Genomic DNA, 72,089 nt, shown 5'->3' with positions numbered 1-72,089 from the left:
CAGAAACAAAGGAATAGGCATGTCAGTACACTTGAAGTTAGAGATGAAAAAAAAGAAATCTCAGGAGTTAGAATGAAGGTAGCAGCTTTAATTATATAGGCTATATAGAATAAATTAGTGTGACTTTATGAGAAGAAGAATGAGATTCCCAGGGGACCTGAGAAGATGCCTGAGGCATGAGATACTGGACAGTGAGTCACAAGTTCCTTGAGAGGGGTTGAGATAGGAAAGAATCAAGATACTTCTTATCCTGATCACATGGATGCGCAGAGAGGAATACATAATGACAATAAGGAGATAAAGCAGATTGGATGAGGCAACTCTTTACAAGCATCCTCAATTTGCTTAGAAAAATTAGAGATAATTTGTCCTATAGGAAATGCTTGAAGAGGTCATACAAAGAAGACAATTTGGAAGGAACAGAATTTTTGAGAAACTGCACATTCGGTTCAAGTTGAGCTATATAAATTTTTCTAAGAGAAGAAAAAGAACTATCATTCACTAGCTGGTCAAGAACAAGAGTAGAGAAAACTTGTGTTGATGCTTAATGTCATTGAAGTAAGTAAAGGGTTAGATGGAAATGAGAGAAGGGGGTAGGGCAGAAGCAGGAAAAGGACAGGCTGTGAGGGCAGTGATTCAATGAGAGATCATTGAGTTCCAGAGTGAGCAGAGAGGCTAGACCAGCCAACAGGGTTTTGGTACCCAATGACAGAGGGATGGCTCCTGCTTACTGGCCTAGTAACCTTCAATCATATTGCCACTTTTCTTAGAGTGAATAGACCTCTTGAGAATGATGATGTCCACCCTACCAAGCACCAACCTGAGCTTCTCTACATTCCTGCTAACAGGTTTCCCAGGACTGGAATGGGCTCACCACTGGATCTCACTGCCCATTTTTATAGGATACCTGTGGCTCTCTTGGGTAACGCCACCATCTTGCATCTAGTACGAACTGACCCTTCTCTCCACCAGCCCATGTACTACTTCCTAGCCATCCTGGCTGTGACAGACTTTGGCCTGTGTATGTCCACACTGCCCTCAGTGTTGGGTGTGCTGTGGTTTGATGCCCGGATGGTGGGCCTGATACCCTGTGTTCTGCAGCAGCACTTCCTACACTCCTTCTCCTTCATGGAGTCAGCTGTGCTCTTTGCCATGGCTCTGGACCGCTTGGTAGCCATCCGATTCCCACTGCGCTATGCATCTGTTCTTACAGGACCTCGTGTGGCATTGTCCGGGGTTTTGTTGGGCATGCGGAGTGCCGCCATCACTGCTGCACCCTCATTGTACCTATTGAAATTTGACTACTGTCACCCTGGGGCACTGTCCCATGCTTATTGCCTTCACCAGGACATGATCCGCCTGGCCTGCTCTGACACACATTTCAACAGACTCTATGGACTGTGCATCATCATGCTAGCTATGGGCTCTGATGTCCTTTTCATCTTGCTCTCCTACACTATCATCTTCCGCACCGTGCTGGCCATTGCTTCTGCAGGAGAGAGACTCAAAGCTCTCAACACTTGTGTCTCCCACATCCTGGCTGTGCTCTGCTTCTATGTGCCTGTGCTAGGCTTGTCTATTGTGCACAGATTTGGGCACCACACCTCACCCCTGGTGCACATCCTCATGGGCACTGTCTCTGTGCTCTTCCCACCCCTGATGAACCCTGTTATCTATAGCATCAAGACCCAGCAAATCCGCAGGGCCATCCTCAAAGTAGTTTCATTGGGGAAGATACAATGAGATATTAGAGATGGACTACATTATTCAAAATGAGGAATGAGTGAAAGTTTCTTTGTTAGAGTCCTCATATAACAAAGCAATTTCTGTTTACTTGATTTTAGTTTGATCAATTGATTGTACATCATGAATAGACTTTAATGTTAAAATCAAATAAAATTGATGTTTATTACTACTTATGTATATACTTATATAGTCACTACTTTCTTACATTAAAAAATGATTATTTTTACAACAATGTGTATTCAATATAATTTTTATATTATCTCTTCTATTAGTCTGTTAAAACTCTAATTATATAATAATTTTGTTAGGGTTGAATTGTCACTTCATATTCTTGAATGAACTGATGATTTTACCATCATTCCTCACAATATAATAGTTCTATTTATGCAATTATATCCATCTATGAAGGATAAATTTTTTGGTTTTTTTAACCCCATTTTTCATATCATATCATATCATATCATATCATATCATATCATATCATATCATAGTTTGGAACTCAGAAATAAGTCCTGAAACCCTGCCATATTTTTCCTCATTTTTTTTTTACTATCTAATTGTACAAATATACTTAATTTCTGTTATCCACATTTATTTCTTCTTATCTTCACAGGTCTTAATTTATCTTTAAAAATAATAATTACAAATATAAAATATCCATCTAAGAAACTTAGTTTTAAAAAAAAAATGGTCAATGGCCATGCCACCCCAAACAAGCACATCATCTTTTAGTTCTTAACATTCAATTTTAAAATAGCTTCCTTAAGAAAGTATTTTTATTGACTCCAAGATGAATTTAGATTCTCTTGCTATAATTCCTTGTGTGTCCCGTTATTCTCCTACTAAAATTCTTAGCAAAATAAATCACAATTCCTTGATTTATGTTTGTTGTGTTCACCAGACCATTAGCTCCATAAGGGCAGAAATCACCATCTGGTTTTCCAGTATTTTTTCCTTGTGCTCAGTGCATGTCTCCTTTTCAGACAGGAGAAGAGAGCAAATGTGTAAATGGATAAATAAAATGGAATAGAGACTATTTTGTATTGTATGGCTAGGGAACCACTTAATTTAGTTAAGATGTAGGATTTGTAAAAAATTATCCATTGTAAGAATTAAAAGGAGAATAAATGAGAAAAAAGTATTGCTCTGAAAGAATAGAGTACAGTGAGAAAGGATAAATGTCATAAAGAAATAATTTCAACGTAAGCAAATATCAAACTATTTATGGCCTTGTTAGCCAATGTAAAGAAATGGGATTTTTAAAATGTGTCTTTCAAAAATATATGTCATTCAAAAATATGACAGCTTTTTGGAGCATGGCTTGAAGGTAGGAAAAAGAAAGGTGAGAGGTCAGTTATGAGGTATTTCAGAAGTTCAGATGAAAGTTAGAGGGCGTGTGATAGAAGTAAGGGAGGCATAAATATAAAACTAGAGAAATATTCCATTGTACATATACGGCACATCTTCTTTATCATAATTTATCGATGCACACAGGTTGCTTCCATATCTTGGCTATTGAGAATAATGCTGGAATGAACATAGAGGTGCATATATCTTTCAAATCGATGTTTTTGTTTTCTTTGGATAGATATCCAGAAATCAAAATCTGGGTCACACGATAGTTCTATTTTTAGCTTTTTGAGGAACTTTCATACTGTTTTCCATAGCAATTGCAGCAGTTTACAATCCCACCAGGTGTGCCTGAGGATTTTCCACATCCTTGCCAACACTTGTTATCTGTTGTCTTTTTGACAATAGCCAATCTGATAGGTGTGAGGTGATATCTCAGTGTGGCTTTTATTTGCAATTCCCAGATGATCAATGATACTGACCATTGTTTCATGTGTCTCTTGGCCATCTGTATGTCTTCTTTGAAAAAAATGTCTATTAACAATCTCTTCCCACTTTTGAATCAGATTGTTTGTTTTGAGTTGTATAAGTTCTATAGAGAACTTATAGATATTTTGAATATCAAACCCTTATCAGATATGTTATTTGCAAATACTTTCTCCCATTCAGTGAATTGCCTTCTGGTGTTGTTGATGGTTTCTTTCACTGTGAAAAAGTTTTTTTTAATTTGATGTAATCTCATTTGTTTATTTTCGTTTTGGTTGCCCTTGCCTGGGGAGACATATACAAAAAAATGGCCATAAAAAGAATGAAATTTTGCCATTTGTGACAACATGGAGAACCTAGAGGATATTACACTGTGTGAAATAAGTCAGACAGAGAAAAAAAAACTATACATAAGCCAACATAATGTATCATACCCAAATAATAATTAACATGTGTTTTCACAAGTTCCTTCTCTGTTGCTCCTGCTAAATGATAATAAACTTACTAGATTCTCAATGTCTCCAAATAAGCCCATCCATTACTACTGCGCACTACCTAAAAATGGAACGTGAAGGATTTTATTTCTGTTATGATATTGGCATTGAAGGATTAAAATTTTTCTTTCCCTTTTTCTCTATTCCAAAATCACACATGTAATACCCAAACTACACACATTAACCACACCATCTCTAATTTAGGAAAAGGAAAGTTGACTATTTATAGTCTAGTATGTTTCTGTTTTATCTCATTTAACTGTCAGAACATCCCAGTGAGGTATGTTTGTTACAGATGACAAAACTGGCTCAAGGAAGAAGTGAATTGTTTAGTTAGTAGATTTGTGACATAGATAGTATGTTAGTAATAAGTAAAACCATCATTATGTATGTTTTTTTTTATTTTCTTATCATATTAACACAGTGAGTGGTACATAGTTAATTCTTAATTTTAAAAATAAGTTTAAAAATATTAATTAATTCAGGAATCCACACCAGTAGTGAAACTGGGAAAAAAAGTCAGAGAGGGGCACATACCTTCTGATTTCATTTATATGTGAAACCTAAAAAACAAAACAAATAAACAAAACAGAAACAGACTCATAAATATAGAGAACAAACTGATGGTTGTAGGGGTCGGGGGTATAAAAAGCTGATGGGGAATAAGAGGTACAAATTTCCAGTTAGAAAATAAATAACTCATAGGGATGTGATAATACAGCATCGGGAACATAGTCACTATTATTGTAAGAACTTCGTACAATGACAGATGGTTACTAAACTTTTTGTGGTGATCACTCCATAAGGTATATAAAATGTTGAATAACTATGTTGTACATCTGAAATTATGTAATATTGTATGTCAACTATACTTTAATTTTAAAAAAGCAATATTTAAAAATAGAACTAGAGAACTTGGTTGGTTAGATATGATTATGAGCAAAGAGACAAATCAAAGATAATTCACAGACAACAGGCATGAATAAGTAGATGGTGATGCAATTCAATGAGGTGAGAAAAATTGACGTTGTGGAGAAAGAACTAGAAAATAAGATTAAGAACATTGTTATTAACATATTAGGTTTGAAATGTCTGTAAGACATCAATAGGTGAGGTCAGTTTTTATCTGGATGTTTGAGTTTGGAGCTTAGATTTGTAATTTTGTGAGTTCAGCATATAACTGGCATTTAAATTCATGAAAATGGAAATAGCATTTAGGGAAAGTAAGAAAGGTGAGATGTTCCTAAACAGAATGCCAAAAAAAAAACATAACATTTACAGTTCTGTTAGAAGTGTACAATTTAGCAAAGAAGACTACAGGGAAGGTTAATTTAAAAAATATATATAATTTCAAAGGATAATTAATACAATAACAATAAATTAATAGCTGAATTGTGATTTTTGCTTACCATTGTAAGAATGAGTTAACATGGTTTTAAATTTGCTAATCCTAAGACCCAGGTTCTTCACCTACGAAATCAGGATGTCCATAAAGCATATAACAATTTAATAGCAGTTGGGAAATATTTCTAAGAGCTGTCACTTAAATAAGCATTGTTAAGAATATAGAAATAACAATGGCTCCCTCCAGTCAGGCTCTTGAAGTACGATGATTAGAAAGCAGCCTGAGAAATAAAATAAGTTAAAATAATTTGTTATTATAAAATGTGTTTGCTTCAGCTCTTAACCTAGTCATTTGTCCATGACATATTTATCTTTTCTTGATTCTCATGTACAAAACATATGTTCTTATTCTTGTTTAATAGATTTGTTATGTTTACATAAACTAGGAGGATAGACTCAGAATAGGACTCTAAGCTATAGCTGGAACATAAGTGCTCCACACAAATTAGCTGTTATTAAACAGATCACTTAATCTCTGTTTAATTTCAGGGAAAATAGAATGGAATTCTTCTCAGGGTGCAGATTGTGGTAGCTATGGAGGAAGAATGGGAAACCTTACCCCTAAATGGTTTGTTGGAAAACCTAGTGCTGAGTACATATTCAATTTTGCCAAAAGACTTCCTCATCTTGATAGAGTTGCTTAGCCATCACCTCTAGATTTGGGATACAAGGATCATAAATGACACCAGGTTTAAAAAGACGATGAGAAGTATGATATTTTCATCACCTAAATGAATCTAAGTTGCTGTTGTTGGAGAAATCCATGGATATTTTCCCTGGCAACCAGGCCAAGTAAGGGACCCTATTTATGAGTCTTTAGATTACAATATGATCAAGGACACTACAATAAGTGTCATACAGCTAATTTTCAATGATTTGGTGATAATTCAGAACGCAGGAGCAACTGAGAAGCTTAAAGTGAGGAAATCACCATGATAACTCAGGCCGCAAAGAACTGTCTGATCTGGATATGGGGATTCTAGGTCAGAGGAGGCTAGGTGAGATGACTGTCTATGGAGAATGTGTTTAGGACTAGATCTCATACTGATGGCTGAGGGGGCCATTAGCAGAGTCAGTGCCTGGTTCAAAACAAGATATCAAAAGCGATCTAGGGATAAAGGCAAGAGGAAGAGCAGAGTTGAGAAGATCGAGGGGTAATTCTAAAGGAAAGTAGGAATGATTTCTTTGGCAGTGAGATTCTGCTTGTGATGAAGTATAATCACATGTTTTAAGTGCCTACTGTTTTTTATATTTGTCCAATTAAGTTTTCTCGTTAAATTTTCTTTTTTGCCCATTGAAGCAAGTATACTTATTCTCAACTTTTACTCAGATCTGGGGATTCTTTCCTTAGGTTAGCAACTCAAGGACTTTATTCGTCATATCACCACCTACATTTAATGGTAAACATATTTGTGAGAAGACATGCATGTTCATAGATTCATGCAAACTTGCAAACATGAATTCTACATCAAGGAGCATGGTTATACATATAGCTGCCCACACATGTATGCATATGCGTGTGTTCATGTGTATGTTTACATGCTCATATAGACATATACATATATACCTACACATACATATGCGTCCTCTTGTCCTGTGTTTTCTCATAATTTGCCTTATGACTCCCCAGAGAGCATCTCCTGAGATACAATTATTTCTGCAGGCCCAGAGGCAGTATGATCTTCTGAGACTGGTTTGCCTATGTTTCCAAGGACTGACTGGCAAAAATGGGGGAAAGAAAGAGCTAATTCTGGAGTTATGATAAGAAGTCAAGAAGACCAGTCAGCTTCTGCCTCCAGGTAGTGAGCTGGAGACCAGGCCTGAGACCAAATACATTGAAAGGCAGGTGGGCCTTCACAGAGGAGAAGTGGAGTTTGCTTGGAAGTGTAGTCTATGGGATCAGGAGGATGAGAAATCTATTCAGGTGAACTGAATGAAGGGTTTTTGTTCTGAGATGCTCTCATTTTATAAAAGAAGATAAAGTACTTTTCTCCCCAAACTCCAAGCCTAAAAGATAACACTGTATATTAGTATGTACCTTCTTTCCTGCTTTACCTATTCACTATCTTTCTTCCCATTTCTTAAGCCCTGGTGATATGCTTAAAATATAGGCTGTAGGTCTTCTTTGGAAGAGCTTGCAAACAACTAGAAGTCACATAAACTAGATTAAACGGTAGTGCTGTCAGAGGCTGTTATACATAAGTGAGGAAAGAAATCACAGAATTAACATCTGAGCTAGATGTTATAACAATGGTGGAAGTTGTATTTATTTGAAAATATAAATTTTTATTAGCATAGAATATATTAAAAAAACTTATGTTGAATGAGAAGGGACTGCTGATAACATTTCTAATGCAGAATTAATTCATGGAGAATATTTCAATGTAATATTATCTGAGAAAATTATATATATGTAATATATATGCATGCATGTATAATATATAGACATTTATAATACACATACATGCACATAATATATATACACACATGTGCATAGGCACACATACACCCATACACAAATGCCTTCATAATAATAATATCCTGCTGAAATATTAGCTACTCTGTATGCTCAGTTAATGATGTCAAATTATATAGAAAAGGCTTATTTCATTTGGTTACAGTTCTGCTAATTTTGCTGCTGTCTAATCATATTGAACATGTTTAACCTTTTTCTTTTTCTGTGACTTGAGAGCTTAAATATAAGTGGGTGGTAAAATAAAACGAGAAATCTAAAATTAATTAATTAATTAATTAATTAAAATATAACTTTTAATTGAACTGAATGCCAGAGTATTTATGAAAGGAAAAAAAAAAATAAAGCAAACAACAATAACAAAAACAAAACAAATTTTTAAAAAATCACAGGAAATACCAGAGGGGAAAAGATAGAGTGTGTCAGGATTTATAGAACAGACAAGTTAAGAGGCTAAATTGCATTGCAGTTTCATAGGCCTTAAAAGTGTGCCATTCAAAGAAAGTACATGTATGGATTATAAAGAATCTTCCTTTCGTCTTTAACAGTAACAGAGGGAACAAAATCACTGTTCCCCTTATTAATTCAAACTGATGGGTGATGTTCAGATGCCATTAACTTCCTCTCCACCAGACCAGTTTGCAGTGCCAGGGGATGTCATGTATTTTAGAATCAGTTTTCTTCACGTTTTTCATGATGTCTCCAAATTTAACACACTCACCAATAGACAGTGAAGATGACAGACTCAAACTCTAGGCTGAATCCCAGACCACTTTTCCCTCCCACAACCTGAATCACGACAAGCATATTCTTTCTCAAATCTTATCTGTTTATATGGCTGGTGATGCTTAGCCCTGACAGTTCTACACAGTGACTCATTTTCCATGCAAACATTTTTTTTCTTTTTTTTTTAATGCTCAGAGGAGCTTGTGGAAAACAGCAGACTTTTTAAATATGTGTGAGATGCAATATCCTTTATGCATCAGAAAACAGGGTCAAATGATTTCTTAGAGACATTCCAGATTCTTGTAATGACTCAGTAGAATAAGGCTGGAATAAAGATGGAAAGTTAATATCTTCAAGTCAGAAAATTTTAAACAATTAAGAAACTGCTTCATTGCCAAAAAAAAGAAAGAAAGAAAAACACATATTATCCATAAGGATGGGGAGAGAAAAGTCTAAAAGAAAAATGATTATAGAAAAAAATGCTTGACTTATATTGATGACATTTATCATTACTATTATTATTTCACTATTGCTAATGTTTACTGAAAGTATATTGTACGCTAACTGCTCCATACACATTAGCTTGTTTAAACCTCAAAACAAGCCTATGGGCTACATATTATAATTATCTCTGCTTTGCAGACAGGAAAATGGAGAGCCAGTAAGAAAGTGACTGAACCAGGATTCCAATTGTGGCAATCTGACCCCAGAGTCTGCAGTCTCCCTTTCACACACGGTGCTCTGAAATTCCATTATCCATAACGTGAAATCTGAGACCAATAAATAAGGTACACGATTATAAATGAATAGCGCTCAGTAATCCAAGAAAATTGTTGGAAACATATCAAAATCTTAAGCACTAAAAACAGAAAGTAAATGACTTAGACTATTAATACTCTGAATGGAGGCATGAATGGGTTGATTTGAAAGGGGCAATATACTCCAAATATGAATTTAAAAGAGATCAGGCTCAGAGTATCAACAGCATAAGTGGTTCCTAATTATGGAATCCTTATGTCATCACTAAAGTTTATCCCTTGGTGAAAAGTAACTCTTCACTGAAGATCTGATGTCTCCCACAATAGTCGATATTACTTTCTTATAGCTGGGCGATTATTGCAGAGTTTAGAAAACTATTTTACACATATTATTATATTGTTTACATAATATTATACTTATTAAATGTAGGATTTTCCCCATTTTACAGATTTAAACATCAAGCTCAAAAACTTGCCCACTGAAAAATAGAAATTAAGGGTTTAAAATCATGTCTGAAGATTTCATTGTAAGTCTTGAGCAATTTTATACTAACATGGAAGCAATTTTATTCTTAACTCCTGTGCACATCAGTCACTTAAAATCCATAATGCTATAACAGGGAATTTATAGAATGTCTGATAGATTACAACATTTTTTTATGTCAATGTCTTTGCAATGATGTCATCTTTAAACAGCACAATAACATCTCTTTTTGGGTTTTTTTTTTTTTAATTAAGCTTATCGGAGTAACATTGGTTAATACAATTATATAATTTTCTGGTGTACATTATAATTTGACATCTGTATCTTTTATTGTGTGTTTACCACCCAAAGTCTAGTTTCCTTCACCTACCATATATTTAATTCCCTTTACCCACCCTCCTCCTACCCTCTATATTAGACCCCCTTTAACCATCTACCTACCCTTCCTCCCAAACCCTACCCTCTGGTAACCACTAGTCCATTGTCCATGTCCATGAGTGTCTGTTTGTTTGTCCTGCTCATTTGTTGCTTTTAGGTTTATAGCCCACAGATAAGTGATATCATGTGATTTTCAACATTTTCTGTCTGGCTTATTTTGCTTAGCATGATTATCTCGAGGTCCATTCATGTTGGTCCATTCATGCCATTCACAAATGGCAGTATTTCATCTCTTCTTATGGCTGAGTAATATTCCATTGTATATATGTACCACAGCTTCTTTAGCCAACTATCTATCGTAGGACACTTTGGTTGCTTCCATGTCCTGGCCTCTGTGAATAATGCTTCTATGAACATCAGTGTGCAAATATCTTTTCAGATATGGGTTTTCAAGTCTTTGGGATAAATATCCAGTAGAGGGATTGCTGGATCATATGATAGATCAATTCTTAGATTTTGAGGAACCTCCATACTGTTTTCCATAGTGGCTGTACCAATTTGCAGTCCCACCAACAATGTATGAGGGTTCCTTTTTCTCTGCGTCCTCTCCAGCATTTGTTATTACTTGTCCTGTTGATTATAGCTATTCTAACAAGTGTAAGATGGTATTTCATTATAGTTTTGATTTGCATTTCCCGAATAGCTAGTGATTTTCAGTATCTTTTCAAAAATTTTTGGCCATTTGCATGATCTCTAGGGAGAAGTGTTTGTTCAGGTCCTCTGCCTATTTTTTGGTTGGATCATTTAGTTTTTTTTGTTGTTATTGAGTTGTATAAGTTCTTTGTATATTTTAGATATTAGGGTGATGCTTGCAAATATATTTTCCCATTCACATGGTTCTCTCCTTACCTTATTGACGATTTCTTTTGCTGAGCAGAAGCTTTTTAGTTTGATGTAGTCCCATTCATTTATTTTAGCTTTGACTTCCGTTGCTTTTGAGGTCAAATTAATAAAATTTTCTTTAAGTCCCAGGTCCCTAAGTTTAATTCCTATGTTTTCTTCTATGCATTTTACTGTTTCAGGTCTTATATTCAGGTCCTTAATCCATTTTGAGCTAATTTTGGTGTATGGCGATAGACAACAATCTAGTTTCATTCTTTTGCAGATGGCTTTCCAGTTCTCCCAGCACCATTTATTGAAGAGGTTTTCCTTTCTCTGCTGTGTTTTCGGCTTTTTTTCTTTCAAAAATTATTTGCCCATATAAATATGGGTTTACTTCCAGACTCTCAATTCTGTTCCATGGAGCCAAGTGTCTGTTTTACTGCCAATACCATTGTGTTTTGATTACTGTCACTTTGTAGTATAATTTGAAGTTGAGCAGAGTGATGCCACCAGGCTTGTACTTTTTTCTCAGGATGGCTTTGGCAATGTGGGTTCTTTTGTGCTTCCAATACAAATCTGATGATTTTTTGTTCTATTTCTTGAAAAAATGCTGATGGGATTTTGATGGGGATTGCATTAAAACTGTATAATGCTTTAGGTAATATGGTCATTTTAACTATGTTGATTCTTCCAACCCAAGAACACGGAATATCTTTTCATTTCTTTGTATCTTCTTTGATTTCTTTAAATAGGGTCTTGTAGTTTTCATTATATAAGTTTTTCACATGTTTCATTAGATTTATTCCTAGGTATTTCATTCTGTTTGTTGCAATTGCAAAAGAAATTATTTTTTCCACTTCTTTTTCTGATGCTTCATTATTAGAATATAGGAATGCTATGGATTTTTGAACGTTGATTTTGTATCCAGAGACTACTGTATGTGTTTATTGTTTCTAGTAGTGTTCTTGCGGAGTCTTTAGGGTTTTCTATATAGATAATCATGTCATCCGCAAATAGTGACAGTTTGACTTCTTTGTTTCCTCTTTGGATGCCTTTTATATCTTTCTCTTGCCTGATTGCACGTGCTAGGACCTCCAATGTTATATTGAATAACAGCGGAGAGAGTGGACAGCCTTGCCTTGTTCCTAATTTTAGAGGGAAGGTTTTTATTTTTTCACCATTAAGTATAATGTTGGCTTAGGGTTTGTCATAGATGGCCTTTATTATGTTAAGGTACTTTCCTTCTATGCCAATTTTTTAAAGTGTTTTGATCATAAATGGATGCTGTATCTTGTCAAAGACTTTTTGTGCATCTATTGAAATGATCATATGATTCTTACTTTTTAATTTGTTTATGTGGTATATCACGTTAATTAATTTGCATATGTTGAACCATCCCTGTGCCTCTGGGATGAAGCCCACTTGATGTAACTGTATTCCATTCGCTAGTATCTTATTTAGGATTTTTGAATCTGTGTTCATGAGAGAGATTGGTCTGTAGTTTTCTTTTCTTGTGTAATCTTTACCAGGTTTTGTTATCAGAGTAATATTGACCACATAAAATGAGTTGGGAAATACTGCCTCCTTTTCGAATTTTTGGAAGAGTTTGAGAATAGGTATTAAATCTTTCAATGTTTGGTAGAATTCACTGGTGAAGCCATCTGGTCCTGGACTTTTACTTTTTGGTAACTTTTTGATGATTATTTTAATTTCCATATTGCTGATCAGTCTATTTAGATTTTCCAGTTCTTCGTGATTCACTCTAGGAAAGCTGTGTTTTTCTAAGTGCCAGTCCATTTCTTCTAGGTTATAAAATTTGGTGTTATATATTTTTTCATAGTATTCTTGTATGATTCTTTGTATTTCAGCAATATCAGTCGTAATTTCTCCTCTTTCATCCCTGATTTTATTTATTTGTGTCCTTTCTCTTTTTACTTTAGTGAGTCTAGCCAGGTGTTTGTCAATGTTATTAATCTTCTCAGAGAACGAGCTTTTTGTTGCATTTATTTTTTTTATTGTTTTTGTTTTCAATTTCATTTATTTCTGCTCTAATTTTGATGATTTCTTTCCTTCTGCTGACTTTAGGCTTCATTTGTTCTTCCTTTTCAAGTTTTTTAAAATGAAGAATTAGGTTGTTTATTTGGGCTCATTCTTGTTTTTGGAGACAGGCCTGTAATGATATGAACTTTCTTCTTATAACTGCTTTTGCCATGTCTCAAAAGTTTTGATATGTTATACTCTCATTATCAATCGTTTCTATGTATCTCTTGATCTCTCTTTTTATTTCTTGCCTCACCCAGTTATTCTCCATGTATTTGTGGTTCTTCCTGCTTTCTTTTTGCAATTGATTTCTAGTTTCAAAGCATTATGATCAGAGAATATAGTCGGTGTGATTTCTACCCTCTTATAATTGTTGAGGCTATCTCTGTGTCCCAGTATATGGTCAATTCTTGAGAATGTTCCATGTGCACTAGAGAAGAATGTATAAGCAGCTATTTTGGGATGGAAGGCTCTGTAAATGTCAATTATGTCCAGTTAGTCTAATGTGTCATTTAAGGATGTTATTTCCTTTCTTGATTTTCTGTTTGGATGATATGTCCATATCCGACAGTATGGTATTTAGGTCTCCTTCTTTGATAGTGTTTTGGTCTGTTTCTCTCTTTAGTTCTGTTAATAATTACTTTACATATTTCGAGGATCCCTGATTGGGAGCATAGATATTAATAAGTGTTATTATGTCTTCTTGGTGCATGATTCCCTTTATCATTATGAAATGTCCCTTGATATCTTTTTTTACCTTTTTTATTTTGATGTCTATTTCATCTGATATTAGTACCGCAACTCCCACTTTTCTCTGAATGCCATTTGCTTGAAATATCATTTTCCACCCTTTCACTTTAAATCTATACTTGTCTTTGGAGCTGAGATGTGTCTCCCGGAGGCAGCATATGGTTGAGTTTTGTTTTTTGATCTATTCAGTAACTCTGTGCCTTTTTATTGGAGAGTTCAGTCCATTTACTTTTAGGGTGATTATTGAAATATGAGGTCTTCTTACAGTCATTTTATCATTTGCTTTCTGGTAGCTCGGTGTTTCCATTGCTTCCTTGTCTTTGTGCTTCTGTTTTCTTTATTTTGGTTGGCTTTTGTGGGTTTTGTCTCTGGTTCTTCTTGTTTTATGTTATATACTTCAGTGTTGACTCTTTAGTGTGTAGTTACCATTATGAATATGAAAAGGATAGTTATATATAAAGTCATCCCTTTTCTTCTGTGAGTGCCTTATCTCCATTCTCCTTTGCTAATTTGGATCTTTGAATCCTCCCCTTTTCAGTCATTGTTATCTCAATTTGTTTTTACATATGCTGAACTTTCATTACTATCTTGCGATAACTATTATCTTATTTTTTAAGCTCATAATGCCCTGTTCTTGGTAAGGATTGCACTCCTCTGCTTCTATTTGCCTGATAGTCATTTTACTCCCAATTATGGCTTTTTCTGTTTGTTTGTTTTTTGTCATTTTGTTTTAGGTGAGCTGACCCCTTTCAGTATTTCCTGTAGCGCCCGGCCTCGTAGTGGGGAATTCTGGAAACGTCTTAATTTCTCCATATCTAAAGGATAGCTTAGCTGGATACCTTATTCTACGTTGGCAGTTCCTTTCACTTAATAGTTTAAATATTTGATTCCATTCCTTTCTGGCTTGTAAAGTCTGCACAGAGAAGTCTGATGATAATCTAATGGGTTTTCCTTTATACGTTACCGTTTTCTTCTCCCTGGCTGCCCTAAGAAGTCTATCTTTGTCATTGATTTTCGATAACTTTAATACAATATGTTGGCAAAGGCCTTTTTGGGTTGAGACAATTAGGTGTTCTGTTGGCTTCTTGAATTCCAAGCTCCAGCTCATTCCTTAGATTTGGAATATTCTCATCCACTATTTGGCCGAAAATGCTTTCTAGTCCGTGCTCCTTTTCCTCGCCTTCGGTAAAGCCCATTATTCTTATTTCATCTCCTGATGGTATCAGCTAGTTCTTGAATTTCTGTTTCATTATTTTTCATTCTTGGTTTCTCTCTTCTTCCTTCTGATTTATTTCTAGATTTCTGTCTTAGATATCACTGATCCTTTCCTCCATTTAGTCAACTCTATTTCCCAAGCTTTCTGTTTCATTTTTCAACTCTTGCAGTGTGTTCTTCATCTCCAGAAGATCTATTCTGTTCTTCTTGAGGGTGTCAATCTCCTTGTTCTGCTCATCTAGTTGTTTGTTCAATTCCTGAAATCGGTGATATGATTCGTTTCGGAACTCACTGAGTTTTTTCAGAAGTACCATTCTAAATTCCCTGTCATTTAAATTGCATATTTCTATGTCTGTAAGCTTATTTTCTGGAGATTTTTCTCTTTCTTTCTGAGATGCCTTGTCACCTTGGTTGTTCATGGTATTTAATGGACTATTTCTCTGCTTGGGCATTAATGGAAATGTATTCTACTTTTTTTCTAGAAAGAAGATTTATTACATAAAGGTCTCTCTTTAGCCTGTTGCAAAGAAGGCGCTTTTCTTTTGATTTCCAGTAGGTAGCGTCTATGGTTCTTGGATCCCTGCTTTATATGAAGCCTAAATAATGTCTTTTTTTATTTTCTTGTAGATATTTAATCACACTAGTTACTCTCATTCAGTCCCTGTCAGTGTTAGCAACAGTTTCGGTAGCATTTGTTCAGATTCCCCTGGAGTTCCATGGTGTTCAGTCTTGGAGGGTATGCGGGAAAGGCCCTCTGGGTTGGGGGTTGGGGGCTGCTGCTCAGCCTCAGTTTTGCAACTGGGATTGGTAAAAATCAACTGTTGTTTTTCTGTGGTCCTGTCCTGCTTCTCTGTTTTCTGCCCTGATGACTGGGCCCTGCTGCTGGCTGCATAGAAGTGATGGCACTTCCAGGCATAGCTCTTCAGGGAAGTCGCTGCACCTTCACTGCTCCCTCTCCTCCTGCAAGGAGCTCTGGAGGCTGCGAGAGGCAGCTTCTTTATTTCTCTCAGTCTACCACCCAAAACCTGGGGTTCTGACCTGTGGTAGTTCTTATGTGCAGATCCCACGCTCAGACATGCTGGTGTACAGTTTGGGTGTTTTTTGTTCAGTTTTAGATATTCAGCTTGTTGTTTCAAGGAGAGAGATCTGAGGATGTTTCTCCGCCATGTTTCCCAAAATCCCTAGTAAAACATCTTTATTCCTGTTTTTGATACATTTCTTTTTTTCTTTTTAAAGAAGTCCCTCCAATATTTCCTGTAATACTGGCTTGATGGTGATAAATTCCTCTAGCTTATTTTTGTCTGGGAAACTTTTTATCTCTTCTTCAACTCTAAATGATAGCTTTGCTGGATAAAGTATCCTTGATTGTAGACCCTGGGTCTTCATCCTGTCAAATATGTTTTACCAAGCCCTTCTGACATGCAGTTTCTTTTGAGAAATCAGCTGCCAGTCTTATGGGTGTTCCCTTATAGGTAACTATCGGATTATCTCTTGCTGCTTTTAATATTCTTTCTTTGTATTTAACCTTTGGCATTTTAATTATAATGTGTCTTGGTGTTGGCCCCTTTGTATCTCTGATTTTTGGAATTCTTTGAGCTTCCTGGGGTTTTATGTCTATTTCCTTCACCAGGTTAGGAAAGTTTTCCATCTTTATTTCTTCAAACAGTTGTTCAACATCTTGATTTTCTTCAGTTATGCTGACCAGATGAATATTTAGACCCTTAATAGTATCCTATATGCTCCTTAAATTATTTTTGTAGTCTTGGCATCTTATCTCTTGCCATTCTTATTGCATGTCTTTGGCTTTCCTGACCTCTAGATAGGGCACTTGATCCTTTTCCTTATTCATTTTATTTATTCCTTTTAATACACTTCTCATCTGAGATAATGTGTTCTTCATTTCAGACTGATTCTCTTTTATAATTTCCATTTCCATTTTTACGTTTTTTTATCTCTTTGTTGAAGTTCTCACTGAATTTATCTACACTTCCCAAAAGTTCATTGAACATCTTTATAACCCGTGTTTTGAACTCTGCATCTGTTAGATTACTTGACTCCTTTATATCTAGATTTCTGTTCTGTTCTCTCATGTGGTTTCTGCTTCCTTGTCTTCCCATTTTGGTTGCCTTTGCATGTCGGTTTCTATGTACTAAGCAAAGCTCCTAAGTCTTCTCATCTTATTAGTGTGGATTTGTGAAGTAGGTGTCCAGTGGCACAGTCCTAAGAGGGGTTCAGCTGCAGGCCAAATTTAACCCAGGCCTTTACCCCTCCGGGGCCACCTGTTAAGATTCAGCAAGCAATTCACTGATGTTGTGTTTATAGTTGCCTCAAAAGGCCACACCAGAAACCAAGGCCAACTGCCTCCAGTGTGAGTCTAGATGCTGCTCAGCATGGAGCACCTGACTTGCTGAGGATATACCTGGATGTGACTTAGGTGGAGCCACGAGTTGGGGGAGGCGGGGTTTCAGGGAATCCTCTGGGCGGAGCAACCTGTTATAACAAGGTTATGGCGGCACTGTGTCAGGCACACTGGTATAGGGGAGGGCTCAACATGGAACAATATATACTGCAGGCACTTCTGTACAGAGCAAGTCTTGCCTCGGCCCTCACTCCAACAATGTCTCCCTGTAAGTCCCTGGTGCTCCCTGAGCACAGCCTAATCGGCATTGGTGCTTAGAGTCAGCAGGTCCATTACCACAAAAATCCGATCACAGATGTGGCCCTTTAAGAGGCTTCTGCCACTGCTGCAGCCTCCGTCTCACTCAGCTGCTGGAGACCCAGCAGCCCCATGTCCTCACTCCACCCTACCTTCTGCCATTGCAGGGTGATTTCTTAGATTTCTCCCTAGTTGTATGGCTTATTCATCCCAGGCGATTTTTCCTTGCTGCTGCTCCTTGTTTCCATCACAACTTTGATTTGGTCTCCAGAGGGATGAACAGAACCTCTATCACCTACACCATTTTTTTTTCTTCCCACAATAACATCTCTTGATAGAGAAATGAGAAACGTTCAATTCCTACCAAATATACACAGTGAAACCAGTATGGAGATTAGTTTCCTACTAGATATCCTTATTCTGGAGATATGCCTATTTGCAAGTCATGACTCAACATTTTTGTTTAGTGCTGAAGACCAAATGGAACTGATTACAGATAAGAAGAGGGATATAAATTGGCAGCTTGTACTAGGCAGAGATATTTGTGAGTCCTTCTCAGATATTTGTAGGTCTATTAACCATTATGTGTCTCACTCCAGGTTGTATCCCTGGCACCTGCCTAGGTCAAAGTCACCTGATTCCAGACATAAGAAAATGTTCAACAGCAGTCAATTCACCCCAAAATATTTTCTGCTGACTGGTCTCCCTGGTCTGGAGGCCCTGTATCCTTGGCTTATTTTCCCATTCTGCTCCATCTATCTTGTGGCCCTTGTGGGGAATACCTTGATACTAGCAGTGATCAAGAAAAACAGCTCTCTGCACCAGCCAATGCACCTATTCCTAGCTATGCTGGCCTGTGCAGAGCTTGGTGTGTCTGCTTCTACGCTGCCCACAGTGCTGGGCATCTTCCTTTTTGGTACCAATGAAATATGCTTTGAAGCCTGTCTTTTGCAGATGTTCTCCATACATTCATTTTCTATCATGGAATCAGGAGTTCTGTTGGCCATGTCTGTGGACCGCTTTGTGGCCATCTACAACCCATTGCGGTACACTGCCATCCTGACCCTGCCCCGTATTGCTGGTACTGGTGCTGCACTTGGACTAAAGAGTGTGATGCTCATGCTCCCACTGCCATTTCTTCTAAAGCGTCTGCCCTTCTGTGGCCACAACATCCTCTCCCACTCCTATTGTCTCCACTCTGATCTAATCCAACTGCCCTGTGCGGACACTCGTCTCAACAGCATTCTGGGGCTCTGCATCGTTACTTCCACTTTCGGTCTGGATTCGCTGCTCATCATCATCTCTTATGTGCTGATTCTCTACACAGTGCTGGGCATTACGTCTGGGGAGGAGCAGCGGAAGGCCCTCAACACGTGCGTATCACACATCTGTGCAGTCCTTGTGTACTATGTGCCCATGATCAGCGTGGCTCTGGTACATCGCTTCATGAAGCACACTGGGCCTGCTGTCCGTCTGCTCCTGGCCAACGTCTATCTTCTGGTGCCTCCTGTGCTCAATCCCATCATCTACAGTGTTAGGGCCAAGCAGATTCGCCAGGGACTAATTCGACTCTTTCTTCAAAGAAAATAATAAAAGGATCAGTGACGATGAGATTGTTACCTTAAAGCCAGTCATTTGCACCACCAAAGGTGATTCAGGAAAGGAGGGAGAGCTTATCACCTTGTAAAACTCAGAAAGCTTGAAAAATGTTTAGACAGTGTACATTTTCTTATTCTAGATATTGTAACCTAAAATAGAATTGTATAGTATTATATCATCTATCTTGCTGTATATGTCAACTTAAAATGTGCATGCTCTTTCTTTCACCCAGATATTTCAATTCTTAGCACTGCTCTAGATTCATACTCTGATGCTTATTCACGAACACGAGACTTGAATAAAATTTTTTACTTCAGCAATGTTTTCAATAAGATTAAAAAAAAAACTAAGTGTCCATCAGTATGTAAATAGTTAAATAAGTTAAGATCTTGTGGAGCATTCTACAGTTTGATAGGGTGCTCAAGCCTTAAGCAAGAAATAGCAAATTATATATATACATACACATATATACATATATTTGATAAAACCTTTTGTAAAACATTTAATCACATGAAAATATTGATTAGTTTATGCGTGTAAAAAAATTGATAACGATAACAGTTCTTTTGGAAGAATATGCAATGGGAAAAAGAAGAACAAAAAGAGTTCTCACTTTATATATATATATATTGTTTTAAAAATATCAAGAATAATACATTCACTAAGATGAAGATGCTTTTCCCAAACAACTTACTGTGCCACATGACTCTTTCTTTAACATACTAAGAGTAGTACAGATAATGTTCTTCTAGGTGCTGTGTACATATCCTTGGTCCACATCTCAGTGTCTGCTTTAAAGGGGAGGAGAATGAGTTATTCTAATCTTTTTTATAATTCTGCTGATGCGGCGATGATTGGCAGTGGTGACATCTATATGATAACCTCATTATTTTATTGATCTAGATTGAAAGAACAAATTTTCCTTGTCCTCCAAGAAGAAATTTAAATTTGTGGACATTTAAGACATATTACATTATAAGAAACACTTATGAAAAATGTTAAATAGTTGTCAAAATCTGTTTAAAGCATTTTAAGAAATTGAAGAGAATTAATACTAATACAAAGTTCTGGAATACAATAAAAAAAATCATAAGTTCATTATGTGCAGGAATAACCTACTAAACCTAAAATATCACATGGCTAGAAATTAACATTATGGCTGTGTGTGTGTGTGTGTGTGTGTGTGTGTGTGTGTCAATTTTAGGGATTTTTTTCTTTGATCTATCCCATTAAGCCCATGGGACCAACTTTATGAAAGATTCAATTTATTTTTCTAGGATAAGTGAGATATCCCATTGTTGTCTTACTGCAGGCATTTCCATTGTGTCAAAAGTTTTTACCAGTTATTTTTAACTGGTCTTAAAATAAAACATAAAATACAATACAATACAATACAATGGCATTTTTTTCTTAAAGAAACTTGTATCTTAGATAGATAGATTAGATAGATGGATAGATGGATAGATGGATGGATAGATAGATGGAAGGATGATTTTGGCTAAACTACAGAGAAAATGCATGACTAAATGATTATCTCAAAATGAATAAAATTTATGTAAAATGAAGGTCTACACACAATGCAAATATATTTCTGATAGTGTAAACTAAAATATGTGTTGTGTGCGTTTACATGTGTGGAGTATTGGGATTTTGCTGCTTTTTATTAATTATGGTAAAACTTCATGTGAGATACGGAATACAAAAATATACTGTTTGATGCTTCAAAATTCCTAATGTTTTTTAAAATATAAATTATATAATTCCTGTTTCCTTGTTGCAGAAAAGTATAGCCTCCATTTTTTAAAACCATAAATTCCATCTCAATGTTCCCATTAATGTATATTCTCCTCAGTAAGTTATTGCACAGCTGAAAAATAAGTTGGTGGGCAAACATTTCTCACAGAAACATTGCAAATATTTTCTGTTTCATTAGTTGCAGTGTTATGTAATGTGTCTTTCTGAGAAAGGTGTGAGGTGTTGTTCTTGGTATGGCTTAATTGAGTACCATAGTTAATAAACAAAACTATAATAAACGTAATAATAATAAATTATAAAAAATGCAATTACAATAAGTTTAAAATAAATTATAATAAAAATAAACACTAATTTTCATATATTGGTCAAGAGAAAAGCAATGTTTAAAAGTATAATGAGCGTTAAGAGTGCTGGAAATTTGTAAAGAAAAATTTGACCAAATATATTCCAGAACGCAATCCCAATTTATAATGGAAAATGACAACCTCCTTCATGTGTGTATTTTTGCTAATGTTTACAACAGGCACTGACATCTGGGGGAAAATATATCAGCTTTCCAAATTGATCCCAGTGTCTATATGTATCATCCATTCAATGATCTTACATCACAGCTTCTAATTTTCTTCAATTGCAATAAAGTTGAATTCAATTCTACTTTGGCTTCTCTCACTACATGGCCATATTCTAGACCTAGTCATGAGGCAGAAGTATTTTTTTTCCGTTCATTTTCTGGTCATTTATCTCCTAACTTCCCTCATTTTTTTAAATTAAATTATTGGGGTGGCATTAGTTAATAAAATTATAGAGGTTTCAAGTATACAATTCAATAGCATGTCATCTGTATATTGCATTGTGTGTTCATCACTCAAAGTCAAATCTCTGCCACCATATATCTAACCCCCTGTACCCTTATCTACTTCCCCCCTTCCTCCTTTCCCTCTGATAATCACTAAACTGTGTCTGTGTCTAAAGTTTTTCTTTGTCCTGTTCATTTGTTGCTTTCAGTTTTATATCCTACATATGAGTGAAATCATATAGTTCTCAGTTTTTCCTGTCTGACTTATTTCGCTTAGCAGGATAATCTCAAGATCTATCCATGTTGTCACAAATGGCAGTGTTTCATCTTTTCTTATAGCTGAGTAATATTCTATTGTGTACGTGTATCACATTTTATTCACACTAGATTTGTTTGACTGTATTATAACCATGTCTCACTTAATCCATTTCTCCAAGTCTCAGCTCACTCTTGACTTTATTTGTATCTAGATCTAATCTATCCATGTAACATGTCATTTAAAGCATCTTCTTACCAATTACACAGAGCTCCTTTCTTTCTTGTTAAAACAGCAGCACAAAAAAATATATTTTCAGAACAACTTTTAAAAGTCCTATTAATAGGTCATGGTGGATTTTTAAGTCAAATCATTTTTTTTTCTATTGTCAGTCAGAAAATAAGCCAGCAAACCAGACACCTACAAATAATCCAAACTCGCTGATTCTGCAATTTTAAATCCTCTTTAGTATTGGGTTCTGGATATACTCATTTTCTGCTAACTCTCTCTAGTCACCTTGTAGTGGGAGTTCTATTTGTTATATCTTTCTGATTAATCTTCCCCTCTCCTGCCCCAACCCAATCTGGCAATTTTCTCATAATTGCTTAACCCCTTGGACTCTGTCATCTCTTGATATTATACACCCTTGATGTTCTCTGGATACCAAAAGTTTTGTGCCCTGCTCTTTACTGGTAAATGCATGTTTGTTAGAGTGATAGTTGATAAGCCATAGTAGATCAATATATTTTTTCTCCAGGAAATAATAGTTACAATATTAGCTAACCCTTATGGTGGACTTTTTATGAACCAGACACTTTTCTAGGCAATTTACACATATGAATTATTTTATTTCTCTGTAGGTGAATAATATTATTATACTCATTTCACAGAGGTACTGACTCTACACCCTTACTTTTTTCCCTTAGAGTCTCTGGACATTGCAAAGAGGTGATGTAGTTACCTGGGTAATTGCTCCTCAGGGAACCCTCTCCACTCCTCCCCATCCCAGAGCAGATCAGTTTACAAAGAGAGAAGCAGCATTACAGCCCTAGGACTCGAGATGCCATGGACTTGATGAAGTGAGCTCAGAGGTCAGTTCTGCTTGTGGTGAGTGTTCAGTCCCATAATCTCCTAAAACAGCTTCCAGAAGGAGTCCCAACTCTACCCCAAAATTAGCTCTCTAGACTTTCCTTGATCACTCCCCTAGCTTCCTGAATCTGTGTGATAGATAGAACAGACAGAACAAGAGGAAGCTTTTCTTAAACTTGATGGCAGGTCAAAACTAGAGGAAAATGTCAGATTCTAGAAATATTTTTGCCATCATAATATCTTGAGTTAGTTACACAGTGCATATATCCTGTTTATATGCTCATCTGTAAGTTATGTCCTTGTCTCCCTCAAAAATGAGTTCTGAGTATCATTAAGGCAATGACAAGGGGAGATCATTATTAACAGAAATTTGAGGATAATCTGAATTTGACTGATCCCTTTTGAGAATGCCTGAGAGAGAAGGCAGAAAGAATGGGGGACATAAACACTCACTGATTGCTTAAGTCCCACATGAAATTGTCAGAACCATTCTCTGAGGTAGGTATTAATATCTCTATGTTTAAAATTAAAGAAACAAATCTGCACAAAGCTTAAGTAGGTAAAGTTATACTGCACATAGCATTCATCTCCAATTCCATCTATGTCCAAGGATATAGTATTCACTGCACCACATTCTTCTCTTTCTGCTGATTTGTTGTGTTCTATTACAGAGAGCTTAGACTAAATAAGTCTTTTTTTACTCCTCCCAACCTAAAATATTCTTGTTATACAAATCCTAAACTCAAGAGAATATCTTTTTGAAGGAGATCTGATCCCTGTTTGACTGTGAAGACTCTGAAGGTAGAGGATGGGAAGGATGCAATAAAGCAAAAGTGATGGAAGGAAGGAAGAAGGGAGGAAGAGAGGGAAAGAGAGAGAGGGGGGAAAGAAAGAGAAAGAGAGAGAAAGAAAGAAAGAAAGAAAGAAAGAGAGAGAGAGAGAGAGAGAGAGAAAGAACCGGGCGCATAAAAAAACGCTCAGGGAAAAGGCTGGAAGGCTGGAAGGGGGGGGAAGGAAAAGGAAACAGGGAAGGCTGGCGGGAAACAGGAAAAGGCTGGAAAAGCAGGAGAGATGAATCAGACAATAATAACTGATATTTCCAATCTCAGTCATTCATTAAATAATATCAATAAAAATATGGTGCATCGGATCAATAGTGACACAGTGAATCACGTGCAAGAGCTCTTCTCAGCCCAAGGAGATCAATATTTGATCTAAAAGAGATACATTGGGCTTTCGGAGGTAAGGAGAGAACATGGAAAAGGCCATAACAAGTGGGAAATGGAAGTGACCCTCAGTTCCCTCAGCCATGGGAATTTCTGACATGTGTATTTCTGAAGGTCAAGAATTTGTCCCTGAATTTACCTACCCTGAATTTGAGCACAGTCCATGGCACAGTTTTCCCTAAGCTAACGTTTGCTGAGATAAGTTGAATCAAACCATGAGAGGTGCACAGGGAGCCTGTATTTAGGCAGACAATGGACCTTTTTTAAAAAATTTTTCTCATATTTTCATGAAGGCAAAAATTATAAAAAACATCAACAATTTTAATATCTTAGCACATCAACTGTTTCCATTTCTCTATGTCTTCTTTCATGTCAAAGTAGAGTTTTACATATCCACTGTCGTAATATTTTCTGTGTCATATTACATCCAAACTCTCCATTTTGACTGGAAAAACTCTATTAATTCTTCAGCTCTCAGCCAAAATACCATTTTCTGAGGAAAGCTTTCCCTGACTTTTAAAAATAAGTTAGACTTTTCCTTCCAGGTCTCTCTCATTGTATCTTAAACTTTTCTTTTGTAGTACTTAACTACATAATTAGCTTAGAGAGAAAACTTCAGGGTATCTGATGATGGTATTTAAATATTCATGGGAGAAGACGTGTTCGTTGACCTGCGGTTGAAACTTACAGAGATTTTTTGAGTAGAGGCAGGACTCTGCATTGCCAGGGTCCTGCATGGTACATGGCATAAAAGAGTGCTGATAGTTGTAGATGTGCAGGACAAAGAAGAACTTAATAATAACCAGCATGTACTAGCGAGGTCCCTGTAAGTCCAACAGTGACTGAATGGAGAGTTCAGGACTTCGGCCACATGTGAAAATATGTATATATGCAAGTGTGTGAGCAAATGTGTGTGTGTGTGTGTGTGTGTGTGTGTGTGTGTGTGTGAAAGAAGTTTTTTAAAAAAATACCTTCAGGAGTCTTTCCTACTCTGTCAGCCTAAGATTCTACCGTTGTTCCTATGCTGTCCCACACAGTGCTGAGTTTAAAACATACTCAATTTTGAGAGGTAGACTTCTCCTCACTTCTGTTGCCTTCCTCTCCTGCCAGTGTTTCTGTTGCAATGTATTCAGAAGTGCATCTGAGCCAGAAAGAAGTCTCAGTGGATCAGGTGGTCTGTCTTTAAGAATTGTGAGTTGAAAGATTGTAGATATATCATGACAGAATATTTTCATGAGCCTTAAGGTCTATATACAAATCCACCAACCTTGGTTCTTGCCTTATTCTATCCTTTACATGTAATCTTTCCAGTTGCTTCCTAGTCCCTTTAAAGCCCAGAATAGCTAAATCCAGTATGAATCCAAGCCCCACTCTTTTCTACTTTAATTTTCCAGTCACTTATTCCAGGTTCTGGTCACTGCCACTTCTCAGCCTTCTTATAGATCTCAATTATTTATATATCTATATTCATTTTTAGGTATTTCAGTTGTTTTTATGTACTGTTTGTTCTTTGCCTTATATCTATATATTTACCAGTAATATCTCTCCTGACCTATTCTTAACATTGGCCCATATTTTATGCTGAGATTGTCTACACATGCCTCTCTCCCTAGAAACTTTCTATACCAACCACAATATGGGACATGTCAGGCATATCCATACCAAGACAAGGCAGCCATTTATCTCTTAGTAGATCCACAATGAACTACAATTTACAGAGATACTTTTCTATTGTCCTTGAACTTCTCTCTGATGGAAACTATAACCCCTTAACAGTGGGAATTTCCTGATAGTGGTCATCAGTCAATTTTCAGTCATGAGACCTTTAGCCACCAATATCTATGAGCTCTGTTTTCTTCTTTCCTTCCTCAGTGCCCATACGCCTTTTTCTATTATAATGTTATCTCACTAGTTTATTTCTAATTTTCAAGGTAACACTGATCTCATGGATGAGATTTCAACATGAAGAACTCCAGTAGCTGTTTGGAGTTCTTACCTACAACGTTCATTCTGGTTGGCATCCCAGGGCTGGAGGCAGAGCACATCTGGACATCCATTCTCTTCAGCTTGATGTACATTATCATCTTCCTTGGGAATGGCATCATTCTTCACGTCATCAGAACAGATACTGCCCTACACCAGCCCATGTACCTCTTTCTTTCCATGTTGGCACTGGTTGAGATTGGTGTCTCTGCATCCACTCTGCCTACAGTGCTAGGCATTTTCCTTTTTGACACCATTGAAATTAGTTTTAATGCATGTCTTCTCCAGATGTTCTCCATTCATTCCTTCTCTATTATGGAGTCAGCTGTGTTGCTGGCCATGTCCATGGATCGATTTGTGGCCATCTACAGCCCACTGCGCTATACAACCATCCTAACATTGCCCCGCATCTTTGGCACAGGAGCTGTCATTGCGCTGAAAAGCATTATGCTCATGGCCCCATTACCCATGCTCTTACGGCGCCTGCCCTTCTGTGGCCATAATGCCCTCTCTCATTCCTATTGCCTCCACCCCAACCTTATCCATCTACCTTGTGGAGACATTTTTATCAACAATATCTATGGGCTTTTCATTGTTATCTCCACGTTTGGGCTGGATTCTCTGCTCATTGTAGTCTCCTATGGGCTTATACTCCACACTGTCTTGAATATTGCCACTGGGGAGGAGCGCAGGAAGGTGCTCAACACATGTGGCTCACATGTCTGTGCTGTGCTTGCTTACTATGTGCCTATGATTAGCTTGTCAATGGTGCACCGCTTTGGACACCATGTGTCCCCTGTGCTGCATACTATGATGGCCAATGCTTACCTATTCTTCCCACCCATTGTCAACCCCATTGTGTACAGCATTAAGACTAAGGAGATCCGTCGTGGCATTGTTCGAATACTATCAGAGAAGAGATCCAGAGTTTAGACAAAGGACAAAGTAGGAAGGGACTATTTTTCTATAATCCCAAATGGTTCTAGCTCACACGTTATGCAAATGGAATTATCTCAAAATGCGGTGTCTAACAGGAGGTTCTTTATAATCTGGAATTGAATTGGAGTTCGGTCCAAGTGGGGTAAGATTATGTATGACAGAACATGTTATGCGACATGAGGTTTTATATTACCTTGCACAACTGGAGCAAGAATGCAGTAAAGATTGTTTATGAAAGCATAGCACTCCCCATAAGGAAAACGTAGTCAGGAGTTAGAAGGTGTCCTGGAAAATCTATTGATCCCTTTGTTCTAGAAAAAAGAGAAAAGAAATGGGTTACATTCTCTTGAGTTGTTTATATGAGCTCAATACCAAGAGGACACACTAGCTAGATCAAAGGGGCCTTCCAGTATCGGCTCTGATGTGGAATTCACTCAACCTCACCAAGGCTCCAAGTTGGGAGTTCCAAAAATTACAAATCTTGTTCATTATGCAAAATCTAAAGGTCTCCCATCCAGAATGCAGAATCTTTCAATAAGGCAAGCATCCTTTCGTGGACATTAACATTTTCTTTCTGATTGGACTTTCCTTTACAGACATTAGAAATAATGTAAAATATTTACATTTTATACATGTAAAATATTTACATTTATACTAAGACTTTTGAGGTGCAAATGTATACTAGGGATTTTATTATTTCAGTCATTACCCACAACAACCCTATGAGCTAGGCTTAATTCAATTATTATTTTTCAGATGAAAAACCGGTACTTCAATATAGTAATCAACTTGCTCAAACCTATGCATCCAAGAGCTGGCACAAAAATCTGATTGGGTCAAACTCCAGAGTCTAAGCTATTAGCCCCCTAACTATACTGTCGGCTAAGCAAGAACTGCAGTTCCTTGGATCCTTTTTACTAGTCAGTCAAGTAGCATTAATTGAATATGTTTAGCAGGTTAGGTACATATTTAGGCCATAGAGACAAAATGATGACCAAAGAGTCAAGGTCCCTTCCTTCCCTCATAGAGCTTAGAAATAATTTTTTTCTGCCTCTGCAGAGCTCTGCTTTGTACTTCCTGGAGTGATGTTTAGAACCAATTTTAAATAGACCTTATAACACTTCAATACACAAATGAAGTTTTTAAATAGAAACTTAATTTTTTTAAGTGTTTTTTGCATTGTGCATTGTAGAGATGCCAAAAATAGCCAAAATATTTTTGTAAGAGTTAATTATGTGACTCTACCTCCGGGTTTCCAAATAGCCTGTTTGCAGAGGTTCTTACCTAGGAATCTTCAATTGCCCATAACAATACCCTAGAATCATAGTTCTCTGGTGTAAGGCAGAACTCTGCAGAGAACTAAGACTTAGAAATATCAAGTGAAACCAAGCAAATGTAACCCACAGGAAGAGCTATCCCATAGATGACCAGAAAAATTAGTGATAATTCCCTGGGAGGAGAAGAAGGAATATCTTTAGAGTATCTAGAGAAAGATATCCTATAGTCAGAAAAGTAGAGGAAGAGATGGTGGAAGGAGGTTGTCTGGTGGCTTGACATAAAATGAGAATCTTGAGAACTCACTTCCATTTTCTCCCTGTGATTACATGTTGAATCCTCAAGCTTCTTAAATATGATTACTCCTATACATAAGACCATCGATGACATTGAGATTCTAAATGTGTTGCGGAGACGGTTTGGAAGAAGAATTGGAGTCTGGAAATGTTTAACTAACCCAGATAAGGGAGAGGAGGAATCGCCATGCTAGCATCCCCCACCTCTGTCTCCATGGCTTTTATTCAGTTTCCCACAATGCTGGCTTTGTAATTTATAAATAGTTACTATCAGGTTAGTAAATACAAGCTACAGCCAACTCCCAGATTCAGCCTCAAGGCCACCCCCATGCTTTCAGCCATTTCTTCCTAAGTTTCTTTTTTTAGTCCCTAGAGAAGAAGCCCCAGAATCGGTAGGGCATGTGCGCCCTCCCTGCAATGTGTCCTTATGTCCAAGTCCACATCTGCTTCTGATGTCCTTGTTGCTCCAAGCACCAGGCATCCTGCCAGGACTGCAGGCATCTCTTACAACAAAATGTAGGTATTTTTTGTCATCATGGATACAATGCAGCTCCATCCTAGAAAGAACTCAATACATAATGTCTCTTCTAGCTCCATTTTTTATCTTTATCATTCTATTTCCCTGAGGCCCAATCTCAGTGACAACCTCGGAATCAGACAAAATCCTAGAAAAGCACAAATGAAGAGTCTAGAAGTCTCTGAGTGTCTATGAAAATGAATAAATGAGCAGAATCCAATACGACTTTGGGAGAAAATATAGTTTAGCTCCATCTTTTTCTGCCATTATATTTACTAGAGTAACTTAAAATTTGGATCTTTAGAAATTACTTTGGTCTTTTATTTCTTCAAAAAGGCAAAACAATGTCATTATATTCAGATAGTCATGAAGCTAAATTATAAATTAGAACAATTTAGAAAAATGGATGAAATAGTATAAGCATTTTCACATTCCTCAAAGATACTAATTTATTTTAGACCAATCTTTCTGCCAAGAACAATTAGAAAAGTTAGCGAAATATTTTGTAAATGACTTCAGAGAGCATCCAATGCAACAAGGATGTAAAGGCTGAGATTCTGTCTACAGTTATGTCACCCTGAATAACCCCGATTTCATCTGATCTCAGAAGCTAAGCAGGGTCGGGCCCAGTTAGTACTTGGATGGAAGACCACCTAGAAAGATTAGGTGCTGTAGGTGTAAAAAATAAATAAAAAAAAAAATAAGGGATTGTGAGCTGACAAGGTCCTTGCAATCTGTGAGGTCAACCAAGGGTTGCCTCACCTGCAAAAATAAATAAATAAATAGATAGATAGATAGATAGATAGATAGATAGATAGATAGATAGATAGACAGACAGACAGACAGACAGACAGATAGATGATAGATAGATAGATAAAGGCTGAGATTTTAAAGATAATGGAAGCATGTAGAAGTGAACCTGATATTTTGTACCATTTTTCCCACTTAAGGAATTTGTCATTTAAAAAGTAATAGCTGATAAAATGAGAAGAGCTTACAGCAGCCTCAAAAGGCTGGAGGGAAGAAGGACAAAAATTGGAAAACAAGGAACTTCATGGACCAAAAGATTGATTAATTCCTAGGCATTTATTTGGATTCCGGAAAATGCACACCTTGGACTAAGGAAAATTAAAAATAGATTGGCCTAATAAAGGTTATTTTTAATCATCTCATTACCTAATTTTACTACTCTGTCTGTAAGAATTAGAGTGACTGACCATCTCATTTTCTTTCAGGACTTTTCTAGCTTTATATCAGAAAGTACATGGGAAACCCCTCAACCACAAACTGAAATGATTGGTCACTTTAATAAGAAGTAAAATTAAATACTCTCGGCAGGAAGATATTAACAAGGATCTCAAATTATCCTTATAATTTTTCATGATGTTCATTAAAATATAACCAGAAATGCAAAATACAAGAATTGAAAAAAATCAGGAGAAAAAAGTAAACAAAAGTTTTAGATTTACAGAAGATTTAACTATTGGATTTAGCATACCCAGACATTAAAATAATTTTGATTAATATTGCCTAGAATTTAAATTGCAAAGTGTAGAATTTAAGAAATAAATCCAAAACTATGAAAAATAAAATGTAAATTCCAGAACTAAAAAATAACTCAAATTAAAATTTCAATACATAGGTTTAATCATATTGGACACACTGAAGAAAGAATCAAAGTAATGGAAAATAATTTAGAGTATATCTAGGCTATATATACACACACACACACACACACACACATATATATATATATATATATACACACACATAAAAGGATAAAGAATAAGAAAAAAGAAAAAGTAAAAATCTTTAAAAGATTTATGATATTTGCTGAAATTACACAGGTAATTGGAGCTCCAGAAAGAGTATTCTGAAGCAAAAGCAACATTTGAGTATAATGACATAAATATTTTTCAGAACTGACATAAACATAAGCCAAAGATCCAAGAAGCACCATAGACTACATACAGTTTAAATTTCATGAAACTTACATTTTAATGTAAATATTATTGACAATGTTAGACATTCACACATTTGAATTTTCCTAGTTGAATGCATATTATTGAAAATATTCACTTTAAGTCTCCGTTTTAATCATCTTGATGTCTTTCCCCAGAGTCAACAAAAATTTTCATTTTATTGCATTTCTTTTTAGGGAAGAATTTATACATAAACAAGAAATTCCATGTGTTTATGCTATTTGCCAGTGAAAATTATTCACTGTTCTCTACTTGACTTTTAATATACACATATATTTTTGAGATAATTCATAACCAGTACACGAAGAGCATTATTATTTGTTTTTACATCTACATAATATTTTATTGTGTTGATCCTGGTACATTGTATGTTACCAGAATTTATTTATAGTTGATGAATATCTAGTTTGTTTCCATTTTTTAGTGTGTGTTCTTATAAATAATATTATAGTGTACAATCATGTGTATAGGTCAATTTGCACACATATAAATACATTTGTAAACTAAATTTTTAGAAGTGGAATTGCTGAGTAATAATTTTGTGTATTTATAATTTTTATAGGTACAGTACTTTCATTTCCCTTAGATAAGTCATACTTAGTAACTGTCCCATCAGCAATTATGAAAGTGCTTATTTCATCCCACCCTTGCCAACCAATCTGTTTTAACGTTTTTGGATTTGAGTAATACAACGAATAAAAAATGATTTCAACTTGATTTCAATTACTTTCTACTTTAAATGAGAGCAAATGACATTTTATATGACCAGGAAATATTTGTATCTCCGTTTCTTTGAAATTTGCTTATTTCCTGTGTCCACTTCCTATTATGTCAGAAGTCAGCAAAGTTTTTTCTTCAAGGAAGGGGCAGATAATAAATATTTTAGGCTTTGTGTGACATATAGCTTCTTTTAAAACTATTCAATTATGTCATTGTAGTGTGAAGGTAGCCATAGATAATGTATAAATAAATGAGAATGAGTGTATTACAGTAAAACTTTATACATGGACACTGAATTTTGAATTTAATATAAGTAACGTGTGTCACAAAATATCATTGCCTATTGTTTAATTTTTTTCAATAACTTAAAAACAAAAGTGATTTTTATCTTGTGAGCCATACAAACACACACACATAATATTCTATTTCTTTGGACAGTATCTACTCTCTTAATATAAATAATAATAAAGAAACGATAATATAAATAATAATGGATTTCCCAGTCTGCCACCATCTTCTACCTACTATCTTATTTTTAAAACTTTTTGTTAGGGAAATGTTCAGATATACATAAAAATAGAGAATATTATAAAGAATTTCCACATATTCTTTCTTTAACCTCAACTTCAAGATTAATCAATATTATCAATATTTTATCAACTTTGACATTTTAGCTTTATACTGGTGAATATCGTGATTCATTTAATCTTTATTTTATTTCCCAATTTTAAATTATGTCTTTTAAGCCTTAACTACCAAAGATGGAGTAATCACATACTTAATACTATATCCTAAAAATAATTCAATACTATATTCCCAACCAAATTGTCTTTATTTAAATTCTATATTTTCAGGGTTTATAACTTTATATTCTGCTCTATGATCATAACTTCCCTGTTGAAACAGTGAGAATTATACAGAGGTGGAAATTCCTTGAAGCCAGACTAGATTTTAACAACCAAGTAGGCCAGATACAGAGGAGATCACAAAGATAAGCCATATTTGTGGAAACACTGTGCCTTCAGTGATAAAAATCAAAAGAAATGTTCACAATGAACCCTTAAACAGCTGCCAATTTCCACCATCTATAGAGAAGTAAAATCTAAATAAAATCTCACATAAAACCTTAGGTCATTTGTCTCTAGATGGTACTCATCACAGCCCTTTCTCACATGAGTAAAGATCCAGCATTTCTGGGGAAAAGGACAATGTATGTCAGGGTTAATATCTGTAAGACTCTGAGAAAAGAAAATCCCATTTTGCCTATCTGACTTTTGAATCTATCAAGAGATCTGAGATACCTTCCCCCAAATCCTCAAGGTGTATCAAATCTGAGTTTGGTCATATTCAAGCTGACGACATCAAAGAGCAGCTCTATTCCAACTTGATTGTCCTTCTCAAAGCCACATAAACTACTGTAGTAAGCAGAAGGAAACTAATGATCGCTGAAAAAAATAATCTTCTGGAATACAGGCTCTGTCTTCTTCATGTCATCTAACAAAATCTTCACATTCCCTTGAGGTCAGTTAGCTCAATTTTTGGTATATGTTTAGCACTCGATAAATGTTAGTGGCTATTATATTTATTATTACTGTTATTTTTCCTGGTTCTGTCCCTTGGGGCCTCTGGTCTCAGAGTATAATTTGCATACTCCTATAAGATTCCTATAAGACCCAGATGTTTCCCCATACACCTCTTGTATTCCAGCCTGAAATCTTCAGGAGCATATAACCACACTCAGCCACAGAGCAGAGAATAGAAGCCAGAAAGAGCATTGAAAGAACAAAAAAGCACAAAGGTAAGGACTGCTCCACGGATGATCAGTAATAAGAAGAGGAGGATACCTGGGTAGTGAGAACAGAAAATACTCCATAGAGACAAAGGAGAGAATGCAGCCAATTCATTTTAGAAATAAGTTGACAGGATGCAAGACGGAAATGCAATAGCAGTTCCTCGAAATATTTATCACTGTCCTCAAACTGAGTGAAAAAAGTAGCCCTGATGCTGTTATTCTCTTTTATACCAAACCCATGGTTATCAAAGCTGAAGAGTTTTCAGCGCATGTTGGTAAATGTCCGCATATCATCTATCAACAAATCCTGCCTTGAAAATGGGACATTCCTGGGTAGTTCCTGGGCCATTCCTGGATATTTTTACTTGTCCTCCTCTCTGCCCTGCAAATGGCTCAACAAATATCTCAGAAAGAGGTGGGTTCAAGGGAAGCGTGAAAAGCATCTGATGAAAAATGAACAGAAGTCAGCATGAACCAGCCAGGGGTTCATGAATTACACTGCCTTCAAGTAAGATCTTGAGAGGTTATATTCTTGAGGGAATATAAAGGTAAAAAAAATATCATTTCCTCAATATTTGCAGTTACTGAGTTCACACCTTAACACACAACAATATGTCACAGAAGCAAAGAAGCAGAGCTGGAAGAAACCTAAAAATCACAATAAATTATCCTACAGCTAACCAGGAGTCCTCACCATTCGCTCTTGGTAGAAAATCCCTAAGAATTTCAACTATTGGGAGAGTTAGAGTTACTTGAGAGACTAGAAATAAATGCCCTTCAAGCCGAGAAAAATTATTATCAGGTTTTTACTGATATTAAGATTTGAATTTTTTTTCCTTAACACATACCATTGGCTTTAGGTCTGTCCTGAAGTCAAAAATATTAAGTATAAGTCTTTAAATTCTGTGTTTTCTGATACACTTTAGAATGATATATCTTGTCTCCTATCATGTCTTCTTTTTTTGTCCCACTCTCTCCCACACACCTGTGGCCATAAACACTAACACACCCTCACATACTCACAGACACACACACACTCATATTTATCAGCTGCTTCTCTTTAGAAAAGTCTAATTTCTCCCTAAGTCTATCTTGTTTTATGCAGACCCACATCCTCTCTCTCAACTAAAAATGTGATGACGTTACTCCCTGACTTAAAGCCGTTTGATGGATCCACTGTCATCCTTTAAAGCCCTTACTCTGTTCTCACCCTCTTTTCTGCCTCAATTCCTACCATTCCTGCAATCGGGCCCACACTTGAGGGCTATAAAGAACTAGAGGACATCATTTCCTGTCATGTACTATCACCAATTGCTTTGTTTGAAATGCTTATCATCCATGTTACCACCCCCACCCCTCAGGTTTCTTTTTGAGTTTCCACTTAAAATACAAAACAACTGATAGACCACTTCCTCCATTAAGACTTCCCTGGCTTTTCGAGGAAAAAAAAGCTACTCCTTCATCAGCACCATGTGTTCCTCATGATTTAAAGTGATAAATATCAATTATGCAATTATTAAGTGAGTTAAAATAAGTTAATCTCTAGGAAGCATATCTGACACATAGTAAGTTCTCTGCAAATAACACTGCTGTCACTATGCCCTACACTCTGCCATCCACAACAATAAGCATCTCACATGGATTATCTCAATTTTATTCAACTACAGAACTATGAGACATTTTACTCATAGAGAACATACTGAAGTTTGAAATACTGAAGCTTGAGAGAATGTATTTGGAAGTCACAAAGAAATTATGTCTTGACTCTCAAGAATCCTCTCAATATGATGCTATTTTACTCATAGTATTTTTTTTTTTTTTTTTAGAATTCAGGGTCTTAGCTTTGTTAGCCATAAATACGATTTCTGCCAAAATCAAATATATCACTCTCTTAAAATTCACACTAACCAAGCTGAAGTAAACTGAAATATTAAAACAAAGGGAAATACAGTCGTCTCTCCTTATTCCCAGTTTCACTTTTTCAGTTACGTGTGGTCAATTGTTGTCTAAAAATATGAAATACAAAATTCCAGAAACAAATAATTCATTAGTTCTAACTAGTGTGCCATTCCAAGTAGCATAATGATATCTCATATCATCTCACGCTGTTCCACCTGGGAAGTGAATCATCTCTTTGTCCAGCATATTCATGCAGTATATGCTACCTGTCTTTTAGTCACTTTAGTGGCTGTCTCAGCTATCAGATAGTTTATGAGAGAGAGAAAGACCACATTCACATAACTTTAATTACAGCGTATTGTTATATTGTTCTATTTTATAATTAGTTATGATTGTTAATCTCCTACGGTGCCTAGTTTATAAATTAATCTTTATCATAGGTGTGTATGTATAGAAATAAACAGTGTATATAGCGTTTGATACTACTTGCAGATTCAGGCATCCACTGGGGCTCTTAGAACGTATCCCCTAAGAATAAGAAGAGACTACTATACGACATGCATGAAAAAATGTGTGCCCACTACACACACACACACACAAAAAAAAATGATGTAGGGATCCAAATTATGATTAAGATTCCTGAATCTTAGAAAGAATGCAATCGATTAAATGCTGAGTAGTACCAAGCTAGATGGCCTCAAGTAGTCATCATATAGATGCCATTTCCTGGAAACATAAATTAAGTCCTGCCCACTACACAGTACTTGGATGGGCACCATCATCTTTTGTCACTACAATCGTCTTTCTTTTATGTTTCTACGAATGATCAAATATCTTTCTGATAGGCATGTTCTTTATTTAGTATATGTTAGCTTTTAATACCTCACATATATTAATCAAGTCTATTAGGACTCAGTGCTAAGAAGTTTTAAAAACCTTTGCTCTGGCCTCTTGTCTTTTAGTGTATAGTTTAAGTCCTAAAAGACATTCATATTACTATTAGTTACTATTTTATTGGTAACCACTCATGGCTTCTGAAATTTCTCTGCAGTTTTGGTTCTCCCATTACATTTCATTCTAAATGCTGGCCTATATTTTTTTTCTTGATCAGATTTGCTAGAGGGGTTCAAATTACATTGATTCTTTCAAGAAAATAATTTTTGAATTTTTAAATATTTTTCTATTCTTCTAATTCAAAAAATTACATTTTTATTTCTTCTTCATTTTCCCATTTTTTTAATTTTCTTTTGTATTATTTTAGATTCTTGAGTTTAATGATTTACGAGAGATTCTTAGTTTGACATTTATGGATACTTTAGGGAAAATATGGTTAGACTCCATGAATAGGAACTCATTAAACGCTTTGTATATTTCTGGATGAGAAGATCCACAGCTTTCATTCTCAAAACACTCCAAAAATTAAAAACCATTCATTTACTAAAGTTATATTCATTCTTTTATTTAAAGAATAAATGTCTGCATTTATATCATAGAGGGCAGTTTAGCTCCCCCTTCAGAATACATGGTCTACAGAAACTATCTCCAATCCTTCAAATCAATTCACTACTCAGGCCACTTTAATTTAGTTTCTTTTCCTATCATTCTACTGAAATGTCTTTCCAAAAGGTTACTACTGAGATCTGCATCCCTAAATTGAATAGACACTTTCCAGTACTCGTTTTACTGAATATCTAAGCAGCACCAAACTGTGATGAAAACACCTTTTGCTTTCTTGGCTTCTGTGACCTCTGTTTTCTTTGAATTTCACCCACTTCGTTAAACAGTCCTTAAAGTTTTCTTTGCTTTTCTTTCGCATCTATCCAACTGCTAAATTTTGCATTTTCTTATAGAGTTTTCCTCAATGTCTTTCCTTTCTCACTCTAAATTCTTGCCTAGGTTATCACATCAACTCCTAGGTTCCCAGCTACTATCAATATGCCACAGACTCCCCAAATTCCAGCAGGCTTCTTCTCTGTCCTCTTAGATCTCATATCCATTTGCCTAATTGTCATTTCTCTTGGAACATCAATTCGACATGCAGAAACCAAACCTGTGATCTTTCCCCCAAAGTCTGCTCCTACTCTAATGCTCCAGATAAAATTAAGTGACTGCAGTCCATGTAGTTGCTCAGACAAAACACCTGGGCATCGCCATGATACATCCCTCCTTCAATAACATTTCCATTCAATTGAATAAAAGAAAATAAGAAGTAAGCAGAATCTTATTTTTCTGTGTCAAGTAGAATATGAACTAAAATAAGTCTCTTGATTTGGTTATTACAATATTATTTGAAATATTGATGAGAGAAGTTTCAGTTTGAAAATAGATATGTATATGTATGTATACGTAAACACAAGAGTGGGAAATGAATTACAAGGTTTGCAAGAAGCATTAAGTTAAATTTTAGTACATAGTGGTGGGCTAGAAATTGGAAAAATAAGGTAACTTTAAACAGAAATATATGGCAGAAGAATCCACAGTTCCAACTGTTAGTGCTCTGGCTAGAGTTTTGCTCAATGGTGTTAGTAAAACAATCCCAAGCACATATTTGAATATTGGATTGAAAATATAATGACTCTATGGCAGTAGCACACTGATGGAATTCTTATTACAGAACACACAGACTCTGGTTTTGCATTCATCAAGCATGTCCGAAGTGACAAACGCCACCAAAGACCCCTTCTACTTCATCCTCATGGGCATACCTGGATTTGAGGCTTCCCACATCTGGATCTCCATCCCCTTCTGCTGTCTCTACACTATCTCCATCATGGGCAACATCGCCATTCTCACTGTCATCCGCGCAGAGTCATCCCTCCACCAGCCCATGTATCTATTTCTCTCCATGCTGGCTCTGACCGACCTGGGTCTCACCCTCACCACCCTGCCCACAGTCATGCCACTCCTCTGGTTTGACATTCGTAAGATCAGCTTTGAGATCTGTTTTGCCCAGTTTTTCTTCCTCCATGGATTCTCCTTTATGGAATCTTCTGTGTTGTTGGCCATGTCCTTTGATCGCTATGTGGCCATCTGCCGCCCCCTCCATTATGTCACCATCCTCACCAGTCAGGTCATTGGCAGAATTGGGTTAGCCATCATTTGCCGCTGTGTCCTGGCTGTGCTTCCTTCCCTTTTCCTACTCAAGCGCCTGCCCTTCTGCCGTTCTCGCCTTCTCTCTCACTCGTACTGCCTCCACCAGGACATGATTCGCCTGGTCTGTGGTGACATCCGGTTCAATAGCTGGTATGGATTTGCTCTAGTTTTGCTCATTATTGTGATGGACCCTCTGCTCATCATGCTGTCCTATGCAATGATTCTGAAAAGTGTCCTGGGAGTAGCCTCCATGATTGAGAGACTCCGGGCCCTCAACAACTGTCTGTCCCACATTCTGGCTGTTCTGGTTCTCTATGTTCCCATGGTTGGTGTATCTATGACCCACCGCTTTGCTAAGCATGCCTCTCCACTGGTCCATGTTATCTTGGCCAATATCTACCTGTTGGCACCTCCTGTGATGAACCCTGTCATTTACAGTGTAAAAACTAAGCAGATCCGCCAGGGAATCTTCCACTTACTCTTCCAGAGGAAAGTGCATTAACTATTGGAATTTAGGTTTACAGGAGAAATTTTATTTAATTATGTGGAGTCAAAAGCAGGGATACTACCATTAAAACTGTAAGTAGCATAGATGGAGAAAGGAATAAGTACTGTATAAGAAGCTTCCAATGTAAATAAAGACAATTATTATTCCTTGACTAGAAATTAAGACTGAAAGTTTCTTAAACCCTACTTTGTTTACTCTTCGCTAAGCATATATGACTTAGAAAAAAAATTTTTTAATAATTCAAATATAATTTCTGTTCTGCTGTCTGCATAGTTGTGTTATTATTAACTTATGTTGTAAAGTATAAGGCTGTGCTTTATAAACTCAAAGTGCTGGTTACAGTATAAAAATATTTACAGAAGCTGTAACATGCTCATACTTTGTAAATATTCCTGAAGCAAATGTCAGCTTTTAATTGAAAACAGGTACTCATGTAATCTCAATCTGCAATAATAAAAGAGAATCTTCAAGAACTAGGAGATCAAATTGAAGAAAGAAAGATCATTGTGGATATTGGTGCTACTTGGAAAAAAAATTAACAGCAAACTTCAAAAGACAAAGTGAAAGTAGCCTGAGGGTTTCAGAAACTGACTAATTTTCAAAGCAAACTTCACTTAAATTCAGGGTTACAATCTGGGATTCAGAGAGATGAAATCTATAGCTCAAAGATGGTAAAGCAGGTAGCAACTGTAAGACAGACGATATCTGGGAAAAACACGTAAAAAAGAGCTTCAATGTTAGGAGTGTGAATGTGTGGAAAACTAAGAATCGTTTATGATTAGACTAGCTGTTTCCTAAGCTGGCTCAAACTTGCTCTTACCTTGTTGAATGCCTTTAATTTGTCATCATGACTTGTTAATAAATGAACTGAGAGTTGTTTAACTTTTTGGAGTCACCGTTTCTTCATTTGTAAAATGTGCACAATTATACCTCCATAACTGCTTTTAATCAATTTTTTAGAAAAACATAGATAAACTTCCTTAAGTTTGCAAGAGTTCACTTCATGTTTTGATAAAGAAACATGAAGCGAAGAGGAGGAAGCACTCTTAATAAAACTATAAATAGTATCAAAGAGAGGCAAGGAGTCAGGGCTGTGATAGGTTTTTTTAATGTAAATAGAAAAACACTACGGCTTAGAATACAGATTGTTCTTAATAAATTTTATTTTCTTTCCTTTACTAATCCATTCTGTGATATTTTCAATTGTTATCCACATGTATGTATGTATGTTTGTATGTATGTATACAAAGGGCTTGGGGATGCCCATTACCCACCTGAGAGATCTAAGATATCTCCTGTGCTGCACTTCCCACTTCTCATCTCAGACACTGTAAACAAGATTATACAAAACAGAAACAATTCAGTAATAAAAAGAATGAAGTCTCTAAACTTCATATAGATGAAGAATCCTTCTAGAAAAATCTTAATTTTTTAAGAGTCTATAATAAATAAGTGTCCCACCACGAATTTAGTTGTGTCTCAGAAAATATTCCTATGTTCAATGGGTTTTCATCAACAATATCAGGACCCCAATTTTAGTACTATATTCAAGGGAAATGCCAGGGAGTTGAATTAGTCTTAGAGTGCAACTCATTTGGAATGTGCCTCACCTGAGTAGTCCCAGGGCTAATGATCCATCTTCTCCCAAGTCCTGATCATATTCAATAGCTCACCCTTAATTATGTATTTTTAAGACAGTTATTAAAAAAGATTCCTATTTCCTACTATAAAATTTAATTTTATTTGTGGATCAAAGAACAGATGCACTAAAATAACAATAATCTGTTGCTGAATACAAGAGCATTCAAAAAATATATAATTATTACATGTCCCTTTTAAAGGGAGATAATTGTAATTATAGGCTTTGGAAAAAAAGAAACAACTCTCAGTCAAAATGGAATCTGTCTTTTTACTGTCTTGTCATTTAAATACTGCTCATGTTGTTATTATTATCATTATTGTTTTTTTTCTTCCATACATCTTTATTTTACGTTTATCACAATGATAAAGGTGAATACTTTGAAAACACCATTTTAAAGATATGAGACACTTGATCATAAGCCCTGATCTATTTTATATTTTTAATTTTTTTAATTAAGTTTATTGGGGTAACATTGGCTAATACAATTATATAATTTTGATGTGTACATTATAATTCAACATCTATATATTCTATTGTGTGATTACCACCCAGAGTCCAGTTTCCTTCAGCTACCGCATATTTGATTCCCTTTACCTCGTCTACATAGCCCCTCCTCTCCCACTGTCTACCCTCTGATAACCATGAATCCATTGTTCATGTCCATGAGTCTCTGCTTGTCCTGTTCATTTGTTGTTTTTAGGTTTATATCCCACATATAAGTGATACCATGTGATTTTCTACTTTTTCAGTCTGGCTTATTTCGCTTAGCGTGATAATCTTGAAGTCCATCCATGTTGTTGCAAATAGCAGTATTTCATCTCTTCTTATGGCTGAGTAATATTCCATTGCATATATGTACCACAGCTTCTTTAGCCAATCATCTATTGTAGGACATTTCGGTGGCCTCCATGTCCTGGCCACTGTGAATAATGGCACTATGAACATCGGTGTGAAATATCTTTTTCGATATGGATTTTCAAGTCTTTGGGATAAATACCCAGTAGCAGGATTGCTGGATCATATGGCGGATCAATTCTTAGTTTTTTGAGGAGCCTCCATACTGTTTTCCAAAGTGGCTGTGCCAATTTGCAGTCCCACCAGCAGTGTATGAGGGTTCCTTTTTCTCTGAATCCTCTCCAACAACTGTTATTACCTGTCCTGTTGATTATAGCTATTCTAACAGATGTGAGATGGTATCTCATTGTGATTTAAATTTGCATTTTTCTAATAGCTAAAGATGTTGAGCATCTTTTCATATGTTTGTAGTCCATTTGTATGTCTCCTAGGGAGAAGAGTCTGTTCACGTCCTCTGCCCACTTTTTGACTAGATCACTTGTTTTGTTGTTGTTATTGAGTCATGTGAGCTCTTTGTATATTTTGGATATTAGGTCCTTATCGGAGGCGTTGTTTGCAAATATATTTTCCCATTCGGATGGATGTCTCTTTACCTTGTTGACAATTACTTTTGCTGAGCAGAAACTTTTTACTTTGATGTAATCCCGTTCATTTTTATTTTGCTTTTACATCCATTGCTTTTGAGGTCAAATTCATAAAATCGTCTTTAAGTCGAAGGTCCTTGAGTTTAGTTCCTATGTTTTCTTCTATACATTTTATTGTTTGAGGTCTTATATTCAGGTTCTTAATCCATTTTGAGTTAATTTTGGTGTGTGGTGATAGACAACTGCCTAGTTTCATTCTTTTGCAGGTGGCCTTCCAATTTTCCTAGCACCATTTATTGAAGAGGCTTTCTTTTGGCTTTTTTGTCGAAAATTATTTACCTATATAAATATGAGTTTACTTCTGGACTCTCGATTCTGTTCCACGGATCTGAGTGTCTGTTTTGCTGCCAATACCATTGTGTTTTGATTACTGTCGCTTTGTAGTATAATTTGAAGTTGGCCAGAGTGATGCCTCTAGACCTGTTCCTTTTTATCAGGATGGCTTTGGCAATTCAGGGTCTTTTGTGCTTCCATACAGATCTGATGATTTTTTGTTCCATTTCTTTAAAAAATGCCGCAGGGATTTCGATGGGGATTGCATTAAATCTGTATAATGCTTTAGGTAATATGATCATTTTAATTATGTTGATTCTTCCAATCCAAGAACACGGAATATCTTTCCATTTCTTTGTATCTTCTTTGATTTCTTTTAATAGGGTCTTGTACTTTTCATTATATAGGTCCTTCACTTGTTTCATTAAATTTATTCCTAGGTATTTTATTCTTTTTGTTGCAATTGCAAAAGAAATTATTTTTTCCATTTCTTTTTCTGACGCTTCATTATTAGAGTATAGGAATACTATGGATTTTTGAACATTGATTTTGTATCCAGAGACTTTGCTGTATGTGCTTATTGTTTCTAATAGTGTTCTTGTGGAGTCTTTAAGGTTTTCTATATAGAGAATCATGTCATCCGCAAATAGTGACAGTTTGACTTCTTCGTTTCCTATGCCTTTTATATCTTTCTCTTGTCTGATTGCACTTGCTATGACCTCCAATGTTATATTGAATAACAGTAGTGATAGTGACAACCTTGCCTTGTTCCTGATTTTAGAAGGAAGGTTTTTATTTTTTCACCATTAAGTATAATGTTGGCTTAGGGTTTGTCATATATGACCTTTATTATGTTAAGGTACTTTCCTTCTATACCAATTTTGTTAAGAGTTTTGATCATAAATAAATGCTGTATCTTGTCGAAGGCTTTTTCTGTATCTATTGGTATGATCATATGATTCTTATTTTTCAATTTGTTTATGTGGTGTATCATATTAATCGATTTGCATATGTTGAACCATCCCTGTGCCCCTGGGATGAAGCCCATGATCATGGTGTATCATCTTTTTGATATGTTGCTGTATTCGGTTCGCTAGTATCTTATTTAGGATTTTTGCATCTGTGTTCATGAGAGATATTGGTCTGTAGTTTTCTTTTTTGTGTTATTTTTACCAGATTTTGGTTAGCAGGGTAATATTGGCCTCATAAAATGAGTTGGGAAGTATTGCCTTCTCCTCGATTTTTTGGAAGAGTTTGAGGAGAATAGGTATTAAATCTTCTTTGAATGTCTGGGAGAATTCACTGGTGAAGCCATCTGGTCCTGGACTTTTACTTTTTGGTAGATATTTGATGATTGTTTCAATTTCCATACTGCCAATCAGTCTATTTAGATTTTCCAGTCCTTCATTCAGTCTAGGAAGATTGTATTTTTCTAAGTATTGGTCTATTTCTTCCAGGTTATTAAATTTGGTGTTATATACTTTTTCATATATTCTTGCACAATCCTTTGTATTTCTGCTCTGGTAGTCATAATTTCCCCTCTTTCATCCCTGATTTTGTTTATTTGTGTCCTTTCTCTTTTTCTTTAGTGAGTCTGGCCAGGGGTTTGTTAATTTTATTAACCTTCTCAAATAACCAGCTCTTTGTTGCATTTATTTTTTTTTTATTGATTTTTGTTTTCAATTTAATTTATTTCTGCTCTAATTTTGATTGTTTCTTTCTGTCTGCTGACTTTAGGGTCCATTTGTTCTTCCTTTTCTAGTTTTTTAAGATTAAGCATCAGGTCATTTATTTGGGCTCACTCTTGTTTTTGAGATAGGCCTGTAATGATATGAACTTTCCTCTTATGACCACTTTTGGCATGTCCCAAAAGTTTTGATATGTTTTACTCACACTATCATTCATTTCTATGTATCTCTTGATCTCTCTTTTTTGATTTTTCTCTGACCTAGCTATTCTTCAGTAGCATGTTGTTTAGTCTCCATGTATTTGTGGTTCTTCCTCATTTCTTTTTGCACTTGATCTCTAGCTTCAAAGCATCATGATCAGAGAATATGATTGGTATGATTTCAACCCACTTATATTTGTTGAGGGTATATCTGTGTCCAGTATATGGTTGAGTCTTGAGAATGTTCCATGTGCACTAGAAAAGAATGGATAAGCGGCTGTTTTGGGAAGGAAGGCTCTGTATATGTCAATTATGTCCAGTTGGTCTAATGTGTCATTTAAAGACGTTATTTCCTTATTGATTTTCTGTTTGAATGATCTCTCCATATCCAACAGTGAGGTATTTAGGTGTCCTGCTACAATAGTGTTTTGGTCTGTTTCTTCCTTTAGTTCTGTTAGTAATTGCTTTACATGTTTCAGGCTCTGTGATTGGGAACATAGATATCGATAAGTGTTATGTCTTCTTGGTGCATGATTCTCTTTATCATTATGATGTGTCCCTCAGTATCTTTCTTTACCTTTTTTAGTTTGAAGCCTATTTCATCCAATATTAGCACTGCTACTTCCGCTTTTCTCTGAATGCCATTTGCTTGAAATATCATTTTCCAACCTTTCACTTTGAGTCTATTTTTTGTCTTTGGTGCCAAGATGTGTCTCCTGAAGGCAGCACATGGTTCGGTTTTGCTTCTTGAACCATTCTGCAACTCTGTGCCTTTATATTGGTGAGTTCGGTCCATTTACATTTAGGGGGATTATTGAAATATGAGGTCTTCTTATAGTCATTTTATCTTTTGCTTTCTGGTAGCTCGGTGTTTCCATTGCTTCCTTGTCCTTGTGCTTCTGTTTTCTTTATTTTGGTTGGCTTTTGTGGGTTTTGTCTCTAATTCTTCTTTTGTTATGTTATATACTTCAGTTCTGACTCTATGGTATGTGGTTACCATTACAAATATGAAAAAGATCGTTGTATATATACGGTTGTCCATTTTCTTCTGTGTGTGCCTTGTCTCCTTTCCCCTTTGCGAATTTGGATCTTTGAATCCTCTTTTAAGTCAGTGTTATCTCAATTTGTTTCTATGTATGCTGAAAGTTCATTATTATCTTGCTATAGCAATTCTCTTATTACTATTATTTAAGCTTATAATGCCCTGTTCTTAGTAAAGATTGCACTCCTCTGCTTCTATTTGCTTGATAGTCACTTTACTTCTAATTACGTTTTTTTGTTGTTATTTTGTTTTAGGTGAACTGATCCCTTTCAGAATTTCCTCGAAGTACAGGCCTCATACTGGAGAATTTCCTCAATTTTTGTATGTCTGGGAAGTTCTTTATTTCTCCTTCATATCTAAAGAAGAGCTTAGCTGGATACATTATTCTAGGCTGGTAGTTCCTTTCACTTAATAGTTTAAATATTTGATTCCGTTCCTTTCTGGCTTGTAAAGTCTGCACAGAGAAGTCCGATGATAATCTAATGGATTTTCCTTTATACATTTCCATTTTCTTCTCCCTGGCTGTCCTGAGAAGTCTATCTTTGTCATTGATTTTTTTGATAACTTTAATACAATGTGTCTTGGTGAAGGCCTTTTTGGATTGAGATAATTGGGTGTTCTGTTGACTTCTTGAATTCCAAGCTCCAGCTCATTCCTTATATTTGGGAAATTCTCGTCCACTATTTGTCTGAAAATGCTTTCTAGTCCCTGCTCCTTTCCTCTCTTTCGGTAATGCCCATTATTATTATGTTTCCTCTCCTGATGGTATCAGCTAGTTCTTATATTTCTCTTTCATTATTTTTCATTCTTCAGTTTCTCTCTTCTTCCTTCTGATTTATTTCTAGATTTCTGTCTTCGATATCACTGATCCTTTCCTCCATTTGGTTGACTCTATTTCCCAAGCTTGCTATTTCATTTTTCAACTCTTGCAGTGTTCTTTTTCTCTAGAAGTTCTGTTTGGTTCTTCTTGAGGGTGTCAACCTTGTTGCTCTGCTCATCTAGCTGTTTTTGTAATTTCTGAAATTGTTGATATGACTTGTTTCGAAACTCACTGAGTTTGTTCAGAATTACCATCCTGAATTCTCTGTCACTTAAGTCACATATTTCTATGTCTATAAGCTCATTTTCTGGAGATTTTTCTCTTTCTTTCTGCAATACCTTGTCTCCTTGGTTGTTCATGGTGTTTAATGAACTATTTCTCTGCCTGGGCATTAATGAAAGTGTATTCTGTTGTTTTTTTCAGAAAGAAAATTTGTTATATAAGGTCTCTTTAGCCTGCTGCAAAGAAAGCGCTTTTCATTTGGTTTCAATAGGCGGCATCTAAGCCTCTTGAATTCCTGCTTTATATAGAGCCTAATGTCTTTTTTTTTTTTTTTGTAGATTTTAATCACTCTTGCTACTCTCAGCTTCAGTCACTGTCAGTGTTAACAACAATTTTGGTAGTGTTTGCTCCAAATCATTATGAAGTGTCCCTCAGTATCTTTCTTTCCCCTGGGGCTTTGCAGTGATAAGTTTCAGAGGGTTTGGGGTGAGGGGTCCTCTTGGTTGGGGATTGGGGGTGCAGCTCAGCCTCGGTTTTGCAGCCGTGGCCAGTAGAAATCAACTGTTGTTTCTCTGCGGTCCCATCCCACTTCTCCGCTTTCTGCCTTGATGACTTAGCCCTGCTGCTGACTGCGTAGAAAAGTTCCGGCTCTTCCAGGCAAGGCCGTTCAGGGAAGTCGCCGCACCTTCACCCCCCTCTCCCACTCCTCCTGCAAGGAGCTTCTGTGGCTGCAAGAGGCAGCTTCTTTATTTGTCCCACTCCACCACCTGACACCTGGGGTTCTGACCTGTGGTAGCTCTTATACACAGAACCCATGTTCAGAAGTGCTGGTGTGCTGTTTGGGTGTTTTTGTTGAGTTTTAGATGTTCAGCTTATTGTTGTTTCAAGAGGAGAGATCTGAGGACGTGGCCATGTTTTTCTCCCTCATTATTATTGTTGCTATTAATGGAATAGGAGAGCAATCACTGATACCTAGGATGGTCTAAGTTACAGAATTAAGTCATGACAATAGCCCCAAGGGATACGAACATCATATAAATTATAAAATTAGGATTTTTAGGTTCAGAGAGAAAGTGAGCTTTGCATTGTTACAAGGTTAGTTCGTAGCACAATTTTCAGGAATCTCCCTGGGCCCTTTTGTTTTCTTCTTCTATATTCTTTCTCTAGTAGTCTCCTTGACTCTCACAACATCAATTACCTTATGTATACATATAACTCCCCTATCTATATGCACAGCTTAAAATTCTCTCCTGGTCTCCAGAATCATATGGATTTTTCATCTATGTTAAGGTGGTTTACCATCATCTCAAATTCAATATGTCTAAAACTATAATAATTACCTTGAGTACTAGTAACACCTATTTATACTCTAAACCCACCCCACCCCTGATACACACACGTGCGTGCACACGCACACACACACACACACTACACACTCATTTACTTACTAACAGTATTCCATATCTGAGCAAGTGCCAACTTTCCACATGCTCCCAAATTGGAAATAGGAACCATGTCTATCAGTGTATCCATAGGGACAAGCAGAGATCATGACATATACTAAATGTCTAATTAATATGTGCTAATTCAATGAATAAACTCTTGACTCTTTTTCAGTCACCACTCTTTCCATTTAAAGAATCAGCCAGGTCCTGTTTATTCTGTCTCTTTAATCACTTGCAATTTTTTTTTATTTTTCCCAATTTTCATTGCTTCTACTTTTATCCAAATGACCACCATCTATTGCCTGAAATATTTTAGTGTCTTATCTCCCCTTCAATATATCCTTAAAGCTGCAACAGTCTTAAAAGAAACACTGAAAGAGACAGAGATGAATAGGTAGAGCCCAGGGGATTTTTAGGGCAGTAAACATATGCTGTATAATATTATAATGATAGATATACATCATTATACTTTTATCCAAACCCATAGAACATTCAACACCAAGAGTAAAATCTTAGTAAAGTATGGACTTTGGGTGATTATGATGTGCCAATGCAGGCTCATCCTTGGTAAAAAAAAATAAATAAATATAATTATTAATTAATTAACTAATTAATTACGAGTATGATTCTGGTGATGTTGGGGGAGGCTATGCATGTGTGGAAGGGGAGAAAATATGAGACATCTCTGTATCTTTTCAATTTTGCTGTAAATTAAAAACTATTCTTAATATTTCCAGAGATTCTCTGAAAAGTGAGTGCCCCTTGAAACTGGTATACATTCCTTCATCTGTTGTTCTCCTGTTGCTTCTAACTCTGCCCCAACTTCAGACTGCTTATAGAAGAAAGTTTCTCAGATCTGATTTTTTGAGAGATTGGACATTTCAAACATAAGCATGTAGTTTCAAATTACATTCAACAAACTCTAAGAACAAAACTTCCATGAGGTTTTCATACTTGTTGCCCTATAAGAATGTCAACAGCAGCAAAGTCTTTCAGGAACAGAGCTGACTTCCTGGCTTCCCAATGGGACCCCGAAGGTCTCAGGATGCCTCTTCATGTAATCCTGAAGGGACCTGCTACACTCTCCTGCCTTCCAGCCTAGAGATGTGCAAGAGCTCATAACATATCCACACTGTGAGCCAAACACAGAATAAAGACACTAAAGATAGTGAAGCAAGCACCACCAGACAGGAGAAACTACAGGTAAGACTCCTCTGTAAATGTTTAGGGAAAAGAAATATGATTGATGACTATCATTAGAGGACGAAAAGAATTAGTACATATAATGCACTTAAAGCAGTGCCTAAACGTAGAAAGCCATCAATAAATATGATTGTCCTCACCTGGCCTCTACTTCAGTTCCTCTTCTATGCACCTTGCCCTTTGCTTCCAATTATATTTTGATACCACATAACTGCAAGTTATGGCTTCTGATGACATCAATTAATGAGAATAAGAAGATAGTTATTAACAAGGACTAACCTAGAAGAAAAATGATCCTAGTGTATGATGAAATGAATACAAGATAAAGAGATGATGGTGACTTTAGAAAAGGGAAACAGACAAGAAAGCTGTTATATAACAAAAGGAAAAATTTTAAAGTATATGCTGGATTAAAAAAGGATGAGGACTAAATATTAGCCATTATATTTGCAGCTAGTTCATTTTAAGTCTTGTGAGAATAGTATTGGTAGCAGGATCTGGATAAAAGGGAGACTCTAGGGGACTAAGAACTAATAGGGAGTGTGGGAACAGAAGCAGAAAAAAATTAAAAGGAGTTGCTCATGAGCTAATGTGTTATCAAGACAATATGAGTTATTGAAAGCAATCTCTGCAGAGACAGAGAAGAGCAACGATTATGTCCTTTTGTCTTCTCTTAGTTACACTCAAAAACTCTGAACCTTTATTTGGATAGACGTTAGATCGAATAAGGCAATGAAAAAAATCATTTCTAATGTCTGTGTTTCTCTCTGAACGAAGACTCTGAACATGAAGCTAAATTCATCATTTATATCTGAGGTGACTAACACCACTAAAGACTCCTTCTACTTCATCCTCACGGGCATACCTGGATTTGAGGCTTCCCACATCTGGATCTCCATCCCCTTCTGCTGTCTCTACACCATCTCCATCATGGGCAACATCGCCATTCTCACTGTCATCCGCTCAGAGCCATCCCTCCACCAGCCCATGTATCTATTTCTCTCCATGCTGGCCCTGACCGACCTGGGTCTCACCCTCACCACCCTGCCCACAGTCATGCCACTCCTCTGGTTCAATGCTCGAGCAATCGGCTTTGAAGCTTGCTTCACACAGATATTTTTTATTCATACGTGCTCCTTTATGGAATCATCTGTGTTGTTGGCCATGTCCTTTGACCGCTATGTGGCCATCTGCCGCCCCCTCCATTATGTCACCATCCTCACCAGTCAGGTCATTGGCAGAATTGGGTTAGCCATCATTTGCCGCTGTGTCCTGGCTGTGCTTCCTTCCCTTTTCCTACTCAAGCGCCTGCCCTTCTGCCGTTCTCGCCTTCTCTCTCACTCGTACTGCCTCCACCAGGACATGATTCGCCTGGTCTGTGGTGACATCCGGTTCAATAGCTGGTATGGATTTGCTCTAGTTTTGCTCATTATTGTGATGGACCCTCTGCTCATCATGCTGTCCTATGCAATGATTCTGAAAAGTGTCCTGGGAGTAGCCTCCATGATTGAGAGACTCCGGGCCCTCAACAACTGTCTGTCCCACATTCTGGCTGTTCTGGTTCTCTATGTTCCCATGGTTGGGCTTTCTATGACCCACCGCTTTGCCAAGCATGCCTCTCCTCTGGTCCACGTTACCATGGCCAATATCTACCTGTTGGCACCTCCTGTGATGAACCCCATCATTTATAGTGTAAAGACTAAGCAGATCCGCCAAGGAATTATCCACCTCCTTTCCCAAAGAAATGTGCATTTAAGATAAAAGAATGGATTTGTCAAATTACTCTGGAGTTGGAGCCGTAGGCTTACAGGGAGAGTATAGTCAGAATTAAGAAATGGAGTCTGAAAAATAAAACCCCATCATATTTTTTTAAGGCAATATGATACGGTCTTGGCTTTTTGGCTTGTAGCAAGCTACAAGTATTTTATTCAAAAGAGATGCAGATCTGAGTTGATTACATTCTAGCACATTTTACCAGCTATGCCAGTGGGTTAAGCTTCATCATTTGAGTAAAGGTCTGTTTAAGTTTTTTCTTCCTTTCTGGATATTCTTTACCCCCATGAGCTTGGTTACATAAGTTAGAAAGAAACACTTAGTTGTTGCTCCCACTACCCTTTCTCTTAGGTAGATTCTCTAGGGAGTTCACGTAAACTCTAGCCCCATGACCCTGGCTCAGCCTAGTGGGTAGGTGTGCTCTGACATTATCTTTCAAAAGAGTGGAAAATCTTTGAGGGTGGATGGATACAAAGCAAGTTTCTCAGCTATTCAAGTTTGCCTAATCGGCACCCAGCATAATTTCAGTATACTGAATGAGCACTTGCAGAGTCTAAATATTGGGATAGGGTGTTTACATCCCCTATAGCTAGAATAAGCCTTCTGCCTCACTAGAAATCCTTAGTATTTAGAATTAAAATTTTAGGTAAGCCTACGGATCATATTTGTAGGAATAGAAGCTCATTTTTCTGACCAGAGCAGACTGTCTTTTAAATTTTTATGTCCTTTATTTGGCTCAAATTCTTGATAAACAGGTTCCTTTTGGCATCAGGATATTGTACTAGAAAAGGTTCTGGTAAAGAGATAAACCCTTAATGATTATAAAGATTATTTTGTAGAAACCGGGTAGGCTCTCTCAGAAATATAAGTTTGAAGGACATCCATAATTTTGGTCATAACTTCTGATTACTGAACTCATAGTATAGGTCACCAATATTAGGACTAACTTAGATTTTAATCAAAATAGTCAAGGCTTCTATGGGAACATTGTGAGAGGGAGGATTAGGAAGTGACAGGTAGAGAGCAAGTGAAGAAGGGATATCTTTCTCCTCTAACATCTTTTTCCTTCCCTTTTTCCCATTTTGTTTTTATCAGAGCCTAGAAGTTATGTTTCCCTAAAGACTCATAAGCCAGCTGGTGTATGGAAATAAACTGTAGAATGGGAGACACATACAATGTCAAAATAAGAGAAATTAGGACAAAGAAATCTAAATGCTAAAAAAAAAGTCAAGGAAATGGGTAGGAATATGGATCAAAGGAGACTTTTCTTTCAATGGATGATACAGGCTTGAGAATCTCCCAAAACAGCATGAGGGAAAAATAAATCTTGGGATTACACCAGTTTTTGAGGAGGAGCACATAATATAATTAATAATCTTTTGATGAGAGTTATCTATTAATAGAACTTTATGGTCACAGACAATGACTAAACTTTAACTGGAAACCAAATAAAAATTAAATTAAATTAAATTAAATCCAGAAATCTGCCCTTATTCTTTGCTCTTCCACCTTTTCTATTATTTTCTTTCCCTAGACAAAACTGTTCACTATTCTGTGAGTGAGTGTGTGTACATCTGTATATTTGTGTGAGCTTTATGACTTAAAAAACAGCATGATACGTTAAGATTTCAAAATAAATTTGATTTTTGGAAACATTTTTCTTGGTGTTTCTTCATGTTGTTTAGTGAATAGAATGTAAATAACTATACTGGTCACATTTTATTACAGAAGTATTTTTCTATTTCTTGAAACTTCGAGGGTGGTTTTATTGACTCTTTGTAAATTATTTTGAATGAAATATATGAGGACATAAGATTGAATATCAGTTTTTTTAGAAATACTAAATATATTACACTAGTTCAAGTGAAAGATAGTCTAAGCTACTGCTATTGAAGGAACTAAATTTCATCCAGGCACTAATCTTTCTGTAAGTAATGAGCATAAAAAGAAAAGAGACAGAAAACTTTAAGCAACCAAGAAATCCTTCAGTAGGCAAGTGGATAAACAAATTGTGGTACATCCATACAATGTAATACTATTCAGAAATTAAAAAGGAATGAGTCATCAAGATACATAGAAACATGGATGAATCTTAAGTGTACATTGCTAAGTGAAAGAAGAAAGGACAATCTTAAAAGTCTAAAAAATGTATGATTTTGTTTTTATGAAATTCTGGAAAAAGCAAAACTATAGAGTAAGTTTATCAGCAGTAACCAAGAATTTGGGGGAGTAGATTGTTGAATTGGTGAAGCACAGGGAATTTTTTAGGATGGTGAAATTAATCTGTAATACTGTAAAGGGACTGGGGGAAATGTTACTGACCTAAGTAACTTTGGAAATGGGTAGAATCTGTAAGATTGAGGGCAAAAGGAAGTATAATTAATGCCGTACTCTAGTTGATAAAATAATTTCTTATGGGGGTGTGAGTTAACAGTTCTACATTATATTTGTGTACTAGAACTGAACAATTAAGTAAATGAATGGCTTTTGGTAGGGGCCAAGTTTCTCACTGTTAGATGGTAAGTTACAAGAAAGCAAAGTAGAAAGTTTAACTGATACATTAGCTGGAGTTGGAAACATCATTATAAGGTCATGTTTGGCTTAATGTGGATGCAGATGGGTAAATAGAGAAATATATATAGGTAGTTATATATACATAGGTTAGTATCTAGACATATATTTCCTTGTTCTGTCAGCTGAGAGGGACTAGAAACAATGACAACCTAGTAGCAACAATCAAATGCATTCACAGAAACAAATGTTTTTGGAAACAACTTTATGTGATAAATAAAATTAGTATAAGAAATTTTGAAACTAAAAATTATTATATTTTCAATGAGAAAATTAACTGAAGACTCCCATGTATTAAAATGTTATTCTGAAATTATATTCCATACTGGGATAATATTAGGCCAAAAAAAGTTTTAAATATTTTTTATAAAAATACAAAACTAGTCTAATTTGTCCAATAATTCATCCTTATCAGGAATACTAAGTAAATTTGAATATTTGTATAATCCTTCTGCATTTATTTACAAAATATTAAAACATTTTACATACCACTTATGTCTTAATATAAACATAACTAGTGAATTTTTTTATGAATATGTATTTCTTACCTAATTGTATTTCTATGCCTCTCATCCTGTAAACTAGGTTTTAGTCATTATAATATCATGGCTTGAGTCTCTTTCATATATATATTTCAAGTTCTCTAAACTAGGATTTTTTTTCTCTGTCCTTCACATTAGAAATTTCATGACCTTAGACCCACAAAAGTCATTAAACAAAGAAATACCAATAGACATTTTTTAATTTATTACTTTATTTCACTATAACTTATTAGTTTCCACATTTTAACTTCTAACCTGGTGGTGTCCAGTAGATGTATAATACAAGCATATGTTAGTTAGAATTTTGCTAGTAACAATATTAAAAAAATAAATAGAAATAATTGAAAATAATTTTCAAAGTATATATTGTTTAACCCAACATATCTAAACATGTAACCTATGATTAAAATTTAATAAGATATTCTACATTCATTTTTATATGTTAGGTCTTCAAAATCTGGTCTCATGTCATTACAACACATGTCAATTCAAACTAGCTACATTTCAAGGGCTCAATAGCCATTTGTAGCTAGTGGTCACTGTATTAGACAGTGTAGCTTTGACTTTAACATTTACAAGGCTGCAAACATCTGTGCTACTGTCATTTGGAATTGTTACTCAAAGTCATAGTCTTTGAGAGAGTCAGAAGATAGCCAAAATGATTTACTAGATAATATTCTAACATATTTTGTTTTACAATCATGCAACTATCACTTTTGATTTTTCTAAGTCTTGGATCCCTGAACAAGTGTGAAATAAATCTATTAAAAGTGATCTGGACTCTGAACATTGCTGCTAAGCAAACATATCCCCAGAAGTGATAATTTTTATCATAAAATAAGTAACTATGAAAGTAATCCTACTTAAAATGAGATTTGATCACATATTCAAAGTCTAATCATGGTTGTTCATGCTTTCGACTTGTGGCTTACATGATATATCCATCTGCTTATGACATTTAAAATCTAGAAGGAAATATTAGACCAGTCTCACAAAATCAGTGCACCATTCATTGTTAAGTTTTTAGATTTACTCTCTATGTTGCATTTAAAAATAAAATATTTTTATAAATCTACTTTTTACATGTAATAGGTGCTCAAAGATGTTATTTGAATAAATAGAGATAGTAATTATTCACTCTTTAGTGAAAGATGCCTATATTTACTCATGAATCTTTAGGTAATACTCCAAAAGAAATCATTTTCCCTGACAATGTGATTTGACCAGAATTTTTCCAAAACAGTCACTTTGACTTTATGGAAGCTGTCACTGGTGTGTATCTAACCTAGTGATCTTTAATCTAATTACATGCTCCTCTAGAGAAATGTGAAGATATTCCTGGAAGTCCCTGAACACAAAGATTGTTAAGGTAATGACTTGTTAAGATATTAAATATCTTTAAAGTTTCTTTGCTTAAATCGCTTTTCCATGAATATACCTGGCTTTACTGTATCTCTGTTACACCATTTTTTTTTCCTTTTCACAATTGTATTCACTCACTTTAACAAAAAAAAAAAATGTATTTTAATTTTAAAAGATGGAAAAAATAAAATAGGCATAGCTCTACTCTTAAAGTCATCTGGAATATTTCTATAATATACCACAATGTGTAAAACTTTCTGAGATACCAAACAAAGAAACTCTTAGAAATATTAGCTTAGATTTTGATAGAGCAAATGACACCTATGACTAGATAACATACTCTCGTGTAAAACAAATGGCATCGATTTTATTGCTTTCAGTAAAAGTAAAGAGGGATTCAATGGAATTATCACTTATTAGATCATTAAATTAATATTTGATAAGAGATCATCACATAGTTTTTGTCATTTAATTCCAAAAGTATTTTAAATGACACTGAGTTATGATGAAATGATTCCAGTAACATCTTATTTATGTAGTCAAACTTATCAGTATTAACTTTTACAGAAAGGAAAGTGAATAGAAATAGATTTATTGCTAAATTATCTCTCATTCATTTAATAAAAAAATATTCATTTTAAAATCCAAGAAGAAAGCTAGGGCATCCCATTAAGAGATAAATATCTAATCAAATTTTTCTTTTGATATATCAAAATTTATATTATATTACATTGCTTTGATCAATTATGTACAAATAAGTATTGGGAAAGTAACTCAATGCAGAGTACATTTTTAAACTATGCTTTATGTGCTGCCAATTTTTAAACATTAAATTTAAATATAATTTTGTTAACCAATGTCACCGCAATACATTTAATAAAAAAAGTTTTAGATGTATACATTTTTTTGTTACAAGTAAGTATGATAGAGTGATCATTAAAATAGTTTCAAACATAAAAATACATTACATGGTCAAAACTCTGGCAGAGGTAAAATAAAATTTGAGTTCAAAGAAAAAGGGACTAATATGTGAATGTTAAAGAATGCATTTGTATATTTTTAAATCCATGGTATGAAATGTGAAAACATAAGGTATTTAAATTTCATTGGATACTTAAAGGTGCAATATAACAATTTATTTTAAACTGATTTTATTTCCTATATATCCCCAAATGCATGCTCAACCAGTATGTAAATTTATGGTAAAAATTTCAGATGTCAACCTAAAAACACATGAAAGGTACATTTTTTTCTATTAATTATTTTAGAGAACACAAAAACTTGGTCACCATTGTTCTAAACAGATTGAGAACTTCAAAAGACCATTGTGTAAAGGTGACCCTGATGAGCTGGATGAGGTTGGGAAGAATAGCATGTAGAGAGGAAAACATTTTCATTGCCATTGAAGGCTCTGAAATGAAAGAAGCTGAAAACCTGAGTCATCACTGACCAACCAGCACAGTCCTGTCCGTCTACTCTACACAGAACTGTGTACTGTTTGGGAGATGTGAGGATGGTCTTTCCCATTTGACCAAAGCTCCAGAAAACCATAGTGAGCCACAGACAGAGGCAAGCAGTGTCAACTAAACCTATGCTGACAGAGCTAGAATGAGGTAAAGGAACAGATAAAAACATCCGTCACATGGCATGGTGAAGTTACTAAATTCTGAAGGGACAGGTAGAAAAGAGAACAGAAATGCCCAGGCACAGTAACACCAGATCTATTTGATTCTAAAAATAGGGCCTGAAATTATGTTAAAGCACAATTTGGTGCTTTTGCTGGATTCTTAGGATCTAAACCCTGGGCATCGTGAGATTGTCCATCTACTTTGTACCTAAATGGAGGCCATTTAATCATCCTCAGAGTCTTCTTGGATGGTGGGTCATGGGGAGAGTCTGGCTCTTTATATAACAGGAAGAATGTCCCTTCATAGGTATGTTTACTATATATTGTTTAAACAAGAACAATCTGAGAGAGAAAGAGAGTACTATGAATAATGATGCTGAGGAAAATAAGTGTAAACCATGACTATCTGGGGCAGACTAGGAAGCATGCTCACCAAATTCAAAGGAATGTTCTTAGAATGATCTTTTTTGACAGGGGAAGAGTGGAGGGTGATGCTTAATCCCTGCCTAACCCATCAAAAAAGAAATTTGTTTTATTTCAATTCAATATCAGTAAGCCTTGATCCTTCTCTGTTAACTTACTATTGCCAGGCTTTTTGCTAGGAGTTTCAATGGGCAAAGGGAAAGAGAATTCCATGATCACTGCCCTGAAGTTGATTGTTTCTGTTAAAGATGACATGCACATGTGCACTGACAGAGACATGCATATGTTGATAAGATGTGAGGTGGGAAGGGCTATGGATAACTCTTACGATCCAGATTCAAGCCCGTAGCAGAGCTTTGAATGCTTTATTTCTGTCCTCCTAACAATGCCTGGTGTAGAGCTTTGTCCCCAGCAAAAACACCATCAGAGTTCGTGGACTGACTCAGAGTAATTCAAATCAATTCCCTTAGAGTAATTCAAATCAATTCCCTTTTGCAGGAAAACAAGGTAGCAATTCCCTGTCTGATTGGCTTGGTCTTGACACTGTAGATGATGGGGTTGAGCACAGGAGGCACGAAGAGGTAGATACTGGACATGAGTGTGTGGACCAGGGGTGAGACATGCTTGGCAACCCGATGCATTACAGACACACCAATCATAGGCACATAGTACACAAGCACTGCACAAATATGTGACACACACGTGTTGAGGGCCTTCCACCGTCCCTCCCTAGAAGCAATGCCCAGCACTGTGTAAAGAATTAGTATATAAGAGACCACAATGAGCAATGAGTCCAGCCCAAAAGTGGCCAGGACAATGGCCAAGCCCAGGATACTATTGAGCTTAGTATCAGCACAAGGAAGTTGGATAAGATCTGAGTGGAGGCAATAAGAGTGGGAGAGGACATTGGTGTGGCAATAGGGCAGTTGCCTCAAAAGAATTGGAAGTGGGGCCATGAGTATCACACTCTTCAGTGTAATGCCCAGACCCATGTAGATGATACGTGGTATTGTCAGGATGACTGTATAGTGCAGTGGATTGTAGATGGCTACAAAGCGGTCGTAACTCATTGCCAACAGAACCCCAGACTCCATGCAGGAGAAAGTATGAATGAAGAACATCTGGGCCAGGCAGCCATCAAAGTCAACCTGGCGGACATCAAACCAAAGAATGCCCATGACAGTGGGCAGTGTAGACACAGAGACACCCACCTCAGTCACAGCCAACATGGAAAGAAACAGGTACATTGGCTCATGTAGGGCAGGGTCCGCCTGCACTGCTACCATGATCAGGCTGTTGCCCACAATGGCCACAATGTACATGGTGAAGAAGGGGCTGGAAAGCAAGCCATGATGAGCCTCCAATCCTGGGATTCCAGTTAGAAAGACGGATAAGAGATCAAGACTTTCATTGTTCTCGTTTCCCATATCATAGATATTCACCTGTCCTGTGAAAAATAAAACAAAGTTAGCTCCCACCTGTAGGGTCCTCTGGCTTAGCAGCTCACCTCAAAGGCTGAAGGAGGGAGATACAAGGAGATGGGGGAACCTGGAGTCATTGATATCATTCTAAGTAAAAATGTGACAGATATTCTCCTTTCACTTCCTCTTCCCCTGACAGCAAGAATACTAAAATTTTACATATAAAAAAGATATTTGAGACTTCCCAATCTTCTGAGAGACAGCGTAGCTTAAAAATTATTAGCAGAAACACAAGAATAAATCAGAACTCGATCAAAATCCATACTCAGCCAGTTACTAGATATGTGATGTGGACAACTTATTTATACTCTGATCCAAAGTTTGTTTTTTAACTTGTAAAGTGTGGATAATTATAACACCATTCTCTTATTTGGATGTAAAAAAAAAAATGAGAAAATTAACATCATATGTTCAGTGTTTTAGAGCTCTACAAATGAATTCTGATAGACCTTAGTTTGAAGCCCAATTTACAATTTACTCTCAATGTGACCTTGAGCAACTAACTTAACCTTCCCAAGCCTCCATGTGTCCATTTGTAAACTAGGAATAAAAATAAATCTGCCTCATATGTTTTGTTGTAAAGGTAAATAAGATATTGTATGACATATGAAACACTGAATAAATATAAACTCTTTTATTCTTAGGGAGATACTAAGGCCAAGAGAGGAAGAGTGACAATGTACCAAAAACTGAAAAATCAATTTCTGCAGAGTCTAGGTGATAGCTTAGACCCACAGACTCTTCTTATAGTGATGTTTCCATTTCCCTATGGAGATGGCAGTAAACCTCAGTCTGATCTCAAATGGAGTTATAAAAAAGATTGAGTTGTAGCTGTGCCAATATGGATCTAGTCATCTCCACGTGTCCCCACTCCGCTCCAGGGGAAGAAATACTTTGAATGAAAGTGAGACAGTGGTTTTAGAAAGCAGAAAAGTAGAGAAATATGAATAAAGGTGGTGAAGGATATAGACACTCTAGGTGAAAATTATACTAATACGCAAGTGACTTCTGGGTTTAAAAACAGAGTTCAGAAAGGCTATTAAATAAATATGTAGTCACTTCAAAATAGTTTGTTTGATCTAGAATCCATTGAGAGATCAAAGGCACAAAGATAAAGGACTCCATCAATGGCCAAGAGATCAGGGAGAAATAGTTAAACCCCAACCAAAAGGTGAAAATTAATATAATATAATATAATATAATATAATATAATATAATATAATATAATGCAATGCAATGCAATATAATGTAACATAATGTAACATTATGTGACAAAACTTTAAATTTGTAAAATAAATTTTTTTAAATGAAGTAGAAAGGTGAAGTCACAACCATTTATTCATTTAACCGACTCAGACATATAATTCGCCAATTCTTTATCAACTTTTTATCCTGCAGTTACCCAGTGTTGATGTGAAATGGTCCATAGCTAAACACATATCTAAAGAGTTTGATGAGAATGCTCCCCTGGAATGGATGAAGAGTAGGAGACTATACAGCTAAGGGAATTCAAAGAGCTATGACCATGGAGACGCTTACAGCATAGTAATGAGGGAGGCCCCAGAACTCACAACCTCTTACTGTCTTCACTTTCAAGCTCTCTCTTCAGGCACAAGCCCTACAGAAATTCCATGCATTCTACCTCTGTGCTTCCCTCAAGATCAATAGCTTCCCTGACAGGAGAAATATACTTGCTTTTGACATTTATTCATTAGTGTCCATTGGTTTTGCCTCATACATCAGTGGTTCTCAATGTTGTCTACTCACAGGAACCACCTGCCAGCTTAAAAATCCCAGTGCCCAAATAACACCCCACATCAATTAAATTAGAGTCTCTGGATGTGGTGTCTAGTTATCAAAAGTTGAGAACCACTCCAGAACCATTTGGTGACATTTCAGTCACTTTACAGTAACAGCGTTTTAGACAAAAACACTTGCAAGCACTTTCCAAATCTTCCTCTTTTTTTTTTTTCCAGTTAGCCTACCTACCACTCTCCTGACCTGCAATTTAAACATTCCCTTATGTTTCATCATCTGCTAGATTCCTCAGCATTCTGGAGCTCCTCTAAATAAACTTAGATTTATTCATAATATTCCAAGGTAGTGGCCACAGAGGTAGCCTAGGTGTGGGGCTAGCATTGCATGTCACTTCCTTGTAGGTGCACCAAAGGGAGAAAAGGACCTGGTAGGAGCATTTTGAGGCTTTGTCTAATCATCTCACCTGCTTGCAGTCTTGACCTAACTTACCTAAGACTTCCTACCACTGGTAAAACCTCACCTTGAGCAGCAAGTAACAATGAAGGCTTGGAAACACTAACTGTAACCCATGTCATGGAAGAGGAACATGAATGATAGGGAATGGGAAGGGTGAAAGAGCACAGCTGCAGGAAATGCACTCACTCTTTGGATAGTAGCAAGGATAACTAGAGAGGCAATTGCCTCACTACCAAGCTGTCTCATTTCAGACCCATAACAACCATCGTAAGGGGCTTGCCTTAAACCAATAAATGGCTAAATTGGGATTAGAATTTAGTTTTTTCAACTCTAAGTCCTGTGGCCTTTCCTAAGAAACTCAGAAACCAGCCTTCTGAAGCTAAAGCCACCTAAGTAGAAAGAATGGACAGATGCTGGAGAAGTTGGTCATCTTTATTTTCACAGGCAGAGAAAAAGACAAAATTTCAGATACATATTTTCCTGCTTCATATGCCAACTGGGAGCCAGATTGAAGAAACTAGAAGTTAAGCGACCTTCTGAAGTGGCCTCCTCTCAGAAGTCCACTGATTCATTTGTCAACTTGACAGGTTCTCTAGGACCTGAAACCAGAGTCTAGTCTTATATCCACTGAGAGAACCCCTCCACAGCATCCTTATCAAACTGTCACTCACACTCGGCTTGAACACTCCCAATGACTGGGAGCTCATTGGATCTAAAGCCACCATACCAGTTAGGTCACACTGACTTATAAAGAATTTTCTCACAGTGGGCTTTAACCTACTTCCTCTACATTATACATAATGTTGCAGACACAGAGATATGATCATCTTTTTTACCTTTCACTTAAATATTGTTATTTGTGGTATCGGCTATTTTCTTGTAAAACACATCTTAATTTGTAAACATGTATTTACTTGTATAATTTTTTTGTGTAATGCCTATATCCCCTAGTAGATTGTAAGTAAGAATCAAAGTAAGAATCATATTGACTACTTGTTTTTTTTTTTATTATTTTAAATCACTAGATACCCAAAACTAGCACAGGATCAAGCACATAGCAGATGTGTAATAAATATTTAATTGGAAAAATAAATAATCAAATAGATAAATAATATCTGAAAGTTTCAATCATAATATCCTGTGATCTCTCTTCTTCAGATTATCTATTCTAAATTCTTTTAGCTACTTAAAGTACTGATTTTTAATTTCTTCACCATAGAGTCTCTTGTCAGGGTGTCTCATGGATAGTAAATCTAATATAAGTCAGCAGGATGATATGCAGCTTACAAAAAATTAATGGGTTTTAGGCTTTGTTAACAGAGGTGTTTTATTCAGAAGATGTGTTCTAAAATGTACATTTACAAATCTATGCTTTATTTCTTTTTCCTGCTTGTAATGTCTTTTTCTTCCTTATTAGTTTTACTATTATTCATACTCAAAATTTTTATTTTATCTGCAACTTTTCCTAGCACTATTTAAGCAGAAATTATAACTCTCATCTGTGATTTTATATTTTATTCGGACTTTTCCTATTTTATTAGAATTACATGTATACCCTGTTCTCCCTTTCACAATTTGGGCTCTTTTAGAGTTAGATTTGTTTATAGTTTGTACTTATTTCCCCCAGCACTTTATGATTGTAACGCAAAGACAGCTCAATAATGATTAATAAAAGCATGAACATACTGCTCAGGGCCATAACAGAAGTATATTCAGCTCCAGGTTCCATATTCTAGATTGGAGTTAAACTGACTGGGACATAATCAAAAGGCAAATGAGATCAGTCACCGAAGGAACCAATGATGCTTTTTTTTTTAGAAGAGAATACCATAGAAGAGATAGAAGGGTGGAGGTGGGCATAAGAGTGGTGGTGAGTGATAGGTGAAAATCAGAAGGAGACAGTCTGGGCTCAGCTAAAGAAGATTTTTCTAAGAGGCAAAGCAGCACAACAAAGTAGTACGTTTCTGCTCAGTGGAAATGTTCAAGCAAAGACTGAATAACCCTTGATGGGAACGCTGGAGAGACAACTCTGGCATCTCCCTAACTGGAATAAGGCCCTTTTAACTCTCCTTCTGCCCTCAAGTCTTGTGTTCCAGACTGTCAAGATCTCTCCTACTCCATGACACTGAGAATATCATGGCTGAGGATCTGTGTGGGCCAAAGCAGAGGCAAGTTCTCAGTCTCTGTTATGTGATCATTATGTCTTTCACTGCTAAACCAGTCTCTGGCAGCTTTGAAAGTGTACAGGAGGACACAAGAGTATTTGAATGAATAGTACTCTTTTTGTAGAATACCTACATGAAAATAAAATTTGGAGATTTTCTGTCTTAAACTTCATCATAGGCCAAACTAATTACAGCTATTACACAAAAACACACATGTATACATCAACAGAGATTCACTCAAAGTTACAGAGACATACGAGAGAGAGAAAGAACCACAGAGAGGCTCAAACAAAACTGTAGAAAGAAACACACTTCTCGTACACATGCCTGGAAGACACAAACAAATTCAGACTCACCTGAGAGAGCTTTGAGAAGAGACAGTTGGATTGAAAGACAGAAGGCAAAAGCTCCCAATGACTCCAGAATGGGCCTCAGGTAGGCACAAGCCAAGAAAGGAGGCAAACTTTATGTCTCCAAATGAGAGTTCCCGGAGGCCTGGGCCTCTGGGGTCCTGTTTTGCCTGAGTATGATGCTGTGTTGGTGATGGGAAGAAAAAGGGGATTAGATTTCATCTTGGGAGCAGAAATAAAATTAAAATCATGTCCCCTAGAGATACTGCCCTCTCTCCATAGAGAAAATAAAATGCCAACTCCTTCCAAACTTTGTCTCCAAATGAGAGTTCCCGCAGGCCAGGGCCTTTGGGGTCCTGTTTTGCCTGAGTGTGATGTTATGCTAGTGACAGGGATAAAAAGGGGATTAGATCTCATTTTGGGAGCAGAAATAAAATAAAAAACTTGTCCCCTGGAGATATTGCCCTTTCTCCACAAAGAAAATAAAATTCCAACTCCTTCTACGTGATGTAGAGAAGGATGGAGACAAATTTCTCCAAGAACTGTAGCAGTGTCCCCCAAACCCCAATTATCCAGTCTCAAAACTGGAACTCTGAACACAGAATCCAAAGTCTAGTTCCCTGAATTCTGAGCTTAAAATCAATACTGCTGGAGCATAATGGGTAAATTCCAGGGCTCAGAGCCCAGATAACAGAGCTTACAGTCCAGAGCCAGCCCCAGGATTTCACCAGTAGATAATAGAAGCATGCCTGCCTTCATCCACTTTTCACTACTGTTTTGCACTTGACTCCCATTCAAACTTCCACCAAAGTGCACAAGACTGAGATCTCCTCCAGGGGACATATCTCAGAGTACTGAAAAAACGTGGGTTCAAAGTCACACAGACATAAGTTGGAGTACTAGTTTTGCCGTCTACCAGCTTTATGACTTTAGGAAATTGGCATATCTTCAACTTGGAACCTGAAATATAAAGAAGATAGTGCCTATCTTTGAGAACCGCAGGGGTAGAGATGCAAAAGAAAAAAAGAGAGTGATATTTTTTTGATGTGATTGTAACATACTTGATCATTATCCTAAGTTCTCCTGGAGGCCCCAATTTCAGGTCCCCTAAATAAACTATTTTCCAAAGTAGCTAGTCTTCCCCTTAAATATTTTATTTTAACTCTTCCTTACTTTAAATAGAGTAAGAGTATTTTGAAAGAAGTAATGGCAGAAGAGCTTTCTCCCTTTTCTTTCAAGTGGTGGGATGGATTAGAGGAAGCAAACAAAAGATGGACACAGAGAAAACTTTCCCTTCCCCTTATGGAATTTGAAATATTTCAAAGAGGCAGTTTGAGAACCCTTTTTGCTTTCCATTACTGTAGAGAGACTGTGGAGTGGCTAGAGATTTTTCATTGACTCTTCTGTGTTAGCTATTTCTGTGCTATATCTACACCACCTCGTGGAGATAATAGGCTATGGGTCTGCATTTCCTTTCACCACCAACACCATACACCTAGTTGTCAGTTTCCCCAAGCTTTAAGATCACCCATGATCTGACTAAGGAAATCTCTCAAGATCTTATTTCCCAAGCTTCTTTATGTGAAACCTCCCCTCTTCCTAAACAAATTTGTTTGCAACTCTCCTAGATATTATAGACCAATATTCTAGGTTAAAGATTCTCAGCCTTTAATATATATCAGAATTACTTGCAAGTCTCATTGAAACACAGGTTGCTGGACTTCAACCCCTAAAATTTCTAGTTCGGGATATCTGAAGAAGAGCTTTAGAATTTGCATGCCTAACAATTTCCCAGCAAATGTTGATGATGCTAGTCTGGGCATCTCACTTTGAGAACCACTTTCCCAGACTCATGTTAATCATGAGTCTTGTTATTTTTGTTACATATCAGATCAGCATTAACTGAGCAGTGTTAGAAAAGAGAAGCACTGTGCTTCTCAAGTTTTAATCTCCCAAGTGTCATATTCAATACAATTTGAAGTTAGTAAGTCTTGTGTGGGGTCTAAGGTTCTGTTTCTCTAACAAGCTGTCAGATATACTAGTGCTATTTATCACATTTGGAATAGCAAGGTTCTGAACTTTCTTGCCTAAATCTTTATTCTCAGGCAATTTCTTATGCCAAAATCACTACCTGTCTTCTTCCTGCCATCTTGCACCAAGTATTCTAACCCCTTTCATCCTTCAAAGCTACTTCACAAACACCCACAAAAACTTATACTCATTGGCACAAACCAAATAGGCCATCTCTGTCACAAGGAGCACCAAGGCTCCACAGAATTTTATTTGTCTCCAAATCATTTCTCTGGGTGGTAGTATGATTGTATTAAAGTCTATTTGCTCTGTAGAATTTCCATTATTTCCATATATGTCGAACATTTTTCAGTGCATCTTTACTCTTTTTTTAAATGATCCCCCACCCCCTTGATATGTCTATCTCTTACCTAATATGACTTTTTCACTACTATAACATTCTTAACAACTGGCACAGGTTTTTCAAATAGTAAATATTCAATACACATTTGTCATTTTACTGAGTCAGGTGTTCTTTTATTGGATCCATATTAACAACTATGAAGATCTGGTTCTTCTTCTTGCTTTAGCATTCCTTAAGTTGGCAAACAAGTCCCAGACCTTTCTCCAAAGGAGTTTTCTCAGGGTCTGCAGCCTTCCTCAGATCTGGGATTTATAGAAGACTTTGAAGATCCCTCTGCGTATTTCCTTTGTCTTCACACTGTAGATGATGGGGTTAAGCATGGGTGGCACAAACAGATAGACGTTTGACATCATAACATGAACAACAGGTGGGGCACTTTTCCAGAAGCGGTGGATCATGGAGACAGCAATTATGGGCACATAAAAGACCAGCACTGCACAGATGTGTGACATACAGGTGTTGAGTGCCTTGAGCCGCTGCTCCTGGGATGTAATGACCAGCACAGCTCTCAGAATCAATGCATAAGACAGCAGGATGAAAGTCGAGTCTATGCCATAAGTGAAAATGACCACGAAGAGCCCATAGATGTTATTAACGTGAATGTCTCCACATGCCACTTTCATGAGATCTGGATGGAGACAGTATGAGTGATGCAAAACATTGCCCTTACAAAAGGGAAGTCGTTTCACCAGAAAAGGAAAAGGGAAGAGAGTAGTGAAACTCTTAGCAAGGATACCCAGGCCCATAGCCAAGATGCGGCTGTTGGTGAGCACAGTGGCATAGCGTAGTGGGTCACAAATAGCCACAAAACGATCAAAGCTCATGGCCAGCAGTATGCCTGATTCCATGAAAGAGAAAGTGTGGATGAAGAACATCTGAACCAAACAGACATTAAAGTCAATATGGCGGTAGCTGAAGCAGAAGGTTGCAAGCACAGTGGGCAGTGTAGAGAAAGACACTCCCAGATCATTGAGAGAGAGCATAGAGAGAAAGTAGTACATGGGCTGGTGCAGAGCAGACTCCAGAACCACCAGAGTGAGGATGCTGAGATTTCCTATGATGGAGATCAGGTAGAGGATGCAGAAAATCAGGGCAACCCAGGCATGGCCTGTCTGCATCCCAGGAATGCCTGTTAGCTGGAGTGTGTCTGGCTGGAAGTAGGTACCATTGAGGCCCAACATGGCAGGTGGGAGACTATAGATGGGAGATGAGCCCAAAATGGTGTTTGGGGGAGTTCTTCACTTTCTTTCAGACATCCTGTCTCCAACATAAAAGGTCAGAGATTGAAAGTGTTTGTCTATATTCCTGTTTCCCCATTAGACTATGAGCTCTTTGAAGACAGCAACTGGGTTCTACTCATCTCTGTATCACCAGTGCCCAATATCCTGCCTAGCTGTCTAGGCCATAGTAGAAATTCCATGAAGATGTGATGATCCCATAGCAGGGCAACAGGTAGGAGACAATATGAACAAAGTCCCCTAATTCTCACCTCAAACTGTAGTATCCCTTCACTTCTGCATCTCACCCCAGAAGCCACATTTGGAGAACTTTAGGAAAAGCACAAATTAAGATAAAGAAAAGGAAACACTGCTCAATCTTTTGGAAACCCTTTGGTAGATGGTGTGGATGAAACTTCTACAGCTATAAAATTATAGCTTCAATAAACTTTACTCAAATTTCACCTCAGCCTCCCAATTCTTCCCAATCAAGCTACCCCTGAATGTGTCATCACCAAAAGGTGTTCCACCTCTGAAATCTTAAATTCCAATTTTTTTAAATTATGACCACAGCCTTCTACCTTTCAGTCTTTTACCTTCTCGTATCCATGCACTTGCTCTCAGAAACCAAATAATTTTTCCATTTTCTTCTGGTCTGTTTATCTTTTAGCAATTTCTTCTTTACTTTTTCCTGACCTACTCTCCCACCAGGACTGGTACCTTTTCTCTTTTTTTGGCTCTCTTTTATATTCACACAGTCAACCCTAACTTTGAGAAATTCTATAATCTGAGTGTGCAGCTGGATAAAACCAAAGCAGCAAATGTTGCATTGGGCAGGGGGGAAGGACTGCCTAAATGTTAAGCTTATTCACATCTTTACTCTTTTATTCACAATCTTACTCTCTGATTTCTGAGAAAGAGGTCTCTTTCTCTGAAGCCAGCCTTCCATCTTCAGGATTCCATTTCTTGCTGTCCCTTTCAGAGGCCTCTTCCATTAGTCCTTCGTATCATAGCTTCTACCTCTCCTTTTCTCAACCTTTCCCTTCAGTCAATAAGCATGTGCAAGACCATCCCAACCTAAAAACATAACCTTCCCTCTGTAGCTGCCACTCCAGTCCCCCTCCTCAATTCTTAGTCAAGCTTCTTGAAACATTGTCTCTCCAGATGCCAAGGAAGGAGAGTTTGTTTATGTTCCTGTTTCTCCAATTCCATTCTGAGATCCTCAAAGTCATGGAGTCAACCTTCTTGACCTTACCTTCTATTACCGCTCAATTTACTATATTGTGGCTTCCATGTTCCACCTTCCCAAGTGAAACCAATTTCTCTATAGACATTATTGACCTCTTTGTTGCTAAATCTAATAAAAAAAACATTCTCAGTTATTATCCCTTTGGCCTCTCTACCAGAGTTAGCACTGTCGGTAACTCACCTTTTTAGAACTGCCTTCTTCCTTCAGAGGCATCATTTCTTCCCTACTATTTTCCTACTATTTTGATATCTCCTTTCCACCTACTCCACTGAATCCCTTTTGTCCTCAGCCTAACTCCAGAGAAAGTAAGCAATAGTCAGAATGGTGCAAACTGAGAAATCATATCATAAAGAACTTCTTTGCCTTTATCCAAAATATTTCTATAACCAGTTTCCATGGTACCAGATATCTCAAAATTAAAGCTATCATCTGGAATTTAGGCATAATGGCTCCTTTATGCCTTTGACTTTTTCTAGAGTCTTCATCCTCTTCCTAGATCTCTATATAAATACAGTGAAAGTAGATGGTTACAATAGGCTGGACAATGCCCAGATATCAATCAAAATCAGAAAACTATATGGGCCATGAGAAGAAATTTGTCTATTATTTTGGTTTCTCTCCTTCTAACTGAGAATTGAAAGAGACCTGTTAATCAGTAAGATGTCTTTTCCTTACTCCCCCTCTAAACTCTTTCTTCCTCCCAAGCAAGGCTTAAAGCCCATGTCTCTTTTTACTGGATGTAAGAAGTTTTCTTACATCCAGCATATCCAGATCTACTACTTTTACCATCTTCACTCTAAAATTGTCTCTAGGTACTGAAGAAATGGAAAGACCCTTAGCAACAGACACTAATGGCTCTACTATAAGATAAGTTTACCTCACTGTCCTTAACCCCTGTGGTACAGATGTAGGTACTCAAGAAGGGCATATTTCATCCATGCTCCAGATTCTCCTCAGTATGGAAAACAACTTTGAAAATGTCTCCTCTGAGGAAAACATGCTCTGCTACCACCAAACAACCATTTCTTCTTTGTTTTGACCATGAAAGTGTCAGTTAAGCCTTACTACTTGTAACCAAACTAGAGAGAAATGTCAAGAGGTTGGAGACAGACACACCAATGTACTTCTTTTGCACAGCATATGCAAGAGTGCATACACACACAAACACACACACACAGTTACACAAAATTACCAGCAAATATACATTTCAAATTTCTACACACATTCATTCATAGATACTATCTCACATCACACAGACAAAAACTATTCCACTCTCCCTTGGTCACAAATAATACCAGCGCAACCATAGAATTTAGAAAGACTCATAGTTATTCACTGATATTATACCCTATGTTTCAGATATCCTCCCATGTTTAAACCAACCTGAACACATACTTATAAACACACATACACATACACACACACAGAACCACAAATGCATCAGTATTGACAAACTCAAAATAATATTTCACCAATTATATTCCCATGACATACTAAATACTGAAAATCCAGCTGGGCTTGAAGACCACATTGTTGAATGACTTCAGTTCATTTGGTTCTGTGATTTTTTTCTCCAGCTGCACATGCAAGACTTAGGAATAGAAGACAATAATTCAAATTGCAGGGTTTAGAAGTATGAAATACCCTCAGGACAAAAAATCTATATCTGATGCATGAGCCCCTTAATGTAAGGTTATATGATTTGGTATTAGGATTTTGATTCAGATGGGAACCTGGTTTCAGTCTGTGATTGTGAGCTTCGGAAGGAAATATATTTGGCTAATGTTTGGAGGGGAAATATGAGGGTGAGAGTCTTCCTTGGGTTGTAATAAGGTGTTAAAGTTTGAGATAAGTTCTAGATAGGCAATGTGAGGGAGGGGCACTCACTGGATGGCAGAAGTTCTTTTTCCCTGTAGCCGAATGTATTGATCTGTCAGGCCAGGTGGCAGAATAGCATCAGCTCACTCACCTAAGACTCATAAATGTATGAATACCCCAGAGTCTTTAAGAATGTTTGTTTGTGGTTGGAGGAGGGAGAGTGGAAAAAATGGGGAGGGTGGGGATCAATGAGTAGTACTGGGCCGTAGGAGAATTGCTCCCAGGAGAATCCCTTTTTTGGTTCCATCAATTCCTAATGTCTCCGATCCATATCTATTGCTATGTTAATTCTTCTTTGATCAAGGAATACAAACAAGTATACCTAGTCATAGACATTCTGACACCCCCAGAGATACACCCTTATACTCATTCAGCTATTTATTTGCCAACATTCACACTGACTCTTTTAGATTCATAAACATATAGATAAACACAAATGCACTCATACAACTGCAAATAGGCTAATCGCTAATCATATATCTTGACACATCAAACATACACTGTAAACTGTGTATTTTTACATTGACGATAGAGACTAATGTAGATTACAGACATAATTTTAGAAATAGACAGTTAAGATTCATATACATACTTGAAGAAACAATCAGATACTTTTCAAATATACTCTCATGCTTACACAAGCAAAAGGATATATTTCAAACACATACCCATATTGTCATTAACAAATCAACAAATTCATATCCCTTTTCTTAAATTCATACATGGAATTTAAATGCATTGCATTGTTTTGTAAAAATACATGTGAGCATCCATATAACATTTCCTTATGCTAGCATTCCTTTTATTCCATTACTGTATGGGGCCTAAAAATTATAAACTTAGTTCAGTTCAACTGAAAACTAACCAAAAAAAAGAAGAGAAACACATTTTTTAACACGATTTTGCTCCAGATAGTATTCTAAGCGCTAATGTTATACAGAAAAATAAAGTCATGGCACCTGTTCTTGCAAAGACAATGAATATTGAAAAATTGATCCATTCAAAAGTCCAGATGCTATCTAGAGACAAATATGCCTCCAGATGCTACCTAGAAATATGTTATATAAACAATTTCACAACAAAACCAATGCACTTGTCAAAACTTATCTAATGTACACATAAGATCTGTGCATTATGTTTGAAAAAAAAGTACTATATAAATAATTAAACTTTAATTCATTTTATAAATGCTGAAGTATTTA

At 36.4% G+C, this 72,089-nt stretch overlaps 7 protein-coding genes and 1 pseudogene across 7 annotated transcripts; 6 read left to right on the top strand and 2 right to left on the bottom strand.

Annotated features, from left to right (window-relative positions):
- The first annotated feature begins 790 nt into the window (after positions 1 to 790).
- On the top strand, positions 791 to 1,743 carry LOC120590101 (olfactory receptor 51G1-like). Its single transcript, XM_039847740.1, is given in 2 exon segments — positions 791 to 908; positions 911 to 1,743. Coding segments are annotated over 2 exon segments (951 nt in total).
- Positions 1,744 to 18,496: 16,753 nt separating this feature from the next.
- On the top strand, positions 18,497 to 19,432 carry LOC120590220 (olfactory receptor 51I2-like). Its single transcript, XM_039847837.1, has one exon. The coding sequence runs from the start codon at positions 18,497 to 18,499 to the stop codon at positions 19,430 to 19,432; it is 936 nt and encodes a 311-aa protein (XP_039703771.1).
- A 7,093-nt stretch (positions 19,433 to 26,525) lies between these two features.
- On the top strand, positions 26,526 to 27,479 carry LOC120590198 (olfactory receptor 51J1-like). The gene is given in 3 exon segments (XM_039847825.1): positions 26,526 to 26,826; positions 26,829 to 27,091; positions 27,093 to 27,479. Coding segments are annotated over 3 exon segments (951 nt in total).
- A 2,653-nt stretch (positions 27,480 to 30,132) lies between these two features.
- On the top strand, positions 30,133 to 30,251 carry LOC120590631 (uncharacterized; annotated as a pseudogene).
- Positions 30,252 to 38,598: 8,347 nt separating this feature from the next.
- LOC120590125 (olfactory receptor 51Q1-like) lies at positions 38,599 to 39,561 on the top strand. Its single transcript, XM_039847761.1, has one exon. The coding sequence runs from the start codon at positions 38,614 to 38,616 to the stop codon at positions 39,559 to 39,561; it is 948 nt and encodes a 315-aa protein (XP_039703695.1). The 5' UTR covers positions 38,599 to 38,613.
- Positions 39,562 to 50,387: 10,826 nt separating this feature from the next.
- On the top strand, positions 50,388 to 51,362 carry LOC120590124 (olfactory receptor 51Q1-like). The gene has a single exon (XM_039847760.1). It carries the CDS (start codon positions 50,388 to 50,390, stop codon positions 51,360 to 51,362), a length of 975 nt encoding a protein of 324 aa, XP_039703694.1.
- Positions 51,363 to 58,375: 7,013 nt separating this feature from the next.
- On the bottom strand, positions 58,376 to 59,326 carry LOC120590123 (olfactory receptor 51I2-like). The gene has a single exon (XM_039847759.1). It carries the CDS (start codon positions 59,324 to 59,326, stop codon positions 58,376 to 58,378), a length of 951 nt encoding a protein of 316 aa, XP_039703693.1.
- A 7,429-nt stretch (positions 59,327 to 66,755) lies between these two features.
- Positions 66,756 to 67,761, bottom strand: LOC120590122 (olfactory receptor 51I1). The gene has a single exon (XM_039847758.1). It carries the CDS (start codon positions 67,722 to 67,724, stop codon positions 66,780 to 66,782), a length of 945 nt encoding a protein of 314 aa, XP_039703692.1. The 5' UTR covers positions 67,725 to 67,761; the 3' UTR covers positions 66,756 to 66,779.
- Between the last annotated feature and the right edge of the window lie 4,328 nt (positions 67,762 to 72,089).

Source organism: Pteropus medius, unplaced genomic scaffold (assembly GCF_902729225.1).
Source record: "Pteropus medius unplaced genomic scaffold, Ma_sr-lr_union100, whole genome shotgun sequence".
Taxonomy (NCBI): domain Eukaryota; kingdom Metazoa; phylum Chordata; class Mammalia; order Chiroptera; family Pteropodidae; genus Pteropus; species Pteropus medius.
The sequence above is the reverse complement of the archived record's forward strand: the minus strand, read 5'-3'. Positions and strand labels throughout refer to the sequence as shown.

What these genes read in the sequence shown, in the direction of transcription:
- LOC120590220 (XM_039847837.1), top strand. Translation starts at nt 18,497, where the DNA reads ATGTTCAACAGCAGTCAATTCACCCCAAAATATTTTCTGCTGACTGGT.
- LOC120590125 (XM_039847761.1), top strand. Translation starts at nt 38,614, where the DNA reads ATGTCCGAAGTGACAAACGCCACCAAAGACCCCTTCTACTTCATCCTC.
- LOC120590122 (XM_039847758.1), bottom strand. Translation starts at nt 67,724, where the DNA reads ATGTTGGGCCTCAATGGTACCTACTTCCAGCCAGACACACTCCAGCTA.
- LOC120590124 (XM_039847760.1), top strand. Translation starts at nt 50,388, where the DNA reads ATGAAGCTAAATTCATCATTTATATCTGAGGTGACTAACACCACTAAA.
- LOC120590123 (XM_039847759.1), bottom strand. Translation starts at nt 59,326, where the DNA reads ATGGGAAACGAGAACAATGAAAGTCTTGATCTCTTATCCGTCTTTCTA.